Genomic DNA, 60948 nt, shown 5'->3' on the forward strand with positions numbered 1-60948 from the left:
TATGTCGATATAGGACTCGTTTTACTGTGGATATAGATACTTTTAAACCTGCTTCCTCCAGCATCTTCACAAGGTTCTTTGCTGTTGTTTTGGGATTGATTTGCACTTTTCGCACCAAAGTACGTTCATCTCTAGGAGACGGAACGCGTCTCCTTCCTGAGGGGTATGACGGCTGCTTAGTCCCATGATGTTTATACTTTATACTATTGTTTGTACAGATGAACGTGGTACCTTCAGGCGTTGGAAATTGCTCCCAAGTATGAACCAGACTTGTGGAGGTCTACATTTTTTTTCTGAGGTCTTGGCTGATTTATTTTTATTTTTATTTTCCCATGATGCCAAGCAAAGAGGTACTGAGTTTGAAGGGAGGCCTTGAAATACATCCACAGGTACACCTCCAATTGACTCAAATTATGTCAATTAGCCTATCAGAAGTTTCTTAAGCCATTACATAGTTTTCTGTCATGCACAAAGTAGATGTCCTGACCGACTTGCCAAAACTATAGTTTGTCAACAAGAAATTTGTGGAGTGGTTGAAAAACGAGTTTTAATGACTCCAACTTAAGTGTATGTAAATTTCCGACTTCAACTGTATATATCCACGTAGGTGGAGGGAGTCTGGAAGGGCATTTAGGAATCTTGGATTGTCCAATAATTTATAGCATGGCTTTTGATGATCCCTGGTTGAGGTCTGAACAGATGATTTGTTGCGATTGCAAACGTATTATGAGGAAAAACATTTAGATCCACAATATTTATTCCACGGGACAAGACTAGATCCAGGGTATGACTGTGGCATTGAGTAGGTCAGGAGACATGTTGGACAAAACCCACTGAGTCAATGATGACTCCGAAAGCCTTTTGGAGTGGGTCTGTGGACTTTTCCATGTGAATATTGGTCATCAAAAATGTGAATATTATCTGCCATGACTACAGGGCCTGATAGGAATTCAGGGAACTCAGTGAGGAACATGGCTTCATGGCAGCAGTGAATCCATAAACAAATGTATTTTTCCAGCAGGATAATGCCCCATCCCATAAGGCTAGGATTGTCAAAGAATGACTTCACGAACATGACAGTGAATTCAGCTTACTGTAGTGGCCTGCCCAGTCACCAGATCTCAATCTAATTAACCATCTGTGGGATGAGATGGAACTAGCTATTCAAGGTAGAGATCCACTACCAGCCAACTTGACACAACTATGGGAAGCATTGGAATCAACAACACCTTATAGAGTCCACCCCCTGAAAGAAAATGTAGGCTATTCTGAGGGCAAAAGGGGGTGTAACTCAATATAAGGAAGGTGCTCCTAATGTTTTGTACACTCAGTGTATATCACATATGTTACCAAATGAAGCATACATCATCTGAAACAAGTTCCATATAAATCAAATGTATGAGTTTGTGTGTGTGTTTCGTGTAATATTGCCTGGGCTAAAAAGGGTAAAAATCATTCAGTTGGAATATTGTGATGCAATAGTTACACCATATAATTTCTTGGAATATTTATTTGATAATATTTTCTCCATAAATCTTTGTCCTGTCTAGTGCCTTGCTCCAGGAGGGCTATTTGCATACAGAGGACACTTTGCATAGACAACACATGGTTCAGTGGTCTGGGAGTGTTTATATCCCTGTGAGTTTAACACTTCATGACTGAGAGCTGTCCTTCATGACAACATAACCCACAACAACCATGACTTTTATCACCATCTTCATCTGGACACTTGCTTGCTGCTTTCAAGGTTAACATTTTCTGAATCTATTTTTGAACAATTATGAAATCTACACCATCGACATACATCAATGTTAATATTTATATTCAGAACTATTCATTACTATGTGTAATATTTCATTCATATACATGTTTTTATTCTATGTTTCAGAATCCAGAGGGCAGCACATTGTGACTCAGACTCCTGCAGTGAAAGCTGTTCTCCCAGGACAGTCAGTCTCTCTGAACTGTAAAACCAGCAGTAATGTGCATGGAAATAACCATCTAGCCTGGTACCAACATAAACCTGGAGGAGCTCCTAAACTCCTTATTTACTATGCTACAACACTTCAGTCTGGGACTCCATCTAGATTCAGTGGCAGTGGATCTGGGAGTGACTTCACTCTGACCATCAGTGGAGTCCAGGCTGAAGATGCAGGAGATTACTACTGTCAGAGTTTACACTACCCCAATAGTAAATATGTGTTCACACGGTGATACAGAGTTGTACAAAAACCTCCCTCAGTCAGACTGCACAGCTGGAACCTACTGCAGGTGCTGAGGGGGAAGAGAAAGTGACATGAAACACTGATTAGTAGAGGAGGTCAACTTTGAATAAGGTTAGAAAGTATCATTCAGATCAAACGTTCTCCAACGTTGTCACCATAGCTCTCATCATCATCATCATCATTTCATTATTATCATCATCATGGCTGTAACTTGTTATATTGGTCATGAACTGAACGTGTATATAAAAGTTATTAGACGTTTTGGAAGACATTACCAGTCCATATGTAGAGTAAGATCTACTGAAGTAAAAAGAAAAGTGATGTTAAATCAGCATCTACCCCTCAAACCAAATCCCTACATGAGCTTCACAACCAATTATTGATGTGATCATCTAGCATGCATTAACCCTTTTCTTGAACTGTTAGATCTGTGAATGAGACATGATGCTGGGCTCAAACACATCAGGATAAAGGTAAGACCCAGATGCAGACCGCATGTTTATTGCAGCAACGGGCAAAGGTACAGGACGGCGACCGGGCTCAGGGTCAGGACAGGCAAGGGTCAAAACCAGGAGGATGAGAAAAGAGAGACTGGGGAAAAGCAGGAGCGGATACAAAAAACACTGGTTGACTTGACAAACAAGACGAGCTGGCAACAGACAAACAGAGAACACAGGTATAAATACACTGTAACGGTTCTCTTCTTCCTCTTCCTCTGAAGAAGAGGTGTAGCAGGGATCGGACCTAGACGCAGCGTGGTTATAATTCATGGTTCTTTTAATAACGAAACTATACATGAAATAGACTACAAAACAAGAAAAACACACAAGAACTATGGTCAGAACGTGACAGTACCCCCCCCCCCAAGGTGCGGACTCCGACCGCACAAACCAAACCTATAGGGGAGGGTCTGGGTGGGCATCTATCCGCTGTGGCGGCTCTGGCGCTGGACGTGGACCCCACTCCATAATTGTCTTAGTCCACCTCCTTAGCGTCCTTTGAGTGGCGACCCTCGCCGCCGACCTAGGAACCCTAACAAAGGGCCCCACTGGACTGAGGGGCAGCTACGGACTGAGGGACAGCTCGGGACTGAGGTAGCTCGGGACTGAGAGGTAGCTCGGGACTGAGGGGTAGCTCGGGACTGAGGGGTAGCTCGGGACTGAGGGGAAGCTCGGGACTGAGGGGAAGCTCAGGACTGAGGGGAAGCTCAGGACTGAGGGGAAGCTCAGGACTGAAAGGAAGCTCAGGACTGAGAGGAAGCTCAGGCAGGTTGATGGCTCTGGCAGATCCTGGCTGGCTGGTGGTTCTGGCAGATCCTGGCTGACTGGTGGTTCCGGCAGATCCTGGCTGACTGGCAGCTCTGGTAGATCCTGGCTGACTGGCAGATCCTGGCTGAATGGCAGATCCTGGCTGAATGACGGATCCTGGCTGACTGGCGGATCTGGAAGATCCTGGCTGACTGGCGGATCCTGGCAGACTGGCGGATCCTGGCTGACTGACGGCTCTGGCAGATCCTGGCTGACTGGCAGTTCTGGCAGATCCTGGCTGACTGGCAGTTCTGGCAGATCCTGGCTGACTGGCGGATCCTGGCTGAATGGCGGATCCTGGCTGACTGACGGCTCTGGCGGATCCTGGCAGACTGGCGGATCCTGGCAGACTGGCGGATCTGACAGATCCTGGCAGACTGGCGGCTCTGGCTGCTCCATAATGACTGGCGGCTCTGGCTGCTCCATGCTGACTGGCGGCTCAGGCTGCTCCATGCTGACTGGCGGCTCTGGCTGCTCCATTCTGACTGGCGGCTCTGGCTGCTCCATGCTGACTGGCGGCTCTGGCTGCTCCATGCTGACTGGCGGCTCTGGCTGCTCCATGCTGACTGGCGGCTCTGGCGGCTTCTTGCAGACTGGCAGCTCTGGCGGCTCCTTGCAGACTGGCAGCTCTGGCAGCTCCTTGCAGACTGGCAGCTCCTTGCAGACTGGCAACTCCTTGCAGACTGGCAGCTCTGGCTGCTTCTTGCAGACTGGCAGCTCTGGCTGCTCCTTGCAGACTGGCAGCTCTGGCTGTTCCTTGCAGACTGGCAGCTCTGGCAGCGCTGAACAGGCGGGAGACTCCGGCAGCGCTGTAGAGGAGGAAGGCTCTGGCAGCGCTAAACAGGCGGGAGACTCCGGCAGCGCTGGAGAGGAGGAGGGCTCTGGCAGCGCTGGACAGGCGAAGCGCACTATAGGCCTGGTGCGTGGTGCTGGCACTGGTGGTACTGGGCCGAGGACACGCACAGGAAGCCTGGTGCGGGGAGCTGCCACTGGAGGGCTGGTGCGTGGAGGTGGTACTGGATAGACCGGACCGTGCAGGCGCACTGGAGCTCTTGAGCACCGAGCCTGCCCAACCTTACCTGGTTGAATACTCCCGGTCGCCCTGCCAGTGCGGCGAGGTGGAATTGCCCGCACTGGGCTATGCAGACGAACCGGGGACACTGTGCGCAAGGCTGGTGCCATGTAAGCCGGTCCAAGGAGACGCACTGGAGACCAGATACGTAGAGCCGGCTTCATGACACTTGGCTCGATGCTTACTCTAGCCCGGCCGATACGAGGAGCTGGTATGTACCGCACCAGGCTATGCACCAGCACTGGAGATACCGTGCGCTCCACAGCATAACACGGTGCCTGCCCGGTCTCTGCCTGCCTCTCCTGCTGTTGCTGCTTGTCACCACGCCGCTTGGTCCTGTTGTGGTGGGTGGTTCTGTAACGGTTCTCTTCTTCCTCTTCCTCTGAAGAAGAGGTGTAGCAGGGATCGGACCAAGACGCAGCGTGGTTATAATTCATGGTTCTTTTAATAACGAAACTATACATGAAATAGACTACAAAAGAAGAAAAACACACAAGAACTATGGTCAGAACGTGACATACACAGGGGATAATTGGGAAGATGGGCAACACCTGGAGGGGGTGGGGACAATCACAAGGACAGGTGAAACAGATCAGGGCATGACAAAACATGAGACACATTCATGTGGAGACATGAATACACTACACACTATTATCATTAAGTAGAATATCCCTTTTATCTGTCATTAATTACATGGTGGAATATCTGTTGTCTCCCTCTCTGAATCCACCATGGAGGTTAAACCAGTCCAATCCCTCACATCTGGCCCAGCCCAGGGTATTTCAGGCAGTGAAGCTCTTCAACTGCTAGACTGGTAGCTGTGGGAGTGAAATTGAGAGTTTCATAGACTGGGCTGGGTAGTTCTGCTTGTCCCAGAATAGAGCATTACTGTCACCAGATGTTCACTCCGTTATCAGGGGGTTGGAGGTAGAGAAATATAATGGAGAAGTTTAGACCACACATTGTTGAAAATCATAAAATAATTTAAACATTATAAATATGTATGTTATGGAAAGTAACAATGTAGCAGTGTGAGTTCTGAGAGCATATCTCAGAGGTTTATTATCAAATATCACTAATTATCATCACTTGTATTGGAGCTACAGTATAACAGGATCGTTCAGTTGGACAAATGATTGCAGAGTATTTGTTGGATCAGATGTACTTTTTATTCTGTTTAAAAACATTAGAGTAGCTATATGCTACAACGTTGAAATTATAAAAGAAGCTGATTGATGTAAATTAGTATGAAATGTGCTGCATATTTATGAGATAGTGATCACTGGAATCATGATTAAATCAACTATTTGGATAAATTTGTTCTCCAATCAAAGTAAGCTTTATTTTAACTCAGAGGCAGGAAGACATACACAACTGATATCATTCACTATTATACTGTTACATACAGATCTAAAACACTGTTTCCAGAACTAGCACCATGTGGGGACTCTCTAAACCACTACAATGGCTTCTCTGGTCTCTAGACACTACGGTGACTTCTCCAGAAGAGAGGCCAAATCACTGTTCGGTGTACACCTCTCCCTCTTCCCAGGGTGCCTTGCTCAGGGTCAGGGTGCTGCTACGGCTGTAGCGGCCACCCTTCTCTTCTTCTGTGGTGGTAACCAGCGCACTTCTGTATGTTGATAAAAGTGTTACATGGTCACTGCCCATATCATTGCATAGTGCATAAAATACACAAGAGTTCAGGGGCCTTGCTTTATCAAAGTTAACCATTTTCACTGCGGTGTCCAAAACGTCTTTCAAGCTGTCAGGCAGTGTACCCAATAAAATATGGACTGATACTACAGAAGCACTACTACTATAATACAATAGGGACTGATGCTTCTACATCTGCATGGCTTGCTGTTTGGGGTTTTAGGAGGGGTTACTGTATAGCACTTTATGTCATCTGCTAATGTAAAAAGATCTTTATAAATACATTTGATTGATAGTGCTGAAGTACTAGTATAATACAATAGTGACTGATAGTACTGAAGTACTAGTATAATAAAATAGGGACTGATAGTACAGTAGTTCCAGTATAATACAGTCAAATCAAGCTTTATTTATACAGCACATTTCAGACATGGAATGCAACACAATGTGCTTTACAGGAAAAAATATATAAAAAACAATGAAAATAAAAACTTCAATATATACTACACAGCAAACATAAGTTAAAAAAACTAAAGAATGAAAACTAAAAACCACCCTAAGGAATATATAGGTTAAAAATATGTGTTTTAAGATCTCTTTTAAAAATGTCCACAGTCCCCCGCCCCCCCCCCCCCAGAGATTCCAGAGATTGATGGAATAATAACTAAAGGCTGCCTCTCCATGCCTCTGCGACCTACTGGGTGCATAACTTAAAAGCATGTTTGACATGTACGTAAGAACGTACAGTTGAAGTCGGAAGTTTACATGCACTCAGTTTTTCACAATTCTTGACATTTAATCTTAGTAACAATTCCCTGTCTTAGGTCAGTTAGGATCACCACTTTATTTTAAGAATGTGAAATGTCAAAATAATAGTTGAGAGAATGATTTCTTTCAGCTTTCCCATCACATTCCCAGTGGGTCAGAAGTTTACATACACTCAATTAGTATTTGGTAGCGTTGCCTTTAAATTGTTAAACTTGGGCAGCCTTCCACAAGCTTCCCACAATAAGTTGGGTGAATTTTGGCCCATTCCTCCTGACAGAGCTGAGTCAGGTTTGTAGGCCTCCTTGCTCGCACACCCTTTTAAGTTCTGCCCACAAATGTTCTATACGATTGAGGTCAGGGCTTTGTGATGGCCACTCCAATACCTTGACTTTGCCACAACTTTGGAAGTATGCTTGGGGTCACTGTCCATTTGGAAGTATGCTTGGGGTCATTGTCCATTTGGAAGTATGCTTGGGGTCACTGTCCATTTGGAAGTATGCTTGGGGTCACTGTCCATTTGGAAGTATGCTTGGGGTCACTGTCCATTTGGAAGTATGCTTGGGGTCACTGTCCATTTGGAAGTATGCTTGGGGTCATTATCCATTTGGAAGTATGCTTGGGGTCACTGTCCATTTGGAAGTATGCTTGGGGTCACTGTCCATTTGAAGACCCATTTGCGAACAAGCTTTAACTTCCTGACTGATGTCTTGAGATGTTGCTTCAATATATCCACATAATTTCCTCTCCTCATGAAGCCATCTATTTTGTGATGTGCACCAGTCAAAACTGCAGCAAAGCACCCCCACAACATGATGCTGCCACCCCTGTACTTCACAATTTGGATGGTGTTCTTCGGCTTGCAAGCCTCCCCTTTTTCCTCCAAACATAACAATGGTCATTATGACCAAATAGTTATATTTTTGTTTCATCACACCAAAAAAAGTATGATCTTTGTCCCCATGTGCAGTTGCAAACCGTTTTCTGGCTTTTTTCTGGAGGTTTTGGAACAGTGATTTCTTCCTTGCTGAGCGGCCTTTCAGGTTATGTCGATATAGGAGACAGAACGCATCTCCTCCTGAGCGGTATGACGGCTGTTTAGTCCCATGGTGTTTATACTTGCATACCATTGTTTGTACAGATGAACGTGGTACCTTCAGGCGTTTGGAAAGAGGCACTGAGTTTGAAGGTAGGCCTTGAAATACATCCACAGGTACATATCCAATTGACTCAAATGATGCCAATTAGCCTATCAGAAGCATCTAAAGCCATTTTCTGGAATTTTCCAAGCTGTTTAAAGGCACAGTCAACTTAGTGTATGTAAACTTCTGACTCACTTGAACTGTGATACAGTGAATTATAAGTGAAATAATCTGTGAACAATTGTTGTCAATTGATAGATGTAGATGTAGATGTCCTAAACGACTTGCCAAAACTATAGTTTGTTAACAAGAAATTTGTAGTGGTTGAAAAACGAGTTTTAATGACTCCAACCTAAGTACACGTAAACATTTGTCTTCAACTGTATATTCTTTAGATACAAATACCTCAAATAGTAATGTTTTAATAGAGACAGCGTTTAAGAAAGTGAAATACTAAATATGTGATGAGACATAAATATCAAGAGAGCTTGTGAGCCACTTATTTCCAACATCTAGACTGGCGCCGCTAACAAAAGTGTACCACAGTGGTGCAATCCCTATTAATGCAACAACCTCCACCCAGTTTAAATACTTTCATTTCTTTAGGCTGGGATTTCAATCATAAACTCAAACCGTATGAATACTCGTCAAATAGTTTTTTAAATGTAATAACAAAGTTATTATGTTCATCATTCTCCAAAGTGTAAATAACAAACCATAAAATGCTCAATATAAAGTTAAAACATTCTTTGGACAGTCCATCGGTAAATGCTCTACAGACTATGAGTAATATTTCAGCTAACTATCTACAAAACCTAACCCTAACCCTATCTCGAACCCTAACCTTATCCTAATCCTAACATTAACCCTTACCCTTATTCTAACCCTAACCTTAACCGTTATCCTAACCCTACACTTAACCTTTACCCTAAACTTAACATTAACCCTTACCCTAACCCTAACATTAACCCTTACCCTAACCCTAACATTAACCCTTACCCTTATTGTAAACCTAACCCTAACTGTAATCTTGACCAGCAGTTGCTTGTCAACAGATAGTTTGTTGATCGTATGACCATCTGTAGAGTATTTTCCGATGGAATATCTGGACTATCCAAATAAAGTGTGCTCTACAGACTATTAGTAACATTTCAACTAACTATCTACTCACTCTAAACCTAGCTCTAACCATTTCCTATGTACAGTGCCTTCAGAAAGTATTCAGACCCCTTGACTTATTCTAAAATTGATTAAATGTTGTTTTTTTTCATCGATCTACGCACAATACCTCATAATGACAAAACAAAAGCTTTTTTTTTTTTTTTGCTAATTTATAAATTAAAAAACTGAAATATCACACTTGCGTAAGTGTTCGGACCCTTTACTCAGATCTTTGTTGAAGCACTTTTGGCAGTGGTTACAGCCTTGAGTCTTCTTGCGTATGATGCTACAAGCTTGGCACACCTGTATTTGTGGAGTTACTAACCTAGCCTGGTATCAACAAAAAGCTGGAGGAACTCCTAAACTCATCAGTCTGGGACTCCATCTAGATTCAGCGGCAGTGGATCTGGGAGTGACATCACTCTGACCATCAGTAGAGTCCAGGCTGAACATGCAGGAGATTACTACTGTCAGAGTTACCACAATCCCAATGTGTTCACACAGTGATAAAGAGCTGTACAAAAACTTCCCTCGGTCAGACTGCACAGTGACTACTGCTACAGCTGGGACGTACCGCAGGTGCTAAGCGGGCAGAGATTGTGACAAGGAACACTGATCAGTAGAGGAGGTCATCTCTGGCATGTGACAATATGATTATCATTCAGATACAATGTTCTCTGTCATCATCATCATCATCATCCTGATTAAATTACAGATGATTATTGCTATATTGTCATGACGCCTAAGTGTGAACATAAAAAGTAACCCCACCGAGTTACAGAAGTCAAAACATTTGCAAATTAAAATTAGAAACATTTCCGCCCCCACTTCCCCTGTATGAAAGTAAAAATATGTGGAGCTCAGACATTAGACACGTCAGTAACTGTCAATACCCGTCTTTAGTAATACCCATCTGATATGTCATCTATTACATGCTGGTTTATTCAGTGTAAGAAAGTCCTGTTCCTTTAGTCCACCATAGATGTTACAGTAAAACTAGTTCACCCACTCACATCTGGCCCAGTCCAGGCAGTGAAATTGAAACTAGACAAAACTAGTGAAACTGAGATTTACATAGACAGGGCTGGGTGTTTCTGCTTGTCCCAGAATAGAGCAGCAGTGTCACCAGATGGTCACTCTGTCCCCAGGGGGATAGAGGTAGAGAAGACTCTATGACTATGTTGAAGCTGTGATACTTGTAATATTTTGTGGACAACGTTATTATTTATTTGAGTTAAATGCAGGCATGATCACATTGGTGAGAGTCCAAGATAGCAATAACATGTTAGATTACTGTCTTTATAAGTCTAGAAGTCAAGCAGGTCATAAACATTCCGAAAATATTAATTAAACGTACCATCTGCTACAAGTGGATCGTCCTTCTGTTAATCTGTAAACATCGTTGTATCTTGTGTTACTATGAACTACAGTTTGATGACAATCTAATTTCAAGTGAAAACCTAAATATCGAAGCAATGACATTTAGGTCTGATAGGTTTTATGAATCTATTTCTATTTCATTCAACATTTAAGACTAAAATGTAATTATTGACAGCAACAAGAATCTTTGTCCAAAAGGGAAATCTTTATTTTCATCCATTAATTAAAGCATCAAAGCAAACATTCCTACAGTATCTAATAGTAATAAAACAGAACACATCAAATCTAACACTGATACAACCTCAGTCTACAGAGAGGATTGACACATAAACTCAAGCAAGGCCCCCTTTTGGTCTACATGTCAGGGATCAATAAGACAGAGAACATCTGGTCTCAGAACAGAGTCGAAGCAGAGGAACCAGCAGCCTCGCTCCATAGGGGTTTGTGACCGGTGGGTTCTATCCAGAACAGTCAGCCTTCCTCAGGGTCTTGGTGACTGGAGTCTGGGATTTCTGCTGGGCTTCACAGGTCACCTCTCCTGCCATGGTCCACTCCTGGGCAGTGAGAGTCAGGGTGCTGCTCCAGCTGTACAGACCATCCTTCTCCAGGACCCCGGGACTGGCCTCCTGCTTTTTGTTGGTCCCGTCCACTTTCCAGCTCATGGTCCAGTCTGAGGGGAAGCCCTTGTTGGCCAGACACGTCAGTGTGGCTATTGTTGTACTGGACAGCTCCTCACTAGAGGGGGGCAGGATGGTGAGGGTGGGGGCACTGTTACCTGGAACAAACAGAACACATCAATTAAGGAACTATGGCAGGGTATCCTAGTGGTTAGAGCGTTGGACTAGTAACCAGAAGGTTGCAAGTTCAAACCCCCAAGTTGACAAGTTACAAATCTGTCGTTCTGCACCTGAACAGGCAGTTAACCCACTGTTAATTGGAAATGCCTTCTAAATATGAATATAAAAGTTTGATTGTTTAAAGTATGTGGAGAAAACGCTAAAGTATCATGGTACAAAGCAGATTTATGAACCGAACAAGTATAAAGTGGTTAAATAACTAGAGTTACTAGTCATAGTGTCAGTTATACATGTTATACAGATATTGTTTAGGAATGGATCTGATCAGAGTAGCCTACTCATATTCATAGTATTTGCAGACTTAGAGCGTAAATACATTTTTATAAAATATGGTAGATCATGAAGTCTGTTACAAACATAGCTTTGTATTCACACTAACAGTGAAGGTAACCATGAACTCAATACAACAATAATGACTACTATATCCAATACTGGGAAATAGTTATTATACCAAAATTAAGAGTTGTATTCTGCAATCATACAAATAAGACTTAGAAATAAATGCCTACAATTTAACATTTTGATTCAATAAACTGTTGAAAGAAGTCTCAGTCAAAGCAATGGATAGATTTTAAAAAAAATCTAAAATCTCAATATTTTTATAGAGACAGAGTTGAAGAATAATATACTTAATAAGTGTAACCAGAAAGAAATATCAAGAGCTTGTTACTTACTTCCAACATCAAGTCTGGTGCCGCTACCAAAAGTGTACCACAGTGATACAATCCCTATTACAGCTGGTACAAAAACTTCATGCACGTTTGGCAAGCTGAATTTCTTTAGATTGTGGTTCAAATCATTGACTCTAATATGGTATGAAGACTTGCCAAATACCATTTTATCTTCTTCATTTTAAATAAATCGTTTTTTGTTTTGTTTTCCCTTACATTTAGCAAAACCTACTTTTTCTTGTACAGTCCCTAATAGGTGAAGTATGTTTGTTCATACAACTAATCTCAAATGTAGACTAATAACTCTTATCATTTAAGCTTTCTGCTTCCACAAAAAAAGTATTTAAAAATATCCTCAATATCAAGGCTAAATTGATAGAGAAATTGACTCACAAGATCAAAAGGTGAAAAAAACAGTTAATTTAGTTGTTTACTTACTTCCAACATCTAGTCTGGTGCCGCTACCAAAAGTCCACCACAGTGATACATTCCCTATTACTGCTGGTACAAAAACCTCTCTGTGTTGTGATGCTGCAGCTGTTACAGTGAAGATCACTCATACATAATCATCATCAACACTAATACACTTTAACATCTTCCAGGTAGAACAAACACTTCATATTAGCTGTTTCTAGATAATACAAATGAATTTGATCTTAAATCCAGATATGAGTCTTTTTTCCTTCCTCTGTGTATCAGGCGTTCTCCTAGTCTGTAGATACAGTCCAGCATTAGATCAGTGTTGCTAGTATTCCTCCATATTGTCCATATGAAAGACAACAGCAGCAGCAGTAGTGATAGTGATCCATGTTGTATATTCCTTTATTAAACATGTTGATCTCACATTTAACAGTGGTGGTAAAGTCACAGAGGACAGACAACACTACCAGAGGAATCCTACCAGCTTTAGTTTAGAGAAGTGTTCACTAACTGATTAGAGGAACTTACATCAGAGACCGAGCATGAGTGAACAGACAGTTCATTATAGCTGATCATCATCAGAATAACAATACGATGGTGGTGTGCAAAAACATCATGCATTAGTGATGTGATTAAAAAGTTGCTGTTTGATGTTATATACATTAGCACATGCAGGATAAAATACATTCTGAAGATGTGAGCCTTCCTGGAAACGGAAATACATTTGAAACATTCATTTGCATAATGCCTCTGCCCCGCTGCTCTTAGAGCATTTATACCCCTGTGAGTTGAACACTTCATGACTGAGAGCCGTCCTTCATGACAACAGAACCCACAACAACCATGACTTTTATCACCATCTTCATCTGGACACTTTCCCTCTGCTTTCAAGGTGAAACTTTTCCAAATTTATTGTTGAAAATGTATTAAATTTATACCACAGTAATGCATATCAATAATAATATTTATATTCAGAACTATTCATTACTATATGTAATATTTCATTCATATAAATGTTTTTATTCAATTTTTCAGAATCCAGTGGACAGTACACTGTGACTCAGACTCCTGCAGTGAAAGCTGTTCTCCCAGGACAGTCAGTCTCCCTGAACTGTAAAACCAGCAGTAATGTGCATGGTAATAACCTTCTAGCCTGGTACCAACATAAACCTGGAGGAGCTCCTCAACTCCTTATTTACTATGCTACAACACTTCAGTCTGGGACTCCATCTAGATTCAGTGGCAGTGGAACTGGGAGTGACTTCACTCTGACCATCAGTGGAGTCCAGGCTGAAGATGCAGGAGATTACTACTGTCAGAGTTACCACAATCCCAATGTGTTTACACAGTGATAAAGAGCTGTACAAAAACCTCCCTCAGTCAGATTGCAGTGTCTGAGAGGGAAGAGACAGTGACATGGAACACTGGTCACTAGACGAGGTCAACTGTTACATGTTCCAATATGGTTAGAAAGCAATCATTCAGATCACATGACCATAATCATCATCATCATGGTTATGACTTACAGTATTTGTCATGGTCTTTAAGTGTATATAAAAATCATTTGAAGTTTTGAAACACATTATCTGTCCATATGCAAAGCTAGCGCTACAGAAGTTAAACAAAAGGTGTCATGACCTCAACATTACTTCAAAGTTACAATCACTTCAGCCCCCCAAAACAAGTCCTCATATGGACCTCAACCAAATGTCTGATTTAAATGGATGTGATCTTCTAACATTATATTAACTATTTTCATGAGCAGATTACTGACCGTGAGATCTGTGAATGAGACTGTGAATGATGCTGGACTCAAACATGAGACACATGTACTGTACACTACATACACTATCTACATATTAAACTATCTACATTGCATACATTATCTACACTACATACACTATCTACACTACCTACACTATATACACTATCTACACTACACTACACTGCATACACTATCTACAATACACTATGTACACAAAGTGTCTAGGTGTTCACACAGTGATACAGAGTTGTACAAAAAACCTCCCAGACTGCACAGTGACTGTCCTGCTACAGCTGAGACCAACTGCAGGTTCTGAGGGAATCAAGTATAGAAACTGTATCTGTATCTGTTAAAAAGCAGCCATAACTTATGCTTGAAATCAGTTAGTCCTAACCCACTGGGCACACACTGGTAGAATCAAAGTTGTTTCCACGTCATTTCAATAAAATTAAATTGAACCAACGTGGTATAGACGTTGAATTGACGTCTGTGCCCAGTGAGAAGGCTTCATAATGCGTGTGATAGTGCAGCCTGAGAGGAGATGGCAGAGAATCCTGATTTCCTGCTGTCTGGTGATTGAGGATCAAACGGTTTTTGATTCATATGGATCTGTCGGTTAGCATGGAACTGGTATTTCCTTCAGCCTACGGCTCTTTTCTTTTGTGGCGAGAACAAGCCCCTCTTATGGCCCTCACTGAGATCATCCAGAGCAGGGTAGCTCTCACACACACACACACACACACACACAGCTGGCAGTTAAACTGTCATACTGTAGTCGCACACACACTGATGATGTGACTCAAAGAGGGGGTGAGACAGCACACACTCTGTGGCCACACAGCAGCAATAGATCTTTCGGCCACAACAAAGTCCAGTCTCGGTGGAGAATGTCTCTGATATGTTGACATGTCAAAATCTCTGATTAGACAGAGATAGACAAGGTAGGAAGCTGTGATACATGGTGTTGTGTCAAAATATATGACAGACCAAATGATATAGTTCGAGTAAGCAGTTGATTGTCTTATCACCGTTGTCCCTTGTTTAAGTGAGACCTCTATATTTTAGAGATATCAGCTCCGATATGTCAAAGATACTAAATAAGAGATTTCAGCTCCGTTCTCTCAGGGATATCACCCAAGAAGAATCAGTGATACTAGTTCAGAGTGTCACGAGTTCAGAGTGTCACCAGTTCAGAGTGACACCAGTTCAGAGTGACACCAGTTCAGAGTGACACCAGTTCAGAGTGACACCTGTTCAGAGTGACACCTGTTCAGAGTGACACCTGTTCAGGGGGGGAGCTTTCTGCTCTCTATGCAGTTCTTGATGTTGGCTTCATCTGCTCCCTCAGTGGTGATCAGGCTTCCCCCATTATTGGTGTGTCAGTTGTACTGGTGACTGGTGGAATAAGGATGTTTATGGTCCGTTCCACATTAGTGGACAGCCTTCTAAGGCCTCTCTCTGGGTTACTCTCTGGGGAGCCTCCTCTTCTAGATTGAATCTGTGGAACAGAGTATCATGTTGAAGCATCTAAAACCATACACCAGTGCTCTTCAGTCCTAGTCCTGGAGAGCCAGTGTGCAGGCTTTTGTTCTAGCCAAGTATCAAATCAAATCGTATTAGTCACATGCGCCGAATACAACAGGTGTAGATCTTACAGCGAAATGCTTACTTACGAGTTCCTAACCAACAATGCACTTAAAAAAATACAGATAAGAATAAGAAATAAAAGCAACAAATAATTAAAGAGCAGCAGTAAAATAACAATAGCAAGACTATATACGGGGGGTACCGGTACAGAGTCAATGTGTGGGGGTACCGGTTAGTTGAGGTAATATGTACATGTAGGTAGAGTTATTAAAGTGACTATGCATAGATGATAACAACAGAGAGTAGCAACGGCGTAAAATAGGGGGGGGGGGGGGGGGGGGCAATGCAAATAGTCTGGGTAGGCATTAGATTAGGTGTTCAGAAGTCTTATGGGTCGGGGGTAGAAGCTGTTTAGATGCCTCTTGGACCTAGACTTGGCGCTCCGGTACCACTTGCCGTGCGGTAGCAGAGAGAACAGTCTGTGACTAGGGTGGCTGGAGTCTTTGACAATTTTTAGGGGCTTCCTCTGACACCGCCTGGTATAGATGTCCTGGATGGCAGGAAGCTTGGTCCCCAGTGATATACTGGGCCGTTTGCACTACCCTCTGTAGTGCCTTGCGGTCGGAGGCCGAGCAGTTGCCATACCAGGCAGTGGTGAAACCAGTCAGGAAGCTCTTGATGGTGCAGCTGTAGAACCTTTTGAGGATCTGAGGACCCATGCTAAATCTTTTCAGTCTCCTGAGGGGGAATAGGTTTTGTCATGCCCTCTTCACGCCTGTCTTGGTGTGCTTGGACCATGTTAGTTTGTTGGTGAGTCCTAACACATTTGATGGTTAGTATTAGTGTTGATATAGGTACGTAGTAGTAGTGCTGGGCTGAAACAAGAGTCTGCATACCCTGTAGGTCTTCTGGACCAGACACTGTCATACAGCCTGAGCAAGCCATCCACATTGTTAACTTACCATCCACACAATGAGGAACACGCAGGCTGTGACTGGGATCGGAAGCAGGGACAGCAGACTCCCCCTTGACCGAGTCTGTTCATGGTCCTGTGCTTCACTTCCTGAGAGAGAAAACAACACACTCTGTGAGGAAGAGACTTGTGAATGCTGTATGTTGGGGCTGAATGAATGCTGTATGTTGGGGCTAAATTGATACTGTGTGTTTGGGCGTGTTTCTTACCTGGTGTAGTAGGGGCAGGGCAGGGTGGAGGCACACAGCGGAATCCTCCTTCTCCCTGAGCTGCAGAATTCAAAATGTCTCTGATATAGTCAAAATACTGCCCAGATGGCCATTTGACCGCCCTATAGTGGCATTTAAAGACTTGCATTGTTGCCTCCTGGAAGTACAGACAAACAAAGTAAACATCAGGATGGTTGCACCACTTAATACAGTCAATAAACTGGGTCTACAGTAACTGGATCTACTGGCAGAACTGACAGGCATTACCAGCTCCTCATGATCAAATTTGAAGCGTAGATTTTGCAGCATGGTGATGAAGATCATAATATTATCTTTGTTGGAAGAAATGGCACCAAACACCCGGGCCAGTTCCCTGAGGCTTTGTTCCAGTGGATAGATATTCAATAGAACCCAGCACACACCACTCTGGAGTAAGAAAAGGGAGAAAACCGACTTGGTTACATATAATTCCATTCTACAGATTCCAAATAAAACAAAAATGTTCATCAATAAAAATGCTGCCAAAGTTTAAGACCACCCAGCGCAACTTCTCTTGTGAAAAAGTTTCTGCATGATGTTTTGTTTTTGAGAAATTCTACTCACCCTCTCTTTGGGAATATAATGTATAGAAATGTTATAATCCTTTGGAATATTGTGTTTCTGTAAAAATAAATTAGGATTATTTGGTCATTTATTTTTTGCCAAGTTTTGGCCCATTTTCTGTATCAAAAGAAAAGATTTAAAGTAGTTTTTATGATTAAATAAACCATAAACAATCACCAGACTAATTTTGTATAGTACAGTTCAGGTTAGATGTAGAAGTTCTTACCAATAAGATCAGCTTGCTCACATCATCTGTTACAGGATTCCCAAATCCTCCTGAGCATACTCCAAGACTTGTGAATAGAAATAGGAGGACACACGTAGTCGTCCGAATCTGACAGAGGAAGCACATCAGAAAGGGAAGATTTTCCTTTCCCAACCTCTCCGTACATTGTTTTCTTTTCTGAATTTGTATATGGCTTCACTTTCTCATCAAACCTCAAGTTAATTCTAGAAACATTCTAAAAAAAAAACACAAAATATTCAGGAAAATTTGATAATAATATCATACATAAAAATATGGATTTTTACTCACTTTGCTCTTCATATGGAACTTGAGAAGTTAACAAGGAAGACTTGAAATCCAATGTTTCTTCCTTCAGGTAGAGGACTTGTCATGATGATATGTGAATACTTTAGACCAGGGTCCGGCGGACTAGTGTTGCAAGGGCCGCCTACGGGCACTACTGTCTGTCACTACCATTCATACACTCACCCGCACGCACACATTTTAGAAACTCTTACTTGTTTGATATTTGTGTTCTATCTAAATGGGGTCAAAACGTTTTTTTTTAAGAGTTGTAGTCCCCTATCCATTCATAACCTGCCCTGAGCCTCTTCAAGCACCATGCCGTCATCTCACAAAACGTCTCTGTGCTGTTTCGCTAACATTTCCAGCTAAATATTTATCATAAATGTTATCAAAACGATTGTGAATCAATATCCAGTGTAGTATCCAAGAAAATGAGGAGGATATTTGGCTGTGATGTGGATTAGAAGTGAGTCTGAGAGCCTGAGAGGAGAGACAGCTGTCTGTGATTCATATGCTTTGATTCATCTGACCTTTTGTGTACGGCACAAGGACAGTATTGTGTACCAGTCCACTGTCACTCAGTCACATAGTGTGTGTGTGTGTGTGTGTGTGTGTGTGTGTGTGTGTGTGTGTGTGTGTGTGTGTGTGTGTGTGTGTGTGTGTGCAAGCGAGCGAGAGCGAGAGACAACAAAAGCTGCTCGTTGAGAGTGGTTGCACATAGTCAGACAACATGGAGGAGGATGAAAGTACAACTCGTGACAAATTACTTGTTACTCTTTGTAAGGTTTTGATCAGGCACACACAAGGTTACTTAACAAAGTACATTTTTCTGTGTATGACGTTAGGAGCCAATAGGGGCCAGATGTATTTACAAGGGAAGGGAAATACTGTAATTCGAAAGTGAACAAAAATATATCTAGACAATGTTTTTATATAAGTGTCTGTCTTACAATATTGGACAGTATTGATTTTTTATGAATAAATAAACCACACAAAAATTCTGGTAATCTCACTGATGATTTGTCAACAGCATTCATATCACAGGTGTCATGTATCATCAGACTGTTTGCTATTTGCATATGAAGACAATTTGCATTGACAGCACATGCTTCAGTGGTCTTAAAGTGTTTATAGCCCTGTGAGTTAAATGTGTCCTTTACAGAAGCAACACAACATAAGACAAAAATGACTTTTATCTCCGTAACTATCATGGTCCATGCATTGTACACAAATGGTAAGTTCGGAATTACTTCAGTAATTAACCTTAAAGCTATCGATTTTAATATCATTATCCTATTTCAAACAACAAGTATTTATTCAAATATCCATATTTGAACTAAAGAAGGTTTAATCTAAATCAAAGACTGCAAATTCATATTGTTTTATCTCTTCCAGGCTATGCAGGTGACATTTTATTGACCCAGACTCCTGCAGTTGCCATGGCACAATCTGGAGAGTCTGCCACGATCAGCTGTAAAGCTAGTAGTGCCATTGACAATGATTTAGCCTGATACCATCAGAAACCTGGAGAAGCTCCTAAATTCATCATCAACTTTGACAGTGGTTTAACATCTGGTCGATATCATGGCACTGGATATGATATTGATTGACGACTTTGTCAACCACTTTGAAACAAAGATTGACGACATCCACATCTCATTCACTCAGCCTATTGAGTCCACTGGTTCCACTCACACAGAATACCCTATGCCTTGACCTCTTTCTCCCCTCTCTCTCCAGATGAAATCCTGTGACTAGTAAGGTTCGGCCACCTGCTTGCTCAACCCCATCCCCTCTTCTTCAGACCACCTCTGGAGATGTGGTAAAATGGTAAAATGGCGCCGGAAGAAATGGCAGAGGTTTTAGGGGTGAATTCAGTCGCTGCACATTTCAAAAAGGCTGAACAAATAGTTATATTGACTACATCTGTCGTCGCTCGCTCATTAATGTCTTAATCGAAATTACGGATTGCCTCTTATCCGCTTGTCCTACCCTTTTGCCATAGTTTGTACATCTCAATTGTCAGTAGAAATCACATTTGTTTAAGCAAATCAGCCATATCAGCTATGTTTTTTTAAAAGGCAGTAAATGAGTCTGAATTAACTGTTTCGCTGCCAGACAAGGCTTCGCTGAAAGCCAGGTGTAGCAGTGCTAAGGTGTCGGGACTGCTGTTGGAACAGCTTTATGTGGGCCCTAACAGTTTGTGGGCACTGTTTGTCACCGCTATAGTGCAATTTATGTATTGTTTAGTGTTGAGTTGTGTAGTGGCTTTGCTGGCATGCATCTCCCATAAAATGTGTTTGCCCCACCAAGATTTACATGCTAAAATCGCCACTGAAATAGAGGTGAATTACTTTTGTACTATTACATGGTTACTTTTATTTTGAAATTTCCCGAAACAGTGACCCGGAAATACTTTTCTAGTGTTGCTGACGAGACACTAATTACTTTCCGAATGTACGGTTGTTGTTTCCATTTCCACATTTATTTTATTGCATGTTGATATACAGTTGTATGCTGTTAATTATCCATACATACTTTTGATAACAACTTTTCCATCATGGACAAACGAGTCAAAGCGACTGCCAGTACGGGTAGGGGTTGTTTCTAAAAGTAACGTTACAGTCTATGCTATTAACCCTGGCTAACGTAAGCTAGAGTAGCTCAAATTCAACATACAGTCAGCCCCAAGTGAACTGTAAAGTAACTTACTAATATAGCTAACTACATTAATTTCATGTTAATATCATGTTGGCTTTCTTTCTAAATGTTGCTGCTAAATATAGTAAAACCAAAGATTCTAACTCTCATCTGTGGTTTTGTCTTATCATAATATTTTGTTGTAGACGAATATGATTTTTTGTTATGCAACAACCAGTACAGCCTAAATATTTATTGGTTCCGTCTTCTTTCCATAGGCCCCCCTCTTCCTCTCTACTCTTTACGACTATTGGTTTCTCCCCTGCGGCTGATGTATTCCTTTGTATGGCATGTGGTGAATCAACGAAATGTGATTCACTATGGGAAGGTCGAGGAATTTGTAACTGTGGTGACTGAAGCTGTTCCAAAGTTGCTGAGTTACAAACAGAGGGCTCAACTCATCCTGGGCCTGAGAGCAAGGGTGAGTGACGTGTTGTGTGGTCATGGGAGGAGTAGTTGATTATACTTTGATTGACACATGTATATCAATGCCAGTAGAAACTGTATGTGTGTAAGGAGGGCAGGGATGCTGCAAGTTTACTCAATATCTCCATGATTCCCATTATTTAGATGATCTTGGAGATGTTCCGCAAGGATTGTCCCCCTAACCCTCAGGCCATCCAATGTCTCCTGGGAAAGATGAACATCAGTGCATCCGCAGGGGTAAGAATATTTTTTCTCTCTCCTGCATACATTCAAAGGTTGTAACAGCTACTCATTTTAATAGCTCAATTCAGATAACCAGATAAGTTATACTTGTATCAAATTATTCACATTCTGTGTTACAGCAGCAAGATGCAGAAGTGGAGGAGTCGCAGGCTAACTTTGTGGCGCTGGTCCAAACCCTTCTGACAAACCCTTATGAGAGGAAGCACTTCTTCCAGGTTCGACATACTTTCTCTCTGTCCCTTTCGTTTGACTTGCTTTCAGCGGCTCGTCATTCAGGTAGGTTATCTCAGATACTGTCACTCTTTCCTTCCCTGTAGGAGGAGTTCCATACACAGTATGGCTCCAAGTACGACACAGCACTGCAGGCCCTTGTGGGAGGCTTGGTCTTCAGACTGGAACAACTGCTATCTGTGCCAGATCTCTCCCAGGTAATGAACTGGTGCATGACAGGTCTATAACTAACAGTTCACTGATCATACCTAATTTTGTCATTATTAGATAACAGTTTATGTCAACACATGCCATATTATTGTCTTGACCTCACATGCTAAGCCACCCCCCTGGTTGCTGATCTTAGCTTCTACCTCTCCTTCTCAGATAGCGTCCATTATCAGTGCTGACCCCTCTGACCTGGAGGAGTGTGGACAGTCTGTGTCTGACCCTGAGCACCTGAAGATCCTCCTCCAGCACCAGAACCTGCTAAATAAAACCCAGTTAAACAGAAATGGTAGGCTTGAAAACAGTCCATAGAAAGCTTTGGAGTCTCTACTTCAATCATTATCTGTTATCCTCTCTGTGTATGTACAGTAGATTTATAAACAGATAAACAAAGAACATTACAAGTTTTATTTTTGACATCTATAATTAAAAGTACAATGTGGAGAAATTGCTCAGCCATTACCTAGTTGGTAAAATTCTGTAGTGTTCTTCTACTTTCAGTTAGTGACAAAACAAGCAATTTAAATAATGGCTGTACAATATAAACCACTGTGAAATATATTTTCAATGATCATGAATATAATATTTTTAGCTGTATGAATTTAGTTTACAAAACCTTAAATAAAAAGATTAAAAAACTAAACTTATGGATGGAAGGCATAGAAATAGCATGCATAACACTGATATAGCACTTTTCAGACTTGCTTACAATGAGAAAGACAGATCTATAACTCATATTTCTATGTACATTTGGTTGGGTCACACACAAAACTACATACGGGACCTTTCAGTTCATTATGAACCATTTTATGATTTTTTTAAAACAGGAATGGAAATAAAAAGCATAGTATTTTTTTAATTCGCAGAATATCCTTAACTGTGATGTACTTAAATATTTTTTATATATTTTATTTTTTCTCAGTACCTCTCACTTCCTCTGTGGGTGACTGTGTGCTGTCTTCGCTGTCCTTCCGCCTCGCCTGTGGAAGGCCATCAATGGAGCCAGATTTTGATGAGCCATCAGAATCATTAGAAGCCGCTTTAAGCGTCATGAACCCTGCCTCCTTCAGTGACTTGGAGGATCTGGGAATGATGTCAGAGGACTCGCCACATGCTGGAGAAAATAGTACTGTAGAGAGAGAAGAGGATGCTAGGGATAGCGGAAGTGGGGTGAAAAATGCAGTGCGTGACAATACACTGCCAGAGAGCGTGTCTAGTCCTCAAGGTGTTAGCGGACCAGTAGGAGGGGCACCATCAAAAGGGGCACCAACAGTAAGGAGTATGTTGCCAACACAGAGACACCAACAGCTTGTATCACTGATGAGTAGTTCCTTCACCAAATCATCTCCTTTACAGATAGTCAAAATAGTCATCCCTGCCACGGTCACCAATGGGAACCAACCGTGTAACCCACCGGTCAAAGTAGCGAGTGTCCACCAGTGGGTCTCCCACATTGCAAGTAACTCGATCTCGCTCCCTTCCTTGCCACCCCTTCCACAAAACAATGATGTAGACCAGGGGATCCGGTCAGGTGACACATGTCTTGGAAGCAGTGTGGTAATTGGGGGTCAGGAAACAGAAGCCAATCTCTTTGAGAAGGCTGTTATCCGAAGGAGATGGGTGCCCAAGCCACAAAGAATAACGGTACCCTCGAAGAGGAAAATCCCAGAGGCAACCATCATTTGCCAGGAGTGTGGGAAGAGTTTTGTCTATCCGTCTCAGCTGGAAAATCACCTCCGCATTCACACAGGAGAGAAACCTTTCAAGTGCACTGAGTGTGGCAGGGCCTTCAGGTCCTTAGGAGGCATGACCACTCATATGAAAAATCACTCTGAAGCGCGGCCATTTAAGTGTGATGAGTGTGACAAGGGCTTTCGGAAAAAGGCTGACTTGAAGAAGCATCAGCCCATCCACACGGGTGCGAAACCACACAAATGCACCATTTGCGGAAAGGGCTTCAGCCAAGCATTCTATTGCAGAATACACATCCAGTCTCATGCAAGTGAAAATAACTTTCCCTGCACTCATTGTCCGAAGAGATTCCCAACCCAATACAAGCTGTCTGTCCACGAGCGCTGGCACACCATGGAGCGCCCGTTCATCTGTGAGCAGTGTGGGATGCGCTTCTTTCATCCCAGTGGGCTGAAGAGGCACATGGGCTATCACATTGGGAACCGCCCGTTCCTCTGTGCCCAGTGTGGAAAGACTTTTGTTTATGAGTTTGACCTGAAGAAACACCAAAGGGACCATGGCCCCAAGCCCAAGATCCCATGCCCTGTCTGCCAGAAGGTGTTTGGCAGCAACGGACTCATTAAGGCCCACATGTTTACACACACCTCTGTAAAACCTTACAGATGTGACATATGTGACAAGACCTTTAAACAGAGCAGCAGCTTGAGCAGTCACAAACGTCTGCACACGGGCGAACGCCCTTACCACTGCGACATGTGTGGGAAGACATACAAGCTAAATCAGCACCTGAAGGAGCACATAATTGTCCACCACACGGCAGAGGGGCACCCCTGTGACCAGTGTGGAAAGGTCTTCAAGTTACCACGTCTTCTGAAGGCGCATGAGCGGTTGCACTCAGGAGAGCGATCTGAACAGACAAGGAAATACAGTCACACCAGCCGTCGCAGGAGAAATTCCTCCAAAATGAGTTGATTTACTGCTCAGTGGCTGCCTTCCATAGACACCGACTGGAATGCTAGTTTTATTGTTCTGACACAAGTTTAACTTCGTCACAATGCCATGCCATTGGCTGTAATCATGTCCTTGTTTTTTGTTGTTGTAAACTTGACAATTTTGGCCCATAATCCAGGATTTCCTAGACTGAACATTGACAAATGGTAGAATGCCTTGCTTAATTCATGCAGAAACAAACATATGTCCTGTTAGATACCAACAATGAATGATTGTGTCATTAAAGCATATTTGTTTGTGATGCTTTTTTTGGATAGTTTGAAATTCCAATGACATAAGATGTAAATTGACAGCTACTCACTTATTTCTCTTTTTGAGAGTAGTCAATGATTGCAGGGAGCCTTTACAAAAAAATATGCACAACATTTGGTGTTGGATAAAGGCAAATAAAGTCAAAATTGGGTAACACAACTTTCTTGTTTTGCTATTTTATTCACAGCAAGGGAAACTAAATGTATGCTAGAATGGTCTTGTGCGATTACTTTTTATAATACATTTAAAGATTGTATTAAGCCACAAAAGTTCATTAATAAAGATTAATACTCATCCAGATATATAACGTTATACCTAAAATGTAATTTCAAGAAAAGAGCAGAAGGATTCACTTGCGCCTCTTATTCCAGCACGATAGGTGGCGGTAATGTTGTTATGCTGCCAATCTTATTGTAAAATAGTCCGGTCAAAACTCTGTTCTGGGTTTGGTTCCGTTTCCCTCTGTCCCGTTGTTGTCACCATTTTCACACAAAAAAAATCGTCAGTGAGTCGATGATAGCTGTCTACCATGCTAGTTACCTTTACTGTTAGATTTCTGCTTATCGTACATATTTGGTAACATTCCGGGATGGACAAACGAGTCAAGAAGAGTACAGCCAGTACTGGTAGGTTACATTATATGACACTTACTAGCAATCTAACCAATTTTACAAATGTGAACCTGGCTGGACCCAAGTCACTGCAGAGGGCTAGCGACTATCTTTAATGGGTAGCTAAGTATAAAGCTAATGTCCGTTTCGGCTTGCCTTCTAAATTAAGTTTGCTAGCTAGTTAGCCATGTTGCTGGAGGTATATTGTTGCTAAAGGAAGAGGATGACGCCACACAAGCTAACATTTTGTCCTATCGTCTTGCTATAGGTCCCCCACTTCCTCTCTCTTCTTTGCGACTATTGGTTTCTCCCCTGCGGCTGATGTATTCCTTTGTATGGCATGTGGTGAATCAACGAAATGTGATGCACTATGGGAAGGTCGAGGAATTTGTAACTGTGGTGACTGAAGCTGTTCCAAAGTTGCTGAGTTACAAACAGAGGGCTCAACTCATCCTGGGCCTGAGAGCAAGGGTGAGTGACATGTTGTGTGGTCATGGGAGGGGTGGTTTTGAAACTGTGTATTAGAAAAATCATATACAATTTTGTCCCATTATTTTAGATGATCTTGGAGTTGTTCCGCAAGGACCCACCCAACCTTCAGGACATCCAACGTCTCCTGGAAAAGATGAACATCTTGGGGGTACGAATATTTCTCCTGTGTGAAAATGTGGAAATTCCGCCCCATACCAGTGAACAACTCACATGTAACACAACATATTCAAGAATGACTCGATACCATTAAACCAGAAAAACCAAGGCTGGAGCGACATCACTTAAGAGAGGGTCAAATATGCGCTGTAATCTGATTTGAAAATAGCCTTTAGCTCTGTAGTGTACAGATCTGAGGGGACTGGATAAGTTGAAATGACATACAAGTGTTAACACCTTCTAGTGGGGTTGTGGGAGCTTTCTGCCATCTGTCTTGCTTTGTTGTCACTCATCTGATTCCATAGATCTGCAAAGTGCAAACATGGATAGGGTAAGGGATAAAAGTTGTTTTCAGGCTAGACTTGTGACTTTTACAAACCCAGTCACCCATGCACTCAATACCCCTCTTTTTAGTAACATCATTCTGATGGCTGAAGTGGCTGTACTTTGTATCAAATTATACCTAATCTGTGTTACAGCAGCAAGATGCAGAAGTGGAGGAGTCGCAGGCTAACTTTGTGGCTCTGGTCCAAACCCTGCTGAAAAACCCTTATGAGAGGAAGCACTTCTTCCAGGTTCGGCAGGCTCCCTTTCCTCTCTCACTGTCCACTGTGTCATGTCATAGACACTGACTTTAACTTTTTCTTTCCTTCCCTGTAGGAGGAGTTCCATACACAGTATGGCTCCAAGTATGACACAGCACTGCAGGCCCTTGTGGGAGGCTTGATCCTCAGACTGGAACGACTGCTATCTGTGCCAGATCTCTCCCAGGTAATAAACTGGTAAAAAAAACAAGTCTATAACTAACAATTTACCAGTCATATCTAATGTTGACATTGTTAGACAACTATATAGACTACCGTTCAAAAGTTTGGGGTCACTTAGTAATGTCCTTGTTTTCCATGAAAATATACATGAAATGAGTTGCAAAATGAATAGGAAATATAGTGAAGACGTTTACAAGGTTATAAATAATGGTTTTTAATTGAAATAATAATTGTGTCCTTCAAACTTTGCTTTCGTCAAAGAATCCTCCATTTGCAGCAATTACAGCCTTGCAGACCTTTGGCATTCTAGTTGTCAATTTGTTGAGGTAATCTGAATAGATTTCACCCCATGCTTCCTGTAGCACCTCCCAAAAGTTGGATTGGCTTGATGGGCACTTCTTACGTACCATACGGTCAAGACGCTCTCACAATAGCTCAATATGGTTGAGATGTGTAACCTTTATTTTACTAGGCAAGAGATCCAGTGACTGTGATGGCCACTCCATTATAGACAGAATACCAGCTGACTGCTTCTTCCCTAAATAGTTTTTGCATAGTTTGGAGCTATGCTTTTGGTCATTGTCCTGGTGTAGGAGGAAATTGGCTCCAATTAAGCGCCGGTCACAGGGTATGGCATGGCATTGCAAAATGGAGGGATAGCCTTCCTTCTTCAAGATCCCTTTTACCCTGTACAAATCTCCCACTTTACCACCACCAAAGCAGCCCCAGACCATCACATTGCCTCCTCCATGCTTGACAGATGGCGTCAAGCACTCTTCCAGCATCTTACATTTTTTTCTGCGTCTCACGAATGTTCTTCTTTGTGATGCAAACACCTCAAATGTAGATTTGTCTGTCCATAACACTTTTTTTTCCAATCTTCCAGTGTCTGTGTTCTTTTGCCCATCTTAATCTTTTACTTTTATTGGCCAGTCTGAGATACAGCTTTTTTTTTGCGACTCTGCCTAGAAGGCCAGCATCCCGGAGTCGCCTCATCACTGTTGAAGTTGAGACTGGTGTTATTTAATGAAGCTGCCATTTGAGGACTTGTGAGGCGTCTGGTTCTCAAACTAGACACTAATGTACTTGTCCTCTTGCTCAGTTGTGCACCGGGGCCTCCCACTCCTCTTTCTATTCTGGTTAGCGACAGTTTGTTCTGTTCTGTGAAGGGAGTAGTACACAGCGTTGTACGAGATCTTCAGTTTCTTGGCAATTTCTCACATGGAATAGCCTTCATTTCTCAGAACAAGAATAGACTGAAGAGTTTCAGAAGAAAGTTATTTGTTTATTGCCATTTTGAGCCTGTAATCGAACCCACAAGTGCTGATGCTCCAGATACTCAACTAGTCTAAAGAAGGCCAGTTTTATTGCTTCTTTAATCAGAGCAACAGTTCTCAGCTGTGCTAACATAATTGCAAAAGGGTTTTCTAATGATCAATTTGCCTTTTAAAATGATAAACTTGGATTAGCTAACACAATGTGCCATTGGAACACATGAGTGATGGTTGCTGTTAATGTACCTCTGTACACCTATGTAGATATTCCTTTAAAAATCATCAGTTTCCAGCTACAATAGTCATTTACAACATTAACCATGTCTACACTGTATTTCGGATCAGTTTGGTGTTATTTTAATGGACCAAAAAATCGTATTTTCTTTCAAAAACAAGGACATTTCTAAGTGACCCTAAACCTTTGAACGTTAGTATACGTGCCAACACATGCCATAGTATTTTTGATCCTGCGCACTCTAAGAAACCCCCTGGTTGCTGATCTTAGCTTCTACCTCTCCTTCTCAGATAGCGTCCATTATCAGTGCTGCCCCCTCTGACCTGGAGGAGTGTGGACAGTCTGTGTCTGACCCTGAGCACCTGAAGATCCTCCTCCAGCACCAGAACCTGCTAAATAAGATTCAGTTGGGTAGGGTTACATTAATTAGTATATCTTCTCCATGTTAATGTTCAGTGGAATTATCAACAGTTGAACAAAGAACAATGTAGTTTCCCCTTTTGGTCAAACTGCCATGGTTCAATCTATTGATAACTTTGAACCAACTGTATTTACAGGAATTTTAATTATTTTGAAATGGTATTAATCTAAACATGCCCAATACTTTCAAATTCAAACAATCAGAATGTGGTGTAATATAAAATATTCATAGATTTTTCTGTATTTGTCCCTTTTTCTCAGTACCTGTCGCGTCCTCTGTAGGGGACTGTGTGCTGTCCTCGCTGTCGTTCCGCTTAACCTGTGGAATGCAGTCCATGCAGACAGATTTTTACGAACCAGCGGAATCATTAGAAGCCGCTCTAAGCATCATGAGCCCTGCCTCCTTCAGTGACTTGGAGGATCTGGGAATGATGCCAGTTGAATCGGACCACGCTGGAGCAGTAACTACTGTGGAGAGAGAAGAGCAGAATGCCAGGGATAACGGAGGTCGGGTGAAAAATTCAGTAGTCGACAGTGAAGAAGACAATGCAATGTCAAAGAACGACATAGTCTCACCTACTCCTCAAAGTGTAAGCAGGCCAGTGGGAGGGGCACCAACAGTAGAGAGCATGCCGCCAACAGAGAGACACAAAGAGCTTGCAACACTGATGAATACTTTCATCACCGAAGCCTCTCCTTCACATATTGTCACCCCTGCCACAGTCACCAATGGGAACCAGCCAGATAACCAGCCGGTCGAGCTAGCGAGTGTCCACCAGTGGGTCTCCCACATTGCAAGTAACTCGATTTCGCTCCCTTCCTTGCCACCCCTTCCACAAAACAATGATGTAGACCAGGAGATCCGGTCAGGTGACACGTGTCTTGGAAGCAGTGTGGAAATTGGGGGTCAGGAACCAGAAGCCAATCTCTTTGAGAGGGCTGTTATCCGAAGGAGACTGCCCAAGCCACAAAGAATAACGGTACCCTCGAAGAGGAAAATCCCAGAGGCAACCATCATTTGCCAGGAGTGTGGGAAGAGTTTTGTCTATCCGTCTCAGCTGGAAAATCACCTCCGCATTCACACAGGAGAGAAACCTTTCAAGTGCACTGAGTGTGGCAGGGCCTTCAGGTCCTTAGGAGGCATGACCACTCATATGAAAAATCACTCTGAAGCGCGGCCATTTAAGTGTGAAAAGTGTGACAAGGGCTTTCGGAAAAAGGCTGACTTGAAGAATCATCAGCCCATCCACACGGGTGCGAAACCACATAAATGCACCATCTGCGGAAAGGGCTTCAGCCAAGCATTCTATTGCAGAATACACATCCAGTCTCATGCAAGTGAAAATAACTTTCCCTGCACTCATTGTCCGAAGAGATTCCCAACCCAATACAAGCTGTCTGTCCACGAGCGCTGGCACACCATGGAGCGCCCGTTCATCTGTGAGCAGTGTGGGATGCGCTTCTTTCATCCCAGTGGGCTGAAGAGGCACATGGGCTATCACATTGGGAACCGCCCGTTCCTGTGTGCCCAGTGTGGAAAGACTTTTGTTTATGAGTTTGACCTGAAGAAACACCAAAGGGACCATGGCCCCAAGCCCAAGATCCCATGCCCTGTCTGCCAGAAGGTGTTTGGCAGCAACGGACTCATTAAGGCCCACATGTTTACGCACACCTCTGTAAAACCTTACAGATGTGACATATGTGACAAGACCTTTAAACAGAGCAGCAGCTTGAGCAGTCACAAACGTCTGCACACGGGCGAACGCCCTTACCACTGCGACATGTGTGGGAAGACATACAAGCTAAATCAGCACCTGAAGGAGCACATAATTGTCCACCACACGGCAGAGGGGCACCCCTGTGACCAGTGTGGAAAGGTCTTCAAGTTACCACGTCTTCTGAAGGCGCATGAGCGGTTGCACTCAGGAGAGCGATCTGAACAGACAAGGAAATACAGTCACACCAGCCGTCGCAGGAGAAATTCCTCCAAAATGAGTTGATTTACTGCTCAGTGGCTGCCTTCCATAGACACCGACTGGAATGCTAGTTTTATTATCCTGACAAATTGCCATTAGCTGAAATAATATTTCTAATTTTTTGTGGTAGACTTTAGATTTTGGACCAGAATTCAGGATTCCCTTAATAGACTGAACATTGAAAAATAGTATAATGTCTGGCTTAGTTAATGCAGTGTCTCCTGTTAGATAACAATTAATGATTGTGTCATTAAAACATATTTGTTTGTGATGCTTTTTGGATAGGTTATTGAAATTCCAATGACATAAGATGTAAATTGATAGCTACAATGCCATGCCATTGGCTGTAATCATGTCCTTGTTTTTTTTGTTGTAAACTTGACAATTTTGGCCCATAATCCAGGATTTCCTAGACTGAACATTGACAAATGGTAGAATGCCTGGCTTAATTCATGCAGAAACAAACATATGTCCTGTTAGATACCAACAATGAATGATTGTGTCATTAAAGCATATTTGTTTGTGATGCTTTTTTTGGATAGTTTGAAATTCCAATGACATAAGATGTCAATTGACAGCTACTCACTTATTTCTCTTTTTGAAAGTAGTCAATAATTGCCGGACGCCTTTACAAAAAATATGCACAACAGTTGGTGTTGGATAAAGGCAAATAAAGTCAACATTGTGTGCCACAACTTTCTTGTTTTGCTATTTTATTCACAGCAAGGGAAACTAGATGTATGCTAGAATGGTACTGTGTGATGACTTTTTATAATACATTTAAAGATTGTATTAAGCCACAAAATAAAAATTCATACTCATCCAAATATATATATATATATATATATACAGAAAAATTACGAAATTCGTAATTTTACCTAAAATGTAATTTCAAGAAAAGAGCAGAATGATTCACTTGCGGCTCTTATTCCAGCACGATAGGTGGCGGTAATGTTGTTATGGTGCCAATCTTATTGTAAAATAGTCCGGTCAAAACTCTGTTCTGGGTTTGGTTCCGTTTCCCTTTGTCCGGTTTTCACACAAAAAAATCGTCAGTGAGTTGATGATAGTTATCTACCATGCTAGTTACCTTTACTGCTTATCGTACATATTTGGTAACATTCCGGCATGGACAAACGAGTCAAGAAGAGTACAGCCAGTACTGGTAGGTTACATTATATGACACTTACTAGCCATGTATTAGCAATCTAACCAATTTTACAAATGTGAACCTGGCTGGACCCAAGTCACTGCAGAGGGCTAGCGACTATCTGTAATGGGTAGCTAAGTATAAAGCTAATGTCCGTTTCGGCTTGCCTTCTAAATTAAGTTTGCTAGCTAGTTAGCCATGTTGCTGGAGGTATTTTTTGCTAAAGAAAGAGGATGAAGCCACACAAGCTAACATTTTGTCCTATCGTCTTGCTATAGGTCCCCCACTTCCTCTCTCCTCTTTGCGACTATTGGTTTCTCCCCTGCGGCTGATGTATTCCTTTGTATGGCATGTGGTGAATCAACGAAATGTGATGCACTATGGGAAGGTCGAGGAATTTGTAACTGTGGTGACTGAAGCTGTTCCAAAGTTGCTGAGTTACAAACAGAGGGCTCAACTCATCCTGGGCCTGAGAGCAAGGGTGAGTGACATGTGTGGTCATGGGAGGGGTGGTTTTGACACATTGTGTATTAGAAATATCATATACAATTTTGCCCCATTATTTTAGATGATCTTGGAGTTGTTCCACAAGGACCCACCCAACCTTCAGGACATCCAATGTCTCCTGGCAAAGATGAACATCTTGGGGGTAAGAATATTTCTCCTGTGTGGAAATTCCGGCGCACAAACTCGCAACACACCTGTAACACAACATACCTAAATATTGATGTCAATACCATTCTCGGACGACTACTTAAAAGAAGTTACATTTGCATGTTGGTCTGATTTGAAAATAGCCTTTAGCTCTGTAGTGTACAGATCTGAGGGGACTCGATAAGTGTAGACGACATACAAGTGTTAACACCTTCCAGTGAGGTTGTGGGAGCTTTCTGCCATCTGTCTTGCTTTGTTGTCACCCATCTGATTCCATAGATCTGCAAAGTGCAAACATGGATAGGGTAAGGGATAAAAGTTGTTTTCAGGCTAGACTTGTGACTTTTACAAACCCAGTCACCCATGCACTCAATACCCCTCTTTTTAGTAACATATCATTCTGATGGCTGAAGTGGCTGTACTTTGTATCAAATTATACCTAATCTGTGTTACAGCAGCAAGATGCAGAAGTGGAGGAGTCGCAGGCTAACTTTGTGGCGCTGGTCCAAACCCTGCTGAAAAACCCTTATGAGAGGAAGCACTTCTTCCAGGTTCGGCAGGCTCCCTTTCCTCTCTCACTGTCCACTGTGTCATGTCATAGACACTGACTTTAACTTTTTATTTCCTTCCGTGTAGGAGGAGTTCCATACACAGTATGGCTCCAAGTATGACACAGCACTGCAGGCCCTTGTGGGAGGCTTGGTCCTCAGACTGGAACGGCTGCTATCTGTGCCAGATCTCTCCCAGGTAATGAACTGTTACACAACAAGTCTATAACTATCAATTCACCAATTATATCTAATGTTGACATTGTTAGACAACTGTATATGTGCCAACACATGCCATAGTATTTTTCATCCTGCGCACTCTAAGAAACCCCCTGGTTGCTGATCTTAGCTTCTACCTCTCCTTCTCAGATAGCGTCCATTATCAGTGCTGCCCCCTCTGACCTGGAGGAGTGTGGACAGTCTGTGTCTGACCCTGAGCACCTGAAGATCCTCCTCCAGCACCAGAACCTGCTAAATAAGATTCAGTTTGGTAAATTTACTTAAATTATATATTCTCCTTCTTGTTAATGTTAGTAGAATTATCAACAGATAAACAAAGAACAATGTAGTTTTCCCCAAACTGTCATGGATAACTTTGAACTAACTGTATTTACAGGATTGTGAAATAGTTTTTCAATGGTATTAATGTAAACAATGCCAATTCCTAGCCTTTCAAATTTAACCAATCAGAATGTCATTTTTCTACATTTGTCCCTTTTCCTCAGTACCGGTCACGTCTTCTGTGGGTGACTGTGTGCTGTCCTCACTGTCCTTCCGCCTCGCTTGTGGAAGGCCATCAATGGAGCCAGATCTTGACAAGCCATCAGAATCATTAGAAGCCGCTCTAAGCCTCATGAACCCTGCCTCCTTCAGTAACTTGGAGGATCTGGGAATGATGTCAGATGACTCTGACCATGCTGGAGAAGATAGTACTGTGGAGAGAGAAGAGGGTGCAGTGCGTGCCGGTGAAGAAGAGAATGCACTTCCAGAGAGCGCCGTGGTCTGCTCTTGTCCTCAAGGTGTTAGCGGACTGGTGGGAGGGGCACCATCAAAAGGTGCACCAACAGTAAGGAGTATGTTGCAAACGATGAGACAGCAACAGCTTGTATCACTGATGAATACTTCCATCACTGAAGCCTCTCCTTCACAGATAGTCATCCCTGCTACGGATAACCAGCCAGCCGAGCTGACGAGTGTCGACCAGTGGGTCCCCCATATTGCCAGTTACACTTTATCGCTCCATTCCTTGCCACCCCTTCCACAAAACGATAATTTGGACAAGGAGATGGAGTCGGCCGACACAGGTCTCGGGAGCAGTGTGGTGATCGGTGGTCAGGAAACAGAGGTCGATCTCTTTGAGAGTTCCATTATCCAAAGGAAGAGGGTGCAAAAGCCACTACGAGTAGCGTGCTCTAGAAAGAGAAACCCTGCAACCAACTCCTGCCAAGAGTGTGGGAAGCGTTTTCTGTCTCGGGGACGGCTGGAGGATCACCTCCGCATACACACCGGAGAGAAACCTTTCAAATGCACCGATTGTAGCAGATTCTTCAGGACGTTGGCACTCCTGACCAACCATATGAAAATTCACTCTGACGTGCGGCCCTTTAGCTGCGACGAGTGTGGCAAGTGCTTTCGGAGAAAGGTTGGCCTTCAGAATCACCATCGCGTCCACACGGATGCGAGACCATACAAATGCACCATCTGTGGAAAGGGTTTCACCCAAGTACAGTACTGCAAAAGACACATGGATTGTCATACAAGTGAGAATACCTATTTCTGCACTCATTGTCCGAAGAGTTTTCCAACCCAATTCCAGCTGTCCGCCCACCAGCGCTGGCACACCACGGACCGCCCGTACGCCTGTGAGCAGTGTGGGTTGCGTTTCTTTATGCCAAGCTTGTTAAAGAGACACATGGGCTATCACATCGGGAACCGCCAGTTCCTGTGTGCCCAGTGCGGAAGGACCTTTGTCTACGAGTTTGACCTAAAGAGACACCAAAAAGACCATGACCCCAGTCCCAAACTCCCCTGCCCTGTCTGCCAGAAGATGTTTGGCAACAACAGCCTACTCCAGGCCCACGTACGCAGGCACTCTTCAGAGAAACCTTACAGATGTGACATATGCGACAAGACCTTTAAAGACAGCGGGGGCCTCCGCATACACAAGCGGGGGCTGCACTCGAACGAACGCCCTTACAGCTGCGACGAGTGTGGGAAGACTTACAAACTACACACGCACCTGAGGGAGCACAAGTTTAAACACACGGGGGAGGGCCACAGCTGTGGCCAGTGTGGAAAAGCCTTCAGGTACCTGCGTCTCCTGAAGGCGCACGAGCGGTCGCACTCCGAGCCATCTGAGCTCACACGGCGAAACAGTCACACCAGCCGTCGCAGGAGACATTCTTCCAAAAGGAATTGATTTTCTCACATCTGCACACCCTTTACTGTGGCTACAGTAATATACAACTGTATTCAACTTTGTCAATTCCATGTCATTAGCTGTAGGGTTGTTATGTAGGGCTGCATTATCCCACCATTCCCCCATTCTGTCACATCGCTGTGGTGCAGAGGGGCAATATGATGGGGGATGGTGAGATATTTCACTTGAATGGAGAAGAGGGTCTCTGCTGTTCAGGACTGCTGCTCACTGAGTTTAGTTTCCTCCGTCCCTCTGATCAGACATACTGGGACTATACATGCCCTTATTACATGATACACAGCATATCAAGTACATGTTCTAATGTCATTTCAAATCATGGGATGACATACATGGTCTATTTTGGGAGGTAGCAGCATTGCTGTCCTAACAGCCATGCATACAAAACCGGTTGTGCGTCTGAAGGCTCCCAGAAAATCTGTGGACCTGCAATTCATATTGTGAATCTGTGGAAGTGTGTTCGGTGAGGTGTGTTAGGTAAACCAGTGAAACAACCACTGTCAGGTGCAGTATGCTCTCATGAGAACGCGGTTTTTACCTGTTAACTTGGATCAGGATTGGGGATCAATTACATTTGAATTCAGGATCTTTCTAAAAGAAAATAATTTAAGTTACTACCTGAATTGACGGAATTGATAAGTCATTGAATCCAACCCTGGTTTGGATACAGTCTCATGGCATCTCTCGCAGTATAATCATCAGTGTTTGATAGTCACATGTACAGGGTTGCAGGTGTAATTGCGGGGTACAGTGACAATCTTAGGGTCCGAACTCCAACAGAGTGTAGTTCTTCAATTTGTGCTTCTTGTTCTATCGCAATGTTCTTGTTTAATTCAAAAGCTTATAGGCTACATTAATTTGTGGTGTTTCTTTTGGACATGAAACCGTCTCCAACAAGTGTGTGCCACACATTTCCTGTTCTGCAACATTTATTTCCTGTAGCTGCCATTTAAACCTTCAGAGAGAGAGATGATTTTCTTCTTCCAGATGCAGCATTACCCTTCTTGAAGGCACATCAGAAATTGTGTGAACATACGTGTTATGGCTATGCTGGAGTTGTCATTTATATTTATTTTTATGAATCATGAGATTTATCTGGTGGATGTCAGTTTGCCTCATCAGTCTTTTGACATCAACAATATTTTGTGGTAAGCAACACACTAAGTTAATATTGTTTTAATAGTTATAGCTAACAAGATTGCAACAGATGTCTGTAATTTTTCTGGGTGAAATATTGGTTCACTCCAAAATATGAACTACTGACAAATATCTATTTTTGAATGTATTTCACACTCTGGCAAACAATAGTCCACAAAACTACACTTGCAGTCAACAAAACTAAGAGAACCTGTGCGCACACATGCATTATTCTGGAAACTGTAAGCATCTACCCGTGAGGGAAATCTAATAGGCTAGGTCATACATTGTTTATTTGTGCATGGCGAAAAAGAGCTACGGTACCCTACTGTACTGCAATGCAGGTCCGAAAGAATTCCAGCCGTCTTTGAAAATATTTTTGTTTGTTAAACAGGAATACGTTATTTTTCAGAATTGGAACAGATTACATTTTGTTGAATGTTGTTCTCCAACTCCCAATCCCACATCTTTTTTGTTTAATCTCATGTCATTCCTCATGCCTTGTGGTCCTAAGAGGAAGAGCAGTGAGTCTGATAGTCATTTATTTTGAAAAGTATGAATTCCTAATAAATAACACTATTACACATGACTTAAATGGTTATAACAACTATGAATGCAATCACATGCATTCCTCATACGAACAACAAAGCACAGCCTTTCTTTGTTTTGGTTTAGGCTGTGTCAGAGGTGGAAGAGCTTATCAAATAACTGATTAGCTGCTCTTGGGGTCATTGTCACGAAACCACACCCGCGCTTATCCCACCCACGTTTACGTTCTGAACAAGAAAGTGAAGGCTATATAAAAATGACACTCAAATTTATGATAGGGATTTATATCAACCTAATTGAGGTGTAGGGGCTCCCGAGTGGCGCCACGCTCTACGGCACTGCATCTCAGTGTTGGTCTGATTTGTTATTGTTACCCATCTACCGATCACTGGCCTTCTTTATGAGGCTTTCAAAAAGCTCCCAAGTCTTTGCAATTGAATTTGTGCTTGAAATTTAACGCTTGACCTAGGGACCTTACAGATATTGTATGCATGGGGGACAGAGGAATGGTAAGTAAAAAAATATATATATTTTTTTTTTAAGTCAATTTTAAAAAATCCACAAAGTGATTCCATGAAATGTATTTATGTGATTTGTTAAGCCAAATTTTACTCCTGAACTAATTTAGGCTTGTCTGAACAAAGGGGCTTCATACATAGCGTATGCAACGAGTGTATTTTAGTTATCAAATTTGTATTGATCTTAAAAAATTATCTAAATGTGGCATTACAGAGTATTTTGAGTAGATTGTTGACAAAAAATGACATATATATTTTAATCCCACTTTGTAACAATAAAATGTGAATAAATCCAAGGGGTATGAATACTTTTGCAAGGTACTGTAGATGTTTGACTGATTAAATTCTTGATTGCTGTTTCTCATGAGTAGCTCTTGTTACAGATGGCTTCAACAGTTGATGGAAAGGACATACCCTCATCAATAAATACAAAATGGCAGAACCCTTCAAAATATTCAACATTGATGATCCCCTTTGTTATTTGGGGGATTTTAGGTACATTCATTATAGTCATCAAATGTTATGGTAAGAATTTAAAATACGTTTTTAACTCAATCAATACTTCTATAGACAGATGTTTCTTTCTTGAGTCTATTTTGAGCAAGCATGACTTAGCATTTTTTTTTATGTAAATCACCAGAGGTTTGAGCTCACTCAAACAAATCAGAGCAAAGCAATCCTAGCTAAAATAAATCACAACTTAAATCAAAATGATTTATTGTGGAGTTATGTTACCATGAAAATAACTCTACCTTACCTATCTAAAAGTGATAACCACTGACTTCCATCTGCCTTTTCTTACAGCCCAGAAAAAACCCAAACCTGCAGTTGAGGATCCCAAAGTAAAAGGCTGGTTTCTTCAAGTTAATAAGGAAACAATGCATCCTGTTATGAGGATCGTTCTTTGAACCATGGCATTTGGCACAGACTTTCCAGAGGCCTACAGAAACATCCATGAGGAGTGGGTGGAGGTGCAGACAAGGACATTGAATGATGAGTATGACATGGAGTACTATGTCCCATCTGGGAAATATGCAAAGTTACAGGTTGTAGTGTAGATAACACATAGTATTGAGCCATCGTTTTTACTAACATGGTTTAAAGGCATTATTCAAGATTTTGGCAACTAAACCCTTTTAAAAGTTGAAGGTAGCATGCTATGTGCTCCTTATAGACTTTCAGTAATTGTGCTAACGCTAGTTAGCAATGGCTCCAGAAACAAATTGACCTTTAACTTCCTTCAAACTGCACACAGATGTAAGAATTGTATCCATGAGTTAATCTGACTCTGGGTAAGTAGAAAATAGGGCTTAATTGCAAAACCTCAAACTATACCCTATTAAAAGTCATGCAAGTCTTTGCGCTACAATACTGACAGGATCGGTTGCTCATGCCAGAACCAACAGGTGGACTTTCCTGATATTTGTTTTGCTTCCATGGGGTCCTTAATTCTCTGGTGTTTGTATTGATGTATGTCACTTGCCATAAGGGAAAGGGGGATACCTAGTCAGTTGTACAACTGAGTGCATTCAACTGAAATGTGTCTTCCGCATTTAACCCTCTGAATCGGAGAGGTGCGGGGGCTGCCTTAAATCAACAACCACATCTTCGGAGTCTGGGGAAAAGTTGGTTAATTGCCTTACTCGTGGGCAGAGCGACAGATTTTAACCTTGTCAGCTCGGGGATTCAATCCAGCAACCTTTCAGTTACTGGCCCAATGCTCTAACCACTAGGCACATAAGGTATGGTAATTGAGTCAACATAGAAAACAACACTGTTGTTCAGAGAACATGTCTAAAGTTACACATGAGTGTTGTATGTTGCATACACAGTTGAAGTCGGAAGTTTACCTACACCTTAGCCAAATACATTTAAACTCAATTTTTCACAATTCCTGACATTTTAATCTTTGTAAAAATTCCCTGTCTTTGGTCAGTTAGGATCACCACTTTATTTTAAGATTGTGAATTGTCAGAATAAATAGAAGGGAGAATAATTTATTTGAGCTTTTATTTCTTTCATCACATCCCCAGAGGGTCAGAAGTTTACATACACTCAATTAGTATTTGGTAGCATTGCCTTTAAATGGTTTAACTTGGGTCAAACGTGTCAGCTAGCCTTCCACAACCTTCCCACAATAAATTGGGTGAATTTTGGCCCATTCCTCCTGACAGAGCTGGTGTAACTGTGGCCTCCTTGCTCGCACATGCTTTTTCAGTTCTGCCCACAAATGTTCTATAGGATTGAGGTCAGGGCTTTTTGATGGCCACTCCAATACCTTGACTTTGTTGTCCTTAAGCCATTTTGCCACAGCTTTGAAGGTATGCTTGGGGTCATTGTCCATTTGGAAGGACCCTTCGCAACAAAGCTTTAACTGAATGTCTTGAGATGTTGTTTCAATATATCCACATAATTTTCCTGCCTCGTGATGCCATTTATTTTGTGAAGTGCACCAGTCCCTCCTGCTGCAAAGCACCCCCGCAACATGATGCTGCCACCCCGTGCTTCACAGTTGGGATGGTGTTTTTCGGCTTGCAAGCCTCCCCCTTTTTCCTCCAAACATAACAATGGTCATTATGACCAAATAGTTATATTTTTGTTTCATCAGACCAAAAAAAGTATGATCTTTGTCCCCATGTGCAGTTGCAAACTGTAGTCGTGCTTTTTTATGGTGGTTTTGGAGCACTAGCTCCTTCCTTGCTGAGCGGCCTTTCAGGTTATGTCGATATAGGACTCGTTTTACTGTGGATATTGATACTTTTCTACCTGTTTCCTCCAGTATCTTCACAAGGTCCTTTGCTGCTGTTCTGGGATTGATTTGCACTTTTCGCACCAAAGTACGTTCATCTCTAGGAGACAGAACGCATCTCCTTCCTGAGCAGTATTACGGCTACGTGGTGCCATGGTGTTTATACTTGCGTACTATTGTTTGTACAGATGAATGTGGTTCCTTCAGGCATTTGGAAATTGCTCCCAAGGATGAACCAGACTTGTGGAGGTCTACAATTTATTTTCTGAGGTCTTGGCTGATTTCTTTTGATTTTCCCATGATGTCAAGCCGAAGAGGCACTGAGTTTGAAGGTAGGCCTTGAAATACATCCACAGGTACACCTCCAATTGACTCAAATTATGTCAGTTAGCCTATCAGAAGCTTCTAAAGCCATGACATCATTTTCTGGAATTTTCTAAGCTGTTTAAAGGCACAGTCAACTTAGTGTATGTAAACTTGTGACCCACTGGAATTGTGATGCAGTGACTTATAAGTGAAATAATCTGTCTGTAAACAATTGTTGGAAAAATTACTTGTGTCATGCACAAAGTAGAGTTCCTAACTGATTTGCCTAAACTATAGTTTGTTAACAAGAAATTTGTGGAGTGGTTGAAAAACGAGCTTTAATGACTCCAACGTAAGTGTATGTAACCTTCCGACTGTATACTGGACAAAATACGATTTTACTTACAGTTCATATAAGGAAATCTGTCAATAGAAATACATTAATTAGAACCTAATCTATGAATTTCACATGACTAGGAATACAGATATGCATCTGTTGGTCACAGATACCTTTATTTTTTTAGGGTCGTGGATCAGAAAACCAGTCAGTATCAGGTGTGACCACCATTTGCCAACACATCTCCTTCGCATTGAGTTGATCAGGTTGTTGATTGTGGCCTGTGGAATGTTGTCCCACTCCTCTTCAATCTTCTTCGATCCTGAGCATCCCAAACATGCTCAATGGGTGACATGTCTGGTGAGTATGCAGGCCATGGAAGAACTGGGACATTTTCAGCTTCCAGGAATTGTGTACAGATCCTTGTGACACGGGCTCTGCATTATCATGCTGAAACATGAGGTGATGGCGGCGGATAAATGGCATGACAATGGGCCTCAGGATCTCATCACGGTATGTCTGTGCATTCAGAATGCCATCTATAAAATGCAATTGTGTTCATTGTCCGTAGCTTATGCCTGCCGATACCATAACCCACGCCACCATGTGCACTCTGTTCACAACGTTGACATCAGCAAACCGCTCGCCCACATGATGCGATACAAGTGGTCTGCGGTTGTGAGACATACTGCCACATTCTCTAAATCGCTGTTGGAGGCAGCTTATGGTAGAGAAATTAGCATGACATTTTCCGGCAACAGCTCTGGTGGACAAAAATTGAGAGAAATAAGCCTTTTTTGGGTATGGAAAAGTTCTGGGATCTTTTATTTTAGCTCATGAAACATGCGACCAACACATGAGTTGTATTTTGGTTCAGTGTTCCTCAACATTTGTATTTATGGATGGCGCGACACTTCTCTTTTTCTCACCGGCTTTATTTCATTGGTTACCAATATTGTAGAAATGTACACAACACATGTCTTACATTAGGCCTACCTCAGTCTTCACAGCTGATTTGTGCATAACCTTTGTAACAGTGTATTACTTAGATGCATTACTACAGGGATCATCAACTAGATTCAGCCGTGTGCCGATTTTTCTTTTTCTTGAGCAGATGGTCGGGGGGCCGGAATATACATAACAATAATTTATAGACTGCAAATTAATCGCAAGAAGCCCAAACAGATCTAACATTGGATTAAAACTTAATAATTTTAAATCTTGCTTACAATCATTATTAGCGGAAATAGATGGGAACAGATTTCCATAATTAAAATTACTTGAAGCTGATTTCCTGGTGTTTTTACAGTTTTGATATCCAACAATGAAAATTTAACAAGAAATATATATATTTTTTGTTAAATTTTCATTGTTAGATATAAAAAATATATATATTTGTTTTGCTCAGAAAACTTTGGGGGCCTAATAAAACCACCCGCGGACCAAATTCGCAGGCTGCCAGTTGGGGAACCCTGCATTAAAACGTATTAACTACTTAATAACTATATGCGAATTTATCTAACACTGTTCATTTTCAGTATGTGTGACTTGTTATAGTAAGTTTAATTTACCTTATGCAGACTTTTAAGTAACAGTGCAAACAGATGGCTATATTTTTATGATTCAACCTTTTCTGTCATGCTATGCTATTTTTAGCCTTGAATTAAGTTGTGAGGGAATGATAACCATGTGGCTGGGTATCATGTTAAAACAACTTGAACCAGGTCATACACTACTGTCCCTCCCCGGAAGGAATGCTCTTCCTGGTGAATGTCACAAGTCTGACAAAGTGACACTAAACATCACAAAAAACTGAATGTACAGTACAGTGCCCTCAAAGTATTCAGACCCCTTGACAATTTCTACATTTTGTTACATTACCACCCTTGTTGGTTCCAGCTTAAACCCTTTTTGGTCCCAAGTAGAACACTCTGAACCAACAAGGGCTTCTCCTATGGGGACAGCCGAAGAACCCTTTTTTTCTAAGAGTGTAGGTATAGGTAAAGAGCTATGTGGTGGCAAGTCACAAATAAATGACACTCAAACAGAGGACTCATCTGTTATAAGTTTTATTTTTTAAACTTGATGTTATCAAGTCAATCCATCCTACAAGGACCTATACCAAAATGTGTGCCAATTAGCTTAACCGTAAAAATAACACAGCACTTTTCTTTACATCAATGATTCCAGTTAGTATTTAGCATAACAGTGTGAAATACTTGGATCTTTCACACTGTCTCGATAATGCTGTCAGTAGAGTTCATACACATTTAAACCATAAGGTGCAAGGGATACCATTTCATCAATGGATACAAATATGAAAGCTTGGAACAATATTCTTTCTCATCTCATGCTATAGAGTATAGAACAGTGGCTGTTGATAGGTGACTCAGGCTAATTGAAACAAACACAGCCATTTCCTGACAATGATTGGATGATCCACCTACTTCTGGAGACAGAGGTCTCCATAGCAAACCCATGTATGGGGAAATGTATAGCTCACGCCAACGGAGACATCATAAGACCTCAGTCTCCAATCAGTAATTACAGTAAAACACCCATAGCTTGTTCTGCAACCGTGCAGTATTCATCCCATCCCCTTAAAACATCAAGATGTGGTCCATTAACATTCACTCCTCTGCGGTCCTGAGGGGGGCAACAGGGTTGAAGAGTGGTCGTTGTTGCCTTAGCTGCAGTTTGCTATAGGTCATCTCAAAGTCCTTCTTGGTGCCGACGATAACGTCCAGGCTGCCACCTCGCACGTCATAGCCGTAAGAGGCTAGTTTCTGGATGCGGTAGAGTACAATCTGAGTGGTGAGCTCCAGCACGTTGGGCGTCTCCCTCACTTGGTCCATGCTCACCCCCAAGTCCAGCAGCCCCTTGAACCGGCCCGCCAGGGTGGGCACAGAGTAGTACAGTACAGCAGGGCAGCGGAGGACTATCTCCCGGAGCTCATCTTCAGAGCACACGAGCACCCCCTGGGTGTAGTCCAGAGCCTGTTGCATGGCCTCAGGCTGCAGCTCTGCGATGGAGGCCCTGAGGCTGGAGACCAGGACCAGGAGCTCCTCTGTGGTGAAGCCCTTCTCCCTCAAGAAGCCCAGACTGTCCCTCCACGCCTCAGCCGGCCGCATCAGGATGTAGGGGTTCTGGCTGAGCAGCTTTTGGAACCATAAGCGCAGGTTTCCCTCGTCCCCTCCCAGGTCCAGGTAAGTCTCTCGCAGCGTGTGGATGACCTCCTGGTTGCTCTCCACAGGCCGGCTGAAGCTCTGGGGGGCGCTGGCCATCAACTTCCCGATGATGCGCTTGCTGAGGCGCAGGCTCTGGAGATAGCGTATGTTGTCATGCTGGTTGGTGTGGTGCGTGAGCGTGAAGAAGGAGGCAGGGAACTTCTCAATGATGCCTACCAGCTCACGCTGGTTGGGGCATACGGAGGACCAGAGGTCCCGCTGAGCTGCCACGTCCTCGGGCTGACACAGGATAGCCTCGGGGTGGGTCTCCAGCACACGGGCAATGGAAGCAGTGTCAGCGCCCATGTCCCGCAGCAGGTCCGCCGTCTCGTACACGTACACAGACTTCTCTGACAGCACCCATCCCTTGAACTTACGCACTTTACGGATGTCCACTGATAGGTCATAAAGGGAGTCGACAGTTTGCTGGTTCTCTGGCCGCTTGTTGGTGAGGGTAGAGGCAGAGAAGCCCATATGAGGGGTTAAGACGCTCCTCTTCTGGCAATAGGAGCACAGGAAGGCAGTGGTGGCACGGAGCATTGTTAAGGCACTAAAGTACAGATGACCTGTATAAGACAAAAACACACACTGAGCAGAGTTACATCACACAAGACCACTACGTCCTGTGTCAGTATTGTGTACCACTTAGTCTTATACTACTGTTCTATGCTTTCAGTACATAGACTTGTTCTCTCCTGCTCTAAATTAGACCATTAATTAACAGTAAGGCACATTTTATTTAGGATGATCACATAACAAACATTGCTTTCCTGACTGCAAAGCCTGTCAAAATCAAACAATGTTGAACTGATCTATTGAGGGCAACATCAGTAAATGTAAGTATATTTGGCCAGTAGATATCAGAGTAGTGTTCGTGTGGGAACACGATGTACTAAACGTGTTACTGGGTGGTGGAGAATGTGTACTTAAACTCATAACCAATTCGCCCTCTATATTACCGCCAGTAGCAAGTCACTATAGGTCTATAATTATCAAGTTCGTAAAAGGTATATGCTGCTGTAACAACTGTCTTTCAGCACATGGGACAGAGACCACCTGAATCAACTATAGTAATTCAAATACAGGCTATACATTCTATATTGTAAACACCTGAATCAACTATAGTAATTCAAATACAGGCTATACATTCTATATTGTAAATAAAACCAGTTGTTTACCAGTTTATTGTCCGGGGGAATACACAAATTGACGCTGGAAGTTGTTCAGGCATTTGTCCCATTATGAAAGATTCTAAACGCCCTCTGCTCACGTGTTTCATAACGCGTGTGATTGGCTCTTTTCCCGTCCGCCTACATTGCTGTTGTGCTGCGCAGATTATTAAATTGTGAGAACTCCATCAATATGAATTACCAATGTAATTAACAATAATATGGTGGGTGCTTATATTTGTCCTATTTCACACATGTAGGCTACAAGTGTGTATTATACGCATGTATAATACGCACGCATATCCCAACTCTCCCTGAGACACCCTCAGAGAGTGGGGTCACGGTGGGGCCGGTGTGATTTGGGGGGCCTGGTCCGCCCTACTTTACCTCGTTGCCCTGCCAAATACAATTTTGAAATATGCTTAATTTATTTGACGGAGATGCGCGCCAACAGAAAGACGCATCAATCTCAGATGAAGCATCCGAACAAGCGAAACAGCGCCCCTCTGTCTCAGTATGTAGGCCATGTATTTAATACTGTCTGGACCAAAAGAGTATGGCATGTCATACTATTTCTGTCCAGACAGCATCAGATACATGGGCTACATAGGGGTGCTGTTTCGCTCGCTCGGATACTTTCTTCGGTGATATAGTTTCAGCAGAGAGGAAGAGGGGAGGGCTCACTCGTTAAATTCTGTCCAGTATAAACCCAATGCGTTTCTATGGGGATAATATGCAGACCTAAACTTGTCGCCTGCCTTCCTGCCTTTGGGACAAAAACGAATTGTTAGGGCGGAGACATGAGCATCTCGTCATTATATGTAGATATCTGGTGTCAGCCTCTTGCGAATTGGAAAGGAAAGTTGGCGGGTGTACAGTGCACTGTTAAAATGCTGGATTGCCCTAAAGAAAAATGATGTTCCGACAAAATTATACAATTATCCTGTCTGAATAAAATAATTCAAAATACTTCACACGTGAGCATTACTTAGCCACATAGGATAATTAGCTTCTTCAAAAAAGGTTTGCTGTGGTCGCTTTAAATCACCCGTGTGTTTGTGAAGCCCGCGATATGGGTAATGGGTGTGGCAATAGGTCCAGCTGATTGAGTCGCAGCTGCCAGTGAACATAGGAATGAGAGGGTTGTGGCGAAGATATGGCGCTTTCAGTGAACATAGGAATGAGAGGGTTGTGGCGAAGATATGGCGCTGTCAGTGAACATAAGAATGAGAGGGTTGTGGCGAAGATATGGCGCGTTCCTCTCTATAATGCATGCATGTAAGAACGTGTCCATTTGGCCATTTCTGATTGACATACAGCACTATTTTTTTATTCGCCTCACACGTCTGCGAAGTCTGTTTTTTAAACATCCACTGCGAATGATAGTTATTCAGTATTTGAAAAATCTTTCCAACACTCCCGGCCTCGAAAACGCAAAATATCATGATCTGATGATCCTATATATCCAGTGTAAACGTCATAAAAACAGCTTTCTATCCCGAGCTCACTGGCGCAGGAAACTCTAGGGCCCGGAATAGCTAGTTGATACAATGTTTCACTCTTCTTTTTTTTCGCTAGAGACAGCTTCGATCCGGACCAAGTGATGATTTAACGTTGTACTTCACTAGCAATAGCACAAATCATTTTAAATCCATTAACTCAGTTATATGTTTGTACTTGAACTCAAAACGAACAACCGCTATTATCTATCTGGTAACGTTACTCAAAAGATGACCACAATTTCCAGATAGGACGGTTTGCTATCGTAAAGGTGTAAGAAATCATAGCTACATTTCTTACTGCAGAGTAGGGGCTCGATGACATCTCCTGGCAGCTCTGGCTCACTGTCCTGCTCAGAGCCAGAGGTCTCTGTGTCGTCCCTTGATACATCAATTACATTAAAATAACACAATGGCATGATCTATCTAGAAACTTAGGCTGGTAGTTGGTTTTAAGGTACAGTTATGATAATGGAGATTTGTAATTGAGATTGGACTCAAATGTGGATTGGATGCTTAGATGTATCCATAGACTGTCTTATTTTTGCAACAGTGTCAAATAAACATGACAAGAAAGGGAGAGATATCAAACTTATTTTTAAAGAAGCACAACCAGGCAGATCAGGTGCAAACAGACCCCAGGCCTTGCATCACCACCGGACCCCAGAGCAGCTCCCTACCTGAGGCTAGTCAGAGTCAGTGTGGTCAGACTTCACAAGGACCCAGTCTACCACCACCAGGTCAGAGCATCTACCACGCAGTCAGTCACATGCCCAGTTAAGAGTTTAAATGTAGCTTCAGCTTGTAATAGATGATTTTGTCAGGTTAAGCCTCACTTTAAAATGTTGGTTGTGTTCTTGTTTTGATGGCTGTGACATTTTTATTGTGATTATACACTAATGGTTCTTGTGTTATTTTAATGTAATAGATGTATCAAGGGACGACACAGAGACCTCTGGCTCTGAGCAGGACAGTGAGCCAGAGCTGCCAGGAGATGTCATCGAGCCCCTACCAACTTGCATCAAGCACCAGATGTGCTGTTCCAAAAGGACCCAGTGGTAGGCCAGGCCTAAACTTTAAACTACACATTTTATTTAGCAGCTGTTAGTATCTAATCTTGAGAATCTCTTTATTCTACATTTCCATAGAGATATGACACATTATCTAACGTGTATTTCAGATGTTTCAAGATCCAGAGAAGAGGGTCCCGTACAGCGGTGTTTGAAAACATTTCCCAGAACTCAGCATGGTACTAGGAAAATGGCTTTCAACAGCTCCTGGTATAAGGACAATTCATGACTGGAATATTCTGTAAGTCAAGATAACGACTTATTGTTGGCTCTGTTGAAATATTCCTGATTTAAGCTCCATTCGAAGGCAGAGCATCGTATCAATGCTATGAATGCTTGGAATCAACACAAAAGGTCTAGTGAAAGCAACTCATCAATGTTAGATGTCATAGATGAGGACTGGAAAAAGGAAGTGGAGGAAAATTGTACTTGCATTAAAACAATTGTAGATGACCTCATATTAACTGCCACTCAAAATATAGCGCAGTCATTGAGAGTCTAATGACTCTCACAACAAGGGTAATTTTGACCCTCTCATAGAGAAAAGGATGAATGCATGTGGCAATGGTAAGTACACAAGCCACCAAATCCAGAACGAAGTTCTTGAGGGCTTAGCTGAGATGGTAAAAGTGAAATAATAAGAGAAGTAAAAGAAAGTTAAGTTTTTAGTGTAAATGCAGATAAAACCAAAGATAATTTTTTTTTTTTTTTTTTTACAAATGTCTTTAGTTGTGAGGTACCATTACAATGGGGCCATCCACGAAAGCTTTTTACACTTTCAGTCAGCTGAAAGCATAGATGCAGCAGGTCTCACAAAAATGATAATTGATTGCCTTAATAATCTTGTGGGGCAAGGCTGTGACGCTGCATCCGTCATGAGCGGAAAGCATTCTGGTGTGTCTGCACGGATTAAAAACAGTGCAAGATTAGCATTTTATGTGCACTGTAATGCACATTGTTTGAATTTGGTTCTTGTCGGTGCTGTAAAATCAGTGCCTGAGGCAGTTAACTTTTTTGCTCTCCTGCAGAAGCTTTATAACGTTGTATCTGGCTCGTACGTTCATCTCAAGTGACTTACAGTTCAGAAAGAGCTGTATCCACAGCAGCAGCCCAGGGAACTACAGAGACTTACAGATGTAAGGTGGGCATGCAGAGACATGGCATGCCGTAATCTGAGGGACAGGCTTCCAGCAGTTGAGTGCCACAGGATATCACACTTGAAAATAGTGGTGATGTCACACCCTGATCAGTTTCACCTGTCCTTTTTATTGTCTCCACCCCCTCCCGGTGTTGCTTGTTATCCCTGATGTATATAACCCTGTGTTTCCTGTATCGCTGTACCAGTTTGTCTTGTATGTTCCAAGTCAACCAGCGTGTTTTTCCCGTGCTCCTGCCCTTTTCTATTCTCTTTTACTAGTCCTCCCGGTTTTGACCCTTGCCTGTTTTCTGGACTCTGTACCCGCCTGCCTGACCATTCTGCCTGACCTGACCTCAAGCCTGCCAGCCACACTGTACCTCCTGGACTCTGACCTGGTTTTGACCTTTTGCCTGTCCACGACCATTCTCTTGCCTATCCTTTTTGGATACAACAAATATCAAAGACTCAAACCGTCTGCATCTGGGTCTCGCCTTGTGCCCTTATAGATGATAGATCAGTGGAGGCAAGGGGCCTTCTTTCTCAGATAGATTTACATTTCATAGGGCTTTTGGTTACCTTTTGTTAAGTGATTGGTGATGCCAAATGTCTTTCTGACATGCTCCAATCAAGCTCTCTTGACCTAGCAAGGTCTGTGGATCTAGTAGGTGCCTTTACAGACACATTACAGGAAGGTCTGTGGATCTAGTAGGTGCCCTTAGACACATTACAGGACTACAGAAGTGAGGGTTACTTTGGAGAACTATGGAAAGAGATTGCAGAGCACTGCAAAATAAGTGTACAAACAGTGTGTAAAAGACTAAAACAAGCTTAAGATTTCACGACTCATTGATGATGAGCACTGTAGGACAGAAAAATAGTGGCCAAAGTGATGGTTTCTGTCACACCAGTCAGTAGTGATTTTTGCGAGAAGCTTCTCAGCTTTAAAACTGATTCAAACCCACCTTACGACAACAATGGTTGATGACAGGTTAAGTCACCTCAGAATTCACAGTGTTGAGTCAAGGTGAGTACGCTCCCTCAACATGGATGAGTTTGTGAAACATTTAGCCAGTTCTCACCAGAACAGCAGAAGTATTCTGTTTTAAATCTACCTATGATAATTTGGCACTTAGGCAGTCCCTCTGGTCATGATTAAAACCTGCACTGTGTACTAGCTAGTACACTGATGTTCTAAAATGATAATTCCAAAGGATATCATGTCACACTGATTTAATTTGGTCTTGATTAGGCCAATTCCAAAACGTTTCATTGCTATTAGTTAACATAATATATATGAGCATAAATATGATACTGTAAGTTTGTTGTATTGATTGGCAACAAAACTTTTTTATTTTTCTGCTTCATATTTCTGTCCATTTCTGCTTGATACCTGGTATGTCAAATTGCAGTGTGTTTTTTTGTAAATGTACTTTTTTGTAAATAAACTATTCAATTTATGTAACACACAAATGCTATCTTATCTCCTTGGTGCTTAAGCTTTATTTTCTGAAAATAATTTGGATGTTCAACACTTATAGACCCAGATTATATATTCATGAAAACAGAGTGACCCAAGTCTCTCCAGTATGTGAGTACAGTATTGTGTGTGTGTGTGTGTGAGAGAGAGAGAGAGAAATTGAGCTGCAGTTCCGAGGTAGAGACACTGACTATTCATAGTATGTTAAAGAATTCTAGTGAAGTAACCCTTTTGGACCACCCTATCTGCCACATTGAAGAACTCTGGGTTTAGTGAATTATCACTTCTACCTCTAATCAGCAATCATAGGATTCAGTCATGCTCCTTAGATGCCAGGTTAGGGTCACACAGTCATTTTGTTGTCATGGTCTATGGACCCCCTGAAGTAGCCTTGGCCACTCCATGTAGAAAACTCTAGTTCTGCCTCTGAGTATCACAGAAACACAACACTTTGAATGAATAACAGACAAATGTTCATAACAATTGTCTATGGATGAAATTGATCAAAGTATCTGTTCAAAACATGAAAAACGTACAAAAACGTTTATTTAGAATGATTAGATTTCACTATAAATGTGACATTTTAATATATACTTATTTTGGGGAATTTAAACCATTTACTTGTGTTACAAAAGGTTTAAAAAAATATATAAAGTGTTACTGCTTGACAGACAGTGTCTCTCAAAAATGACCCCATTGATGCTTTTAAGCAAAAAATATGTTGCTGCTTTTAGGGTTAATCTCATTTGCCTTTCTCTTTCTCACAAAAATGCCCTCTAAACTTCTCTCTTCTATGGGATGCATTCAATTTTCCATTTTTTTTCAGACAATTTCTGATTTGTCCATGTGCATGCTGAGCATCATTTATTTGTATTGCTCTAGTTACAGGAGGGCATGCAAGGTTTGTGGCAATAGAGTTTGCAATTTGGATTATGGAAGAGTGGTCATCACAGACAGAAAGAGTGTTTATTACTGGAATGTACTGCTGCGGTCGTCTATATACGTACGTGTCAAGTTTCAACATTGTGCAGACATTGTAGTAGCCTACTGTAATGTTTATTTTTTCAGTGTGTCTGTCCTTAGTTCCCCGTAATCCATTTGATGACAAAGCAAAGAGAGCAGTCCAATTCGTTGTGGGAGAAATCAGGTCAGAACTCCACAGAGACCAGGGGAAATTAGCTGCTTCCAAAACTGAGTTGATGAAAGGCAGTCGTGCGTCCCAGACAGGCGTGTGAAGGGAGTCCTTATTATCCAACGTCCTGCATCAATGCTTCGTTGAGATACATGTCTTAAACACTTTTTAAAGACTTTATTTTCATAGAATTAGGAGGTAGCCCTTTACCAACTAGGTACCCCCCCCCCCCCCCCCACACACACACACACACACACACACACACACACACACACACACACACACACACACACACACACACACATACATATAAACACACACTGCTGGCTAGTAGCAGTGAGAAAAGCTCAGAAAGAGAACCTGAATGAGTAATGTTGCATAAGGAAATTACTCTTAGTCATTGAACAGAGATGTTAATATGTGTAATGAAATACAGCCACAACATCTATTTATTTGGGATGTTGACGCACATACCTTGTTGATCTGATACAGGGCATCCTGTACAATCTGTGTAATCCAGATGAGGCACACTAAACTTTGACGCACAAGTCAAAATTAACAAAGAGAAAGACGAAACGTGTTGTCAGATTGCAATATTCCATGTGTAGCAGTAGCTTGCTTGGGTTATAGAACAGTGTACATCTTTTTGATCCATGGGTCGTATCAGTGTCTATCTTTCAAATGCACTGATAACGTCAAGTCTCTCAATCAATAAAATGGTTCACCTCATCCACTGCTATAAAACTCTGCTCAACAGCATCCTCAGGTGGAAGATAAAGGTGAAAACACAACTGAGCAGCGACATCAACGTTCAGACTGACAATTGACAAAGAGGAAAAGGATCAACCAATTAGCACATTCAACCTGACATTCTAAAATGTCACTTTTTTAATGAGAGAAAAACACCTCTAAATCGCAAACTCAGTACAGTTACACAAAGTGATGTGTTCCCACCATATTTGTTGCGAGCAGTTGAATGTCCATCAGATTTGGCCTTTACGTCAGTGCTGACCACAGAGAGCCACATGACTCAGTGGTGTCGAGGAGCTTTGGGCCTGGGCATGATGGGAATGGGCCTGCTGTTCACGTGGGATAGAGGAAGTGGGGAGCCTCTTTGACATCAAGCATCCGACCATACGACCTGCAGTGTATTGGTTGAGTCTGTGGTTGTTTGCTTTCCCATGATTTATCGTGGCATTGCAGTTGACAGAGCAGCATGTCAATGGAAATAAACATAGTGATTTTGTAGGATTTGTTAATCTGTGTTTTCTGCTGCTGACACCAGAAGCATTTATTGTGTGAAGACTCACAGCCTGCGTTTACACAGGCAGACCAATAAATAAAATGCAAATCCCCACTAATTGGTCTTTTGACCAATCACATCAGCTCTGAAAAAAATATCTGAAATGATTGGTAAAACGACCAATTAGTGGAAAAAGATATCAGAAAACGGGCTGCCTGTGTAAACACAGTGACTTTGGGCCTGGGCACTTTGTTTACCACACTGTTGTATGCATTAGAACAAAGCACATGACAAGGCAGAAAGGAAGGTTACATTACACAGAGCAGTGGAACAGCCTATATGAATGACAACTCTGTCTGTCTGGAACCAGAGAGAAGAGAGGAAAGTAGAGTCTGCGTCTTGTCATACTCTTACCCTTAAAGGAGGGAAGCGGTCAGGCCATACCCGGGGCAGGGGAGGGCTGAAGATAAATAGTGTCTTGGGAATCTGTATACAGTGGCATGAGTCATGCGAGTGCCGTGCAGCACCTACCTATGCCTGACATTTACAGCAGGGAGAGAGGTGTTTACAATGCCGGACGCGGGTGAACAGGCACCTGGCTCCTTTTATTGTCAGGGAGAATTCCCACTTCCCCGCTCCAATGACCCAGTGCAGTGTGGATGTGTAGTGATGGCAATGATGTTCCCCTCACTTCTTCTAGACTGACCTCCACTTAGGGTCCTCTTCAACCTGGCTTTGGCTACCCTACTGAAAGTTTTACACAAGATGAATAAATTACATTTGCCATTCCAAATTAATATATTTTAAATATATGTGGTGAAAAACTTGCAAACTAAAAATGCATTTCAAACCATATTTCTTTGTGTTTGTTTACAATAAATACATTTTCAACACATTTCGATGGGTACATCCTGTAGGGTTGGCATAGCTGTGCCAGGCATGCCAGTTTTGAGTCAGCCAATGCCCTCACCAGTCTCCAGTCTATTCATAGCACCACCACCACTCTCCCATTTAGGCACACAGGCCAAGGGGGCCCATATGCATTTTTAAATTGCATTTGTTTTTCTCCTCTGAGTTGGGATACGGTCCTCTTTTAAATCCAGGGGCCTGCTATTCTCATGCAGTGTGTTGGAGTTGGATGAGAGGAATGAAAAGAGGCCCTCTGTGTTTTAGAGTGACAGTTAAAGTGAATGAGGACGTACCGTGTGTGTTTGACTTCTGGGTTATTATGTGATGGACTCAGCTTCACAGTCAACACTGTATGTGGTGTGTGAGATGTCTTAAGAGGGTAGGTGTGATTCAGAAGCCCCTCTCACTGCGGCTCACTGTGCTCTTTCCATCAGGGCTGCAGCCATGGTTCATGCGTGACAAACCCATAGAGTAATCAGCCTACAGATAACTCGGAGGGATGTTCCTCCACCATGTAAGCGTGCCAATGTCTACACCCCAGTGTCAGACAGAGGAAACTCTGTGCGAGGAGACGACCCAGGCTGGACATCAAGCAGGACAGATAGACCTGTGTGGTCGTGTTGAGGGTTGCTGGGGCCCCCCTCGCCGTCTGCATAGGAAACACGTTAGGGCCACAGAATCGTCCTCGATTTCCTGCTTTGCTCAGCGGCCCGCTAAAGCACACAATCCCTTTGTGTTCACAACTGTCAAGTTCTCCTTACATTGTCCAGGCCACTCCGCGATCTCAAGTTAAACGCTCTCAGATTACTGCTTTGGGTATGGTATTTCAAGCACAGCATTTGTAGGGTACCGGGGGCCTGCACAATAACCTCAGCACTGCTTCATAACAGGATAAACATTTGTATTTTTCATACGTAAAGAGTGTTGGAGTTGGTTAACTAAAACCTGCATTGCTAGAAGAGTTAGCTGAGTCTCTACTGTACTGTGTCAGAACAGAAGTGCAGGACTCTGGGAGAGAAGAGTCTGTAGCCAGTCACCCAGTAAAGCCAGGGAACAGGCATTAAATAAAGACAATACCATATATGTGCATTCCCTCTCCACAGCCTTATGGAAACACATCACCTGGAGGCGCGACCCCGTGACCTTATCTTGTCACAGCACCACGAGCATGAGACAATGGCTCGCAGATTTACAGCAAAGGAGCAGGCTTTTCGGTTCGAAGTTATGCTCTCATTTGACCATAATAGGTTGAGGCGAGGTAGAAAAAGTGTTGCTGGTAACTGAAGTTTCCCTGAGCAGAGGGAGAGAGAGGGCTGCCAAGCCCTGGGTGCTGGGGGTGAGGGGGCGAGAGGGGTTCTTTGGAGTTTTGTGAGGAATACAGTAGTACGGTTGCCATGGAGACAGGGAAGCACTCTTCAGGGCCAGCTTATGAAGAAGAAAAGCGACTTCGCAGTGAGGGCAGTGAATACAGCGTCTGCCTGCCTGTCCGCGAAGGGAAATAACGATTAGGAGCCACAGGTCTTACCTTTCATATCTCTGTCTGTGGGTCCATGAATAGGCCCTGTCATTCCCACTCTTCACCCTACATCCTGCTCTTAAAGAAGTCACATGCATCAACCTTCCCAGTTTCGTCATAATGACTCCACTGCGTAAAAGGCAGGCCATCCAAGGTTAGGTTGTGATCAGTCAGACAAAATAGGAAAATGACAGTTGATGTATCAGCGACATGACCAGGCCACCATCCTCTAGCTGTGGGCATGTTGGCTTGTTTAGTTGACGCACACAGCTATCCAAACTATATATTTTCCCATAATGCCTAGCCTTAAAACTTTACTCCAATGCCCTTAACCCCTTTAGGTCTAAGCCCTTAGAGCGCAGTATCTACTAAGCTAATATATGGAATTGTTTTAAGGACCCCTGCAGGTATAAACAAATATATACCTATATTTGATAAAACATTGAATTTGGCCTTTACTGCTATAGCCCATAGAAACGCATTGAATAACACATTTGGACATGGCAAACAGACAGTGTTTGTCCTATTTCTGAGAAATATAAGAACTTTGTGAGAGTCTCCCTTTTCTATAAAGGTGACATATTATTTTTTAGCTCCAATGATTCGATTCTGGACAACTTGTTCTGTGAGAAGATCTCTTCGAAATGAGGATGCCCGCGACAGAGAGTTCAGACAACTGATGTAAAGCTTGTGGATGTTGTAGAGCGAAACAACCATTGTGTTCGTGAGTCTCATTTTTCGATGGTGGTGACACTAGTTTGTAGCTCAAACATTTCGGGTTTTACACATGATTTTGTGATGATTTTCTTGTCTGGATCTTGTCATGCATAGAAAAAGACCGCTATAGGCTCAAACTCTATATCGGTGGAAAGAAGGGATTGAGCTGCAGCCACAACAAGAAACAGCAAGTATTTCGCAGAAACACATGGGGAGCTATTCAATATTCAAAATGACATCACTGTGTGACACACAGGTCTGTCAATGTGACATAATTGTAGTCTACTTATAGGCTACTGTATGCATCCACAATTTTTAAGTGGAATCATATTGCTACATAATCTAAACACTTTTCCTGCTTGTCCATAGAAACATTGCTTGAGCTTCTCAGTGTCAGTTGTGTACATGCTGATAGGCTCTGAGTGACAGTTATTTACAGTATGTTTGGCCACCTCCAGCCTCTTTCTTAGAAGCACCAGCCCCAGGGGTGCATAGCGGTGGGCCACTGAAGGGGGGATTTCCTCACCCTTTACCACAGTATAAAGTTACCCTGGAGGGCAACCAAAATGGCCGTCACTCCATCTCCACCTCTTACTGTTGTGCCATGGCAGCGGTAAATATTGATGTCTGCTGCTGTGTGTGACAGCTCAGGCCGGTAAAATGTGTCCTGGTATTAAACCCTCGTTTGGACTTGAGCCTCTTCCATTAATTTGGCTATTTTAGCAGGCATAGTGGCGGGCCTTGCAGACAGCTGTCCTCTAGCCCACTGGGGTGGGAGGCATTGTCCCCTGGCCTGTACACAGGACCTGATGCTCATCATTAGACAGAGCATTAGGTTCCAGGAAGAGACAGAGACTCACACACACTGCTTTTTCAGCAGAGAGAGAGAGGGAGAGAGAGAGAGACAGAGAGAGAGAGAGAGAGAGAGAGAGAGAAAGAGAGAGAGAGAGAGAGAGAGAGAGGGAGAGAGAGAGAGAGAGAGAGAGGGAGAGAGAGAGAGAGAGAGAGAGGGAGAGAGAGATGGAGAGAGAGAGATGGAGAGAGAGAGAGAGAGAGAGAGAGAGAGAGAGACAGACAGACACAGAGACAGAGAGGCAGAGAGAGGGAGAGAAAGAGAGAGAGACAGAGAGAGAGTTTAATTAACAGGGTAATGTTTAACAGCCAGTTGTAAACATCTAGATGTTTGAGAAAAGGCACGTAAGGGAGAGTGGGGTAAGTTGAGCCAAAGAGGATGAGACACACTTGTTTCTAGGAAAACATACACAAAATGAATAATTTGACCAAATATTTAGGAAGTCATCATTCCATTGAGTCTGTGAAGGAAGAAACCACAAGGAAAAAGTGGTAAGTAAGTTAGGTCCAAAAAACGATTTTCACAAAGTTAAACAAATGTATTGTGTTAGAGGTTTCATGATGCTTACATCTAAACAAAAGTAGATACTTTGAAGATTGTATTATACATCAGTTGGGGTCTCTATAAGCTTCAAAATGACGTCCTAAACCTAGGATGAAAGTTCTTCCTTGTAGCTATGTTGGCTAATATAGTCAAAATGTTTGCCTTGAGGTAAGTTGAGCCAATGGCCACCATACAAATTATTATACCATTTTGTCAGTTTAATGCATAATATGCATAATATTTTGCAATGTGTCATGCATATGAACTCAAGATAGTACATTTTTATTGTTGAGCAAATTGAAATGTTTTCTTCCCAGGCCTAATGCAAGGCATTACCGCTGGAAAATGAGATAACAACAGGGTCTGGCCTATGTTAAAATTGTTTTAAAAATAAACTTACCCCACTCTCCCCTACTGTAATGTTAAGTTAAAAGCTAGCGCGATGTAACGGCCATGACATTAAGGTGATATCCAATGTGTTCTGTACACATAAACTACATTTCTTCATCCCACTTTCTCTTAAAGCATCATTATGTATTTTAGAGTGGGTTATTGTTTATAGAGTGTCTGGATCATTCAAAGGTTCTGTCTTAAAGCTATACTTGAAACATTGAGAACATTGAGTTGACCTGGGAAAGTAACTAAACTTGCCAACGCAGTAGTCATTCCCTCACTGTCTCTCTGTCACATTCACACTCTTTCTCCTCCTCTCTCTCAGCCTTTCACTTTCTTCTCTCTCTCTCTCTCTCTCCTTTGTCCTCCTTTTGTGGTTCTGGTAAGGATTCATGCAAGAGGCAAAGTGTGGAGGGTGTGTGGGGGCCATCAGCAGCGTTCGGGTCAGGGCAGGGAGGGCCACCACAGCACAGTCTGTCTCTGTCTATCTGATGGGCTCTGGGACAGTGGCTGCAGCATGGACAACATCTGCTGGACCTGGGAGGAAATACAATGACAAATACTGCAGCCAGAACCATGGAGGTTCTTTCCACCACCACCACACTCTGAACATGGCTTTGCTGATGAACACCAGTTAGCCAGACTGAATCATACAGTGATAGCGGTAGTGTTATTGCTCTACCTCAGTTACATAATGGACCACCATTATAAATCAATTATTGAATGAGATGCATTTTGATTGAATTGATGCATGGAAATACATTTTGGTCCCTCTCATTTTATGGGGTCTTTGAGTTTTTCTGTTAGCGTCTGTCTGTGTAGTATGGCTGCATGCATATGCACAGTGTGATTTACTGTCTGTTCCTCTGCATAATGTACAGCGTTTTTGTGTTTATAGTTCGGTGCATGTCTGCGTGTCTATAGGATAGGTGTCTCCGATCCACGAGGCCTGCAATGTATGCCATTTTCTGTCCTCACCATAGCTAATCAATGACATAATCAACGATACAGTTCCCAAACCAAAAAGAACTCCAGCAGGACTGAGGCCCTTTAGGACTGGGGTTGTACACCCCTGACATAAGCAGCCTGACGGAGTGTCTCTGTGTAACCGTACAGCATGTCTTTGTATCGTCACTGTGTGTGTCTGTGTCTCAGTACAGTCAGTGTCTGTGCTCCTGGCTCCCCAGGAGAAGAGAGGACGGGGCTGGGAAGCTGTGTGCTGCTGCAGCTGGGAAAGTGGGCCAGCACAGCGCTCACAAGGCCTCCACAGGAGCACTCCTTAAAAGGCCAGGATGAATGATGTCGTTGTGGACTCTCTTCTTTTCATTTTTTTTCTTTCCTTCTTAAAGAGGAGAGAAGCCTAGCAGCAGGCTTTGTGGAACTCGTCGTGCACATCAGATACACACACAACATCGATGACTTCAGAGGGCTGGAGTACGTAAGCCTCATGTCCATCATATTCTGACTGGTGCACACAGAGACCATGGGTTTATTTGACAAATTGCTACAGTATGTGTAGTCGTTCAATGGGGCAATGTTTATATTTGTCTCTATTAGATATTGGAAAAGTAGAATAAATCCCTGAGTAGTATAAAACTGTTATTTCCAGCAATGCAATCGAATTGTCTCCTCCTCTTCCTCACAGTCAAAGTTACGTGGTTCTCCATGATAGGGCATGTTTAAGGGAGAAAGTGAGGAAGAGAGGGCTGTCCACTTTGATAGAATGTGACATGAACATGGTTGACAACATGATGCGCCGAGGCAGGGTTCTCAAGCGTTCTGGACCATTTACAGTCTGCTGAAGGCTCTGGAGAAGGGCGTCATTAATTCAACTGTCATCCTTATGAAACCTCGGTTAATGTGCATGGTTCAGTCTTGGGGCCACTGAAGATGGAGAGAAAAACAAGATCATGGAGTGAGCCAAGGGATATATGGGAACAATAGCAGGTTCCCCTTCTACGAAAAATATAAACATTTCATCAACTACCATGTATGTGTTAATCTAGGCCGACAATACAAATATCAGCAAGATGTATCAAGTGATAATTTCCATGCTATGAAATTCTCATGCAGTTACCAGGAAGGCTCTTTAGCTACATCTTGACCCTAACAACTAATTAAAAAACACAGAGCATGTTCAGTAGCGGATGTCTTCTTCAGACAACAGCTGTTGGCCTCTCAGTTTCAGGGGGTTCAACTTTTTCCACCAGGACCTCACTGATAGGGGTCAAGGACTGCTTTATGTACACAATGCTACAACATGGCCGAACCCAGGGTCCCTCTTAAACCCCTGTTTGCCTCCACACAGGACAATTTGGTAGCCCTGTCTGAAGTCTTCCCTTTCTCCGCAGTAAACCGCCGCACCAAAGGGCCTGCGATGCGAAGCGAGTGTGGGCTGTTCCTCCTCTCCCCGCTACGCCCAAATCTGTGAGCCATCTGCTGTTATCTGAGGAATGTGCTGCACACTTTATGGACATATATGTACCAGCGCTTTGACGTCTTCCCTATTTTTAGACACCGGCCCCGCTGCTGGAGGTTGTTATTATGATGTCACACAGGCTCTGAAAATAAATCAGTTTGTTTGTCTTAGGTTGCACCTCCCGCCTGCTTTCCATGTCAAGTCTGTTTGTGTTTACATGTCTGTTAAACTGCATTTTTT

The 60948-nt window shown here is 42.6% G+C and overlaps 5 protein-coding genes, 1 long non-coding RNA gene and 1 gene segment (V, D, J or C); 4 read left to right on the plus strand and 3 right to left on the minus strand.

The window, feature by feature from the left end:
• Positions 1 to 10894: 10894 nt before the first annotated feature.
• LOC110490451 (Ig kappa-b4 chain C region-like) lies at positions 10895 to 13286 on the minus strand. The segment is given in 2 exon segments: positions 10895 to 11483; positions 12240 to 13286. Coding segments are annotated over 2 exon segments (480 nt in total).
• A 2393-nt stretch (positions 13287 to 15679) lies between these two features.
• LOC110490452 (uncharacterized) lies at positions 15680 to 18273 on the minus strand. Its single transcript, XM_090200659.1, has 6 exons — positions 18020 to 18273; positions 17794 to 17850; positions 17449 to 17616; positions 17191 to 17347; positions 16971 to 17071; positions 15680 to 15919 (listed from the first exon to the last, which is right to left on the minus strand). Exons 1-6 carry the CDS (start codon positions 18143 to 18145, stop codon positions 15776 to 15778), a joined length of 753 nt encoding a protein of 250 aa, XP_090056785.1. The 5' UTR covers positions 18146 to 18273; the 3' UTR covers positions 15680 to 15775.
• A 1167-nt stretch (positions 18274 to 19440) lies between these two features.
• LOC110490446 (uncharacterized) lies at positions 19441 to 25246 on the plus strand. Of its 4 annotated transcripts, none has more exons than XM_090200652.1 (8): positions 19441 to 19559; positions 19721 to 20155; positions 21244 to 21446; positions 21596 to 21688; positions 21814 to 21909; positions 22012 to 22122; positions 22292 to 22421; positions 23055 to 25246. In XM_090200652.1, the coding sequence occupies exons 3-8, from the start codon at positions 21297 to 21299 to the stop codon at positions 24794 to 24796; spliced, it is 2322 nt and encodes a 773-aa protein (XP_090056778.1). In that variant the 5' UTR covers positions 19441 to 19559; positions 19721 to 20155; positions 21244 to 21296; the 3' UTR covers positions 24797 to 25246. The 4 variants fall into 4 exon arrangements, with proteins under 4 accessions (XP_090056778.1, XP_090056779.1, XP_090056776.1 ...); XM_090200653.1 differs by having other exon boundaries at positions 21817 to 21909; XM_090200650.1 differs by lacking the exons at positions 19441 to 19559; positions 19721 to 20155 and adding an exon at positions 20734 to 20919.
• A 234-nt stretch (positions 25247 to 25480) lies between these two features.
• On the plus strand, positions 25481 to 31713 carry LOC149978139 (uncharacterized). Of its 3 annotated transcripts, none has more exons than XM_090200655.1 (7): positions 25481 to 25713; positions 25967 to 26169; positions 26258 to 26338; positions 26829 to 26921; positions 27007 to 27117; positions 28913 to 29033; positions 29304 to 31713. In XM_090200655.1, exons 1-7 carry the CDS (start codon positions 25677 to 25679, stop codon positions 31040 to 31042), a joined length of 2385 nt encoding a protein of 794 aa, XP_090056781.1. In that variant the 5' UTR covers positions 25481 to 25676; the 3' UTR covers positions 31043 to 31713. The 3 variants fall into 3 exon arrangements, with proteins under 3 accessions (XP_090056781.1, XP_090056780.1, XP_090056782.1); XM_090200654.1 differs by having other exon boundaries at positions 25492 to 25713; positions 26826 to 26921; XM_090200656.1 differs by lacking the exon at positions 26829 to 26921 and having other exon boundaries at positions 25508 to 25713.
• A 283-nt stretch (positions 31714 to 31996) lies between these two features.
• LOC110490447 (uncharacterized) lies at positions 31997 to 38307 on the plus strand. 2 transcript variants are annotated; one of them, XM_021563844.3, is made up of 7 exons: positions 31997 to 32183; positions 32447 to 32649; positions 32737 to 32817; positions 33278 to 33373; positions 33459 to 33569; positions 33740 to 33860; positions 34096 to 38307. In XM_021563844.3, the coding sequence occupies exons 1-7, from the start codon at positions 32147 to 32149 to the stop codon at positions 35787 to 35789; spliced, it is 2343 nt and encodes a 780-aa protein (XP_021419519.3). In that variant the 5' UTR covers positions 31997 to 32146; the 3' UTR covers positions 35790 to 38307. The 2 variants fall into 2 exon arrangements, with proteins under 2 accessions (XP_021419519.3, XP_090056783.1); XM_090200657.1 differs by having other exon boundaries at positions 32019 to 32183; positions 33281 to 33373.
• Positions 38308 to 43456: 5149 nt separating this feature from the next.
• On the minus strand, positions 43457 to 45909 carry LOC110490453 (transcription termination factor 2, mitochondrial). Its single transcript, XM_021563847.3, has 2 exons — positions 45809 to 45909; positions 43457 to 45196 (listed from the first exon to the last, which is right to left on the minus strand). The coding sequence occupies exon 2, from the start codon at positions 45168 to 45170 to the stop codon at positions 44034 to 44036; it is 1137 nt and encodes a 378-aa protein (XP_021419522.2). The 5' UTR covers positions 45171 to 45196; positions 45809 to 45909; the 3' UTR covers positions 43457 to 44033.
• Positions 45910 to 48226: 2317 nt separating this feature from the next.
• On the plus strand, positions 48227 to 50976 carry LOC149978140 (uncharacterized). Its single transcript, XR_016486827.1, has 3 exons — positions 48227 to 48356; positions 48479 to 48609; positions 49786 to 50976. It is a non-coding gene; the product is annotated as an uncharacterized LOC149978140 (long non-coding RNA).
• Positions 50977 to 60948: the final 9972 nt, after the last annotated feature.

This window comes from Oncorhynchus mykiss, chromosome 15 (assembly GCF_057628025.1).
Source record: "Oncorhynchus mykiss isolate SJ-2025 chromosome 15, ASM5762802v1, whole genome shotgun sequence".
NCBI classification, from domain to species: Eukaryota; Metazoa; Chordata; class Actinopteri; order Salmoniformes; family Salmonidae; genus Oncorhynchus; species Oncorhynchus mykiss.

Bases quoted from the DNA above. Each gene is read 5' to 3' on its own strand.
- LOC110490452 (XM_090200659.1), bottom strand. From the start codon at position 18,145: ATGTGCTTCCTCTGTCAGATTCGGACGACTACGTGTGTCCTCCTATTT. The intron at 17,617-17,793 runs GTGAGTAGAATT...TTCTTACTCCAG, and splicing joins ATTATATTCCCAAAGAGAGG to AGTGGTGTGTGCTGGGTTCT. The intron at 15,920-16,970 runs GTAAGTTAACAA...TCTGTTCCACAG, and splicing joins TGTTCCTCATTGTGTGGATG to ATTCAATCTAGAAGAGGAGG.
- LOC110490446 (XM_090200650.1), top strand. From the start codon at position 20,886: ATGGACAAACGAGTCAAAGCGACTGCCAGTACGG. The intron at 21,447-21,595 runs GTGAGTGACGTG...CCCATTATTTAG, and splicing joins TCCTGGGCCTGAGAGCAAGG to ATGATCTTGGAGATGTTCCG. The intron at 21,689-21,813 runs GTAAGAATATTT...TCTGTGTTACAG, and splicing joins ACATCAGTGCATCCGCAGGG to CAGCAAGATGCAGAAGTGGA.
- LOC149978139 (XM_090200654.1), top strand. From the start codon at position 25,677: ATGGACAAACGAGTCAAGAAGAGTACAGCCAGTACTG. The intron at 26,922-27,006 runs GTTCGGCAGGCT...CCTTCCCTGTAG, and splicing joins AGAGGAAGCACTTCTTCCAG to GAGGAGTTCCATACACAGTA. The intron at 27,118-28,912 runs GTAATAAACTGG...TCTCCTTCTCAG, and splicing joins CTGTGCCAGATCTCTCCCAG to ATAGCGTCCATTATCAGTGC.
- LOC110490447 (XM_021563844.3), top strand. From the start codon at position 32,147: ATGGACAAACGAGTCAAGAAGAGTACAGCCAGTACTG. The intron at 32,184-32,446 runs GTAGGTTACATT...GTCTTGCTATAG, and splicing joins GAAGAGTACAGCCAGTACTG to GTCCCCCACTTCCTCTCTCC. The intron at 32,650-32,736 runs GTGAGTGACATG...CCATTATTTTAG, and splicing joins TCCTGGGCCTGAGAGCAAGG to ATGATCTTGGAGTTGTTCCA.
- LOC110490453 (XM_021563847.3), bottom strand. From the start codon at position 45,170: ATGCTCCGTGCCACCACTGCCTTCCTGTGCTCCTATTGCCAGAAGAGG.